Source organism: Lactuca virosa, chromosome 7 (assembly GCF_052849685.1).
Source record: "Lactuca virosa cultivar CGN04683 chromosome 7, Lactuca_virosa_CGN04683_v6, whole genome shotgun sequence".
Classification (NCBI taxonomy): domain Eukaryota; kingdom Viridiplantae; phylum Streptophyta; class Magnoliopsida; order Asterales; family Asteraceae; genus Lactuca; species Lactuca virosa.
Genome location: NC_136432.1, coordinates 122,108,620 through 122,180,708, shown reverse-complemented (window position 1 = coordinate 122,180,708; position 72,089 = coordinate 122,108,620). Strand labels below are relative to the sequence as shown.

At 37.3% G+C, this 72,089-nt stretch overlaps 1 protein-coding gene across 1 annotated transcript; it reads right to left on the bottom strand.

Annotated features, from left to right (window-relative positions):
• Nucleotides 1–29,799: 29,799 nt before the first annotated feature.
• On the bottom strand, nucleotides 29,800–30,519 carry LOC145127099 (putative mitochondrial protein AtMg00240). The gene is made up of 2 exons (XM_079062352.1): nucleotides 30,177–30,519; nucleotides 29,800–30,077 (listed from the first exon to the last, which is right to left on the bottom strand). The coding sequence occupies exons 1-2, from the start codon at nucleotides 30,517–30,519 to the stop codon at nucleotides 29,800–29,802; spliced, it is 621 nt and encodes a 206-aa protein (XP_078918478.1).
• Between the last annotated feature and the right edge of the window lie 41,570 nt (nucleotides 30,520–72,089).

Below are 72,089 nucleotides of genomic sequence, written 5' to 3'. Positions count from 1 at the left end.
TGTTACTTTTGGCACCTAGACATTACAAAAGAATCTTTGCTTGATAGTTTAGAATATAACACTTTCTCGCAGTGACAAAGAATTTGGAATTCTTACACTTGCAATAAGGATTTGGAATTTTGAAATGAACATCATTGAAATGTTTTTCAATTGATATTTCACAAAGTAAGGACCATAGACAAACATAATGTGCATGCTTGGTGCATGGTATAACTATTTTTTAGACAAACATAGTGTGCATGCTTGGAGCATGGCATAACTATTGTTTTAATTCAAGTATTAAGTTGATTATTAGAAAAATTATACAATGAATAATGAGTAATCAATATGGGACTCAAAATATTTGGGCCATATAGGATTAGTATTATTCTTGTGTTTCACTTTGCATGTTTTGACTTCCCGAATAACTAGGTTATTCAAAGCATCCACAGTCGATCATACTTTGGAAGTAGGTATTGAGGCAAGACTGTCATGAATGGGTCTGTAGTTCTTCTGGGACAAGGGTGTTGCAGTGTTCATGAGTACTCCTGGAATAAGATTCGAGTATTGAATTCAATCCACGTTCATTTAAATCACTTCATGGATTTTATCACGAGTGATCATGAGACGATAATATCTTATATTTCTTGAAACGGAGACATGTGAGTTGTGGTTGCGAGTTGATTTCACATTGACATATGTAAACGCACCAGTAACTTGGATGTTATAAAACATATTGGTGTGTTTGGGTCGAAGTTTATCCGTTCCTTTTACCCCATGTGGATAAAAGCGATATATGTGGGCCCCTCGATGATTTAGTGATGACACCAGGCCTGGACTGATTTAATTTGTTCAATTAGTCGGTCGTCATAAATCGGAAATCGGGAAACAACAGATGGACAGAGAGAATGATTATAATCCATGTCTCAGTCCATATGATATCTAGAATAGAGGAATATATGATCCCTTACCTAATGGACGCGTCATTGACTAGGTCAGCGTTCGACAGCGGCTTTTAAGAGCTACGATTGCTAGTCGGGTTGGAGTCATGCTTGCAATGATAGTTATTAGAATTATCCAAGTGGGAGACTGTTGGATTAGGTGTCTAAGCCCATAACTATTATCTGTATGTACTTGACCCGAGAGTAGCATGGTCCATTTGGGTTGCATATCACAAGGACAATTTGATAGAATGGACTTTTGAGAAGAGGTTATTTATGATTTGTTAATATATTATAAGTTCTAATATATTAATATGAAATCATATTATTAATTGGTATTGATCAAGAATTAATTTGGAATTAATTTTGTGATCAAAAGAGACTAATTAAATATAATGGGTTGATTGGTAAATCATTCATTCTTATGGTGTGGGCCAATGATCCATGATTCCTTAGGTTGGGCTGAACCCATGTGACAACCCATGGATGATCCATGGAGGTTTAAATTCATGGATCCTAAGGAATATGGAATTTCATGGCCATTAAGGCTTACATGGTGTAACCCTAATCTTACCACACTATATAAGAAGCCCCATGGCTACCAAAATGGCATTTAAGTGGAATACTAGAGGGTTGGCCGGTTTTGGTGCATGAAGATACTCTCTCAAAAGTCTCCTTTGTCCAAAGGTGTGTTGTAATTCCATTTGATGTGCAACACTTGGAGCACTAAGTTCTTAAAGGTCCAAGGCTTCCAACTACAACAAAAGGTATGTCATCTAACTAAAAATTGTAGTAAAGATACTCCATTGTATGCTAGTTAGGATGATGCTTTTGAAAAATAAAAGTTTGCATATATATTAGAAAAAACATAGATCCAAAGCATCTAGTGTTGCATGCACACCATAGGAGTGTTAGAATGCTCAAAACCCTACATATAGATGGTATAAACTTGAACTGATAGTAGCACAGTCCTTTTGGGTTGCCTTCAAACATGGCAATTGAATAAGATGTATATTAGAGAGAGAAGAATGATTTATTAATTTATTACTTGGTTAATAAATTAATCAGAAAATGATTTATTAATGTATTATGGAAATAATATATTAATTAGAAATCATATTGCTTAATTAATATTTAATCAGAAATTAATTTGGAATTAATTTTGGGATTAAAGGAATTAATTGAAACTGCAGGGACTAAAGTAGAGGGAACGAAATCTAGAACCTATAGTAGAGGGAACGAAATCTAGATGCTCCTAGGGTTTCCTTGGGCTCTAAGGGTGACTTGGATGCCTTAGGGAGGAAGTTAAGGGATTAGGGTTATCTTGGATACACCTGCCTTATCCAATACCATCCTAACAACTATATAAACCCTCCGTAGGGTTAGATTTCTTCCATGCACTCATCCTAAAGGTTTAGAGCCGAAATTCTTCTTCCCTTCTCTCTTTCTAAAGTATTCCTTGGTTGCTTGAGTTTGTTTGTGAGCCATTAGAGGCGCGACACTTGTGGCGCTTGCTACCAAAGGTCTTTCAAGCACAGATTCAAGATTGTTTACTAACAACCTTAAAGGAATGCATTATAACCCTTTACTATGTGAATTTTGATTATACACTAGGGATTTAGGGTTTGTACTTTGTGTTCATAGTTTGCATATTCAGTTAGAGAAAACTTAGTTCCAATCAATTAGGGTTGCATGCACACATAGGATTGTATGTTATGCTCAAAACCCATCAGTGGTATCAAAGCCTAGTATTAGTTTTCTGTTGAATAGATGCAATTGGGATCTTGTTCAAAGGAGAAGGGAGCATAATCGACATTCTGTTCAATGAACTCATCGAGTTGCATGAACTCGTCGATTTTGGTCCTCCAACTCGACGAGTTGGTGCGTCTGATGTCTATCTCAGATTTTCCTGCATAACTTGATTTACTAGGTTAATATTTGGTAATTATCTTTTGTTAATTCTGCCATAATCTGATTTTTGGTAATATAAGATAATTCAGTAAAAACCTAAATGTTAGGAGATAATTATGAATTAGATAATGATGATTTATTTGATTGTAATTATCCTTATGAATATGGTTAAAGATTTAATTAATTGATTAATTAAAGGATAATTAATATATCAATAATTGGCTACTAGATAATTATTAATTGGATTAAATAATTAATATTTTTGGGTTGTTTGAAATTTAAAATTAAAAGGTTTAATTTTGGAAATTTAAAATGATAAACCCTAAAATATATCCGTATGGATTTTATTAATGGTAATTAATAAATCCATATGTGGCTTAAATTAAATTAAATGTTTAATTTATTAAAAGATTAAACCCTTAGTATTTTAATATGTTTAAAATACACCCTATATTATATGTAAGATTAAAAGTTTAATATTTACTATATGTATAAGCCGAGTCAGTCGAATCGTAGTACGCCTCATTCACGACGCCATACTATAAGATGAGTTTAAGGAAGTGGCCTGTAAAATGACCGTCATTGGGTATCAATTTTTACCCACTACTCTCTTGTATGGTGGAGGGTCGTTAGCTGAACGGATTCGATGGGACACTTAGTACTCTTTAAAAGTATAATGATAAAGTAACTAAACCATTTCTAAAATCCCACTCTTAGTTACTTTAGGAAAAATGTGAATTTGATGCTAACCCATGAAAATTGCACATTGCACCTTATTGGTCGTTAGTGGAGCGTGTGTGGTTCACCGGCATACTAATATGAGGCAAATATTATTGGAAATGGGTTTCTAGTAAATTATAATTGAGTTAATGGAGCGCGTGTGGTTAACCGGCACATTAATTCTAGATGATAAATGACATCGAAAGTACCAAACTAATTTGCATGGTTATTCACATCTCTTTTGTGATCCTCGACATCCCAGTCACAAAAGTGAGAGCATAATCGAGATAAAATATGTCATTGAATAGTTCAATGAATATCAAAAGATCTAGGAGTTACACTAGATTGAAACTGGTAAATGCTTATCTACCTAAAATAGATTCGAATTTGATTACGACCTCCCTTTTCAGAATTCGAATCGAAAATATGGATCCTAGCCTTAATTTAAAATTTTGGGTTAATAATTAAGGATTAAATATATCAAATAACTTGAATTCTTTTCTCCCTTTATAGATGTCAAGTTCAGACAACAATGGTCTTCGTCATCCTTCTGGAAATGTTTTTCCTTCTAAAGATGATCTTCCACATGTTGATCAAGGTGAAAGAATGTTCCCTTATTCAAATGGTGGAACTGGAAATCATGCTTCTCCAACTCTTCCTCCACCTCCTCCAGTGATTCTCCCCGAATCACGATTTCTTCAACTTGAACAGTTCAAAGTCACTCAAGCCCTATTGGCATGCAAACATCAAGATGGAGATTCTGTGTGTGCGCATGTTCTGAAAATGAAATTGCTCATTGACAGATTGGGGATGATGGGTGTCGTTTTCCCAAGGGAGCTGGCCATTGACTTGGTTCTAGTTTCGCTTCCTGACTCATATAGTCAGTTCATTAAAGACTTCTATGAGAGGGACTATGGCATGACCTGAATCGATCTGACATATATGTTGATTGATGCTTAAGCAGAAATGTTTAAGAGCACAAATCAAGCAAATGTGTTTTAAGGATATGTCTCCCAAAATTTCTATAGACGTTGACAATGGCAACATTGGTAGTCCAGAAAAGGTTTCTCTTCCCAACGGAAAGGGTCGGCCAAGGTCAAACCATTTGACCATATAAGAAAGGCTAATTTTGAGATAGTCCCATGTTCCATTCCTGAAGATTCCATATGTTTCTATTGCCAATTGAAGGGACATTGGATGCGAAGATGCACTGAATACCTGAAAGATTGCAGAGATAATAAAGTCAAGTTGTATGACTCTACTTCAGGTACATCCACTAGCTAATTCTATTTTATTAAGTTCCTATTCGAAGATGCTTATTACATGATGTGATAGTCACATTTTGATGTTTTTGCAGGATCTAAGAGAAAGAAGGAAGCTTAAAAAGAGTAAGCTAAATCTGATCGTGAGAGATGGATTTCGGTAGCATAGTTCAATGATTAGATTTTGGAGCTGTTGATTAGGAGTTATGATAATTTAATAAGATTGCTTGTGAAATATGTAGAAACATAGTTTTCATATAATTTGCATTGTAACGACAAATTTTTCTGCATTTTATCAATAAAGTGAATTTTTTGGTTTTATCTCATTTACTTTACATTTCCTTGCAATGGCATTTATGAAAATTAGTGGTTATATTTCTATTATTAATAATGTTAAATATGGATTTGATTCTTAGTTGTGTCATTTGTGGAAATTTCATAATCAACCAAGTGAAAAGGAATTCTCATCACGCAAGTTTCAGATGGATAGAAACTTGGAGTCATACAATTCGCAATTGTGTGATGTATGAGAATCTTGATCTTTGGAAGATTAAGACTAATTCGTTGATCACATGTATATGTGAGTCAAAGTGAAGGACTAATGGATCTAGTACACATTGATGTGTACTATTTAGATCCACCACAAAGGATGATAAGGCTATTCGTCATGATTTACCGATGGTTCAGTAAATATGGTTATACTTATAAGATTAAGTGTAATTCTGAATTTTTTTTGAAAAAGTTTCAAAGAATGGCAGAAAGAATATGAAGAATCTATTAGGCAGAAAGATAAAGGTTTCTCCAATCTGAAAGAAAAGGAGAGTACTTTAGTATTATGTTTTATGATCATCTTAATGATTATGGAACTATGTCACAATTGATCCTCTAAGGAAATTTTAGTAAAATTGTTTCAACTAAGAAGATGAATCAGATATTGTTGAAATAGTTTAATCAAGAGATGAGTCATATTTCGTTTCCAAATCAAGTTTTAGAGTCACACTCTAGTAACTTCGAATCGTATGTTGAAGCTTATTTCAAACTAAGTAGGTTTATAAAACCTCATGAAATGTGGAGTAGAAATGTTTTCTTACTCTAGCACATTTGAAATTGTTAGTTGTGATGTTTTGGTTAAATCAAAGATAAACTAAGACCAATTCCATGAGATGTTTTCTTGTCGAGAATTCACACTAACTTTTGAATATTTGTTTTTGCTTGTCAAGAAATGTTCCTTAACAGAGAAACTTATATGTCAAGAAGTCAGTGGGAGTCTTATTGATCTTGAAAAGTTTCAAGAGTCAATCAAGAATAAACCTTTTAGTTATCACTAGCACACGACCTGAGGTTGATAACCTATCGTGTTAAGTGGACAAATTCTTGTTTTTGGGCACATTCCAGTTGAGTTGGCAATTCTTATGAGTTCTATGTTCTCCTTTGACTGCAATAGGCTGAGCACAGTGATCATTGATGGTACATTGATCCATATGGGTGAGCTTCTTAACAACAAGGAAACGTTGGTAGGGCCTTTGTGCTACCAAAAGGCAAGAAATTAAGAATACGCAAAGTTTAGTCCATGAAACCAAAATTTGATTTTGGTTTTGTCCTCAACCTTATCTTATGATTGTAGGTTGGAAATGACAAATTCACATGGATAGGAACACATACATCATAAAATCTAGGTGACAAAAGGTTTCGATCTAATTCATGAAATTGATTATGAGGAAACACTTTCGCTAGTAGATTTTAAATCTGGTTGATATCATTATGGTGAGCAATTGTGATAATTGCATTCTCAAATTTGTATATGATTACGGCATCCCTTTTCATATTTCGAATTGTGATAAATGCCAAGAAATAGTTTGAACGTTAACCACTTATTGTTATAAGTTTTAAAAGGTTTAACCACACATTTATGTTATCTAATGAAGGTGTATGAGCTTGAGAAGTCTAGATAAAGACTTATCAAAGCACCACGTATCATAAATCTGAACTTTAGTAAGGAAGTCAATAGTATTGATTCCTAAAATTCTAGTTGACTTCTGGATACATGTCAAAGCTAGTGCGAGCATAATTGTTATGCTAAGTGTTGCAAGATAGCAATACTATTTGTGGGAAACAAAGTTTGCAAATTTGCAAGTTGCAATGTTTGGGAATTGTTTTGCTACAATAGGATTTAGGGGAGGGAACACTTATACTTCATTTCAAATCTAAAAGTTTAGATTGACGGATTTTAATGGAACTTAGTCATGAACATATATGAATATTGTGTTGAAGTGATTCAACATAAGAAATTTGATATATGGAAATATTATAGGAAGAGACTGATCAAGTACCATGTCTTTATGTAAGACATTATTGTTGGGTTTTGAGCATTCTAACACTCCTATGGTGTACATACAACCCTATAAACCTTGGATCTATGTTTTCTCTATTATACATGCAAATAATCAATATTCCAAGGTTTCATCCTAATTAGCATATTATGAAGCAACTATACTACAAAGTTCTAGTTAGATGACATACCTTTGATGTTGCTTGAAGTCTTGAACTTTAAGAGCTTAGCCCCAATAGTGTGGAAGCCTCAAGTGGAATCACAAATCACCAAAACACCTTGGAAGAACTTGAGAGAATATGTATGCTCACTAAAATCGGCCCACACTTTTTTTCACACACTTGTGCCAATTTTGTGAGCCAATGACCCCTTTATATATTATGGAGGATTAGGGTTACATCCATGTAAACCCTAATACTCATGACCTTTCATTTACATAGGATCCATGGGTTAAAAGCTCCATGGACCATCCATGAAATCTTAGCCGAACCTAAATGAACTTGGCCCATTCCATATATATAAGAGTCCATATTTAATTAGTTCTTTTTAATCACTTAATTAATTCTAAATTAATTCTTGATCAATACTAATTAAATAATATGATTCCATATTAATATATTAGAACTTATAATATATTAATATAAATCATAAATATACTATTCTCAAAAGACTATCCATATAAATTGTGCCGGTGAAGTGCAACCCAAATGGACCATGCCGGGTCGGGTCAAGTACATACCAAATATAGTTATGGACTTAGAAATTAATCCAACAGTCTCCCAATTGGATAAGTCTAAAACTATTATTGAGTATGACTTCAAAACCTAACTGGCAATCGTAGCTCTTAAAGCCGCTGTCGAACTCTGACCTTGTCAATGACTTGTCCATTAGATAAGGGATCATATATTCCTCCATTCTAGATATCATATGGACTGAGACATGGATTATAATCATTCTCTCTGTCCATTTGTTGTTTCCCGATTTTCGATTTATGATGACTGACTGATTGAACAAATCAAATCAGTCCTGGCTTGGCCAAGCACTCACATGTGTCATCGCTAAATCATCGACGGGCCCACAGATATCGCTTTTATCCCGAAGGTAAAAGGAATGGATAAACTTCGACTCATATGGCTTGTTCTACTACTTGTTGAATTATACACAAAGGCACGTTTTATAACATCGAGTTACCAATGCGTTTTCGTGCAATCAATGTATAACCAACTCATAGTAACAACTCATATCTCTAGGTTTTAAGAATATAAGATATTATCGTCTCATGATCACTCGTGATAAAATCCATGAAGTGATTCAAATGAGCGTGGGTTGAATCCAATACTCAGAACTTATGAGCACTCATGAGTGTTGTAGCACCACTTTGTCCACCAACTTGGACCTCTACAAACCAACCCATGACAGTCTTGATTCATATCTACTTCCAACATATGACCGACTGTGGATGGTTTGAATAACTTAATCATTCAGGAAGAGCGACTTAGTTATTCTGGAAGTCAAAACATGCAAAGTGAAACACAAGAATAAATGAATCATATATGGTATCAAACCCTATGAATATAAATAAACACTTTTATTTATCACCATACTGATTACTCATTATTCATTGTTTCGGTTTTATCAACTTTATACTTGAATTAAAAACACTAGTTGTCCCATGCTCCAAGCATGTACACTATGTTTTTCTTAAACAATAGCTTTGCCATACACCGAGTATGCACTCTATGTTTTTCTATGATCCTTACTTTGTGAAATAAACCAATTGAACATAATTTTAATGATTCTAATTTCACACTTCCAAATCCTTATTGAAAAATGTGAGAATTTCAAATTCCTATCATTTATCGAAATTTGTTTAGATTTTAAACTTATATGCACTGACCCTCCTGTAATGAATATGTACAAAGTCACAAAGACTTGTCAACAGTCATTATAAGGTATTCCAATGGAGATCAACTCCATGGAAACTAAGTCTCATATTCAAAGTACATTGCTTTGGACATGTTTCTTGCATTAAGTTTTCTAATCTTACACAGATAACTTCCACCTATGGAGACAACTCCATATTCTCATTTTGACTATCACTTCTGAATAAGAGATGCCTCTTTTCAGAATATGTTAATATGGTCCTTCCAAAATTAGCACTATACTTCCAACTGTCCCTGAGCAACCAATCTTTGGTAAACCTCAGATTGTCCTCGACAATTGCTTAATCATTTTAGTCATATCCAATTCTAGACCTTTTCCCTTCTTAATGCCTCTGGGCATTTGGAAAAATTTAGAAATGACAAATATTATAGCACATGCAATCGATCCTGTACCCAAAGCAAATGGTACACAATTCATGATGTCTCACATAAAGACATGATTCTAGACCAGTCTTTTGCTACAATATTTTTATTTGCCATGTTTTCAAAATTTGACTATGAAGAGGGATGCCGTAATCATAATCGAATTTTGAGAACGCAATATATAGAATTTCCTTAAGTTGAACCAATCCAACATGAAATTCATATATATATATTCTTGACTAAAGATGATTAAGGTCTCAATCTAAGCCTTTAGAACTGAAATGAAGTATATCCTCTCCCTTAATTATAGCAAAACAACTTTTTCAATCCCTGCAGCCTCACGAATTGAAACTTTTGTTTTCTATAATTAACATTGCTAACTTGCAACACTAACAATAATTATCATGCTCCCACTAACATGATGATTATTAGCATAACACTTATGCTCCCACTAGCTTTGACATGTACTCAGAAATCAGCTGGACTTCTAGAAATCAATACTTTATTGACTTTCTTACCAAAGTTCAGATTTCTGATACGAGATGCTTTGATAAAACTTTATCAAAATCATACACCTTTCCTTAGATAGCATGCATGTGTGTCTAAACAATTTCAGAACTATGAAAAGGGATGCCGTAATCATAGTCTCAATTGTTTAGACCTTTTGCCATCTGCTTCAAATCTACTTGGTGGAAGTGTTTCCTCACCATCATTTTCATGAATCGGAGAGAAACCTTATGTCCCTTATATTTTATGGTGTATGTGTTCTTATCCATGTGAATCGTCAAAACCATAGTCACAAGACAAGGATAATGACAAATCCAAACTCATATGGACTGAACTTATGCAATCTTAACTTCTTGCCACCTAGCAGTACAGGGCATGCCATTGCTTCCAAGTTGTTATGCAACCAATTGAGAACTTTCAGAACTCCTATGCAAAGCCAACTTTAACTAGAATGGGCACAGAATATGTCAACACGATAGGTTATAAACCTCAAGTCGTGTGCTAGTGAAGAACCTCAGGTTTTATTCTTGATTAGTTCTTGAAATTCTTTTTAGGATCTTTAAGACTCCCACTATCCTCTTGACATATAAGACTATCTTTCCAAATATTCAAGAGATAGTGTGGATTCTTTATCAAGACAAACACTTCACACAATTGGCCTTAGTTGGTCTTTGTTTTACATTTGACAAGTGTTTTAAACCTTTCTTTAAGATATGTCACTCAAGTTACAATCTTGGAGTATGACTCTAAGAATAGTTTTGGAACGAGGTATGACTCATCTTCTTGATTTAACCATTTCAACAATTCATGACTCCTCTTCTTAGCCATAAAAATGCACTAAGATGTCCTTAGAAGACCAATTGTGATATGGTTCTTTAATCATTAAGATGATCACAAAACATGATACTAAAGTACTCTCCCATCTTTTCAGATTTGAGAAACTTTTATCTTTCTGCCTAAGTTGATTCTTCCCATTCGTTCTGCCATACATTGAGACTTTTCCAATGTTTTAGAATTATACTTAAACTTGTAAGTATAACCATATTTACTAAACTTTAGTAAATCATGACGAATAGTCTTATCGATCTTTGTGGTGGACATGACCAGTGCACAAGAATGTGTACTCGATCCCTTTAGTCCTTCACTTGACTCACACATCCATGTGAACAAGTAATTAGTCTTGATTTTCCAATGCTTGAAAGTTCTCTTTCATCATACTATTCAACTTGCATGATTCCAAGTTTCGGTCCAATTGAAACTTGGGCGATGAGGAACTTTCCTGATTTGGTAAATTTAGACACTACCACAAATGAAAGAATCAAATCCATTTTCCAATATTGCTGTCAGTGGAATCATATAAGCAACAATTTTCCACAAATGTCATTGTAAGGATACTTCAAATAAATAAAATTAAACAATTTTCTTTTATTTTAAAACTTTGCGGAAAAACTTATCCTTACAATCCACATGAAAAATTGTTGTTATCTATTCCTTAGCAATATATCATAACTTCTTAAGCAACTGCTCAAAATTCTGATGCGATCGAAGTCCACCTTCGCGATCAGAATCAGCATATACTTCCTTTAAGATTTCTCTCTATTCTTTGATTCTTAAAACATCAACATGTGACCCAGTCACATCATGTAATGAGGATCTCAGAATAGAACTTAACAGAGTTAGATAATGGGCTCTACCTGATGTAGAGTCAAACTTATTGACTTTAACATCCTTAGGTAAATTTGGCAGCTTTGCAATCAACGCCCCTTCCTTTGGCAAAATAAACATATGGACCCTTTGGTAATGGGACTATCTCAGACTTAGCCTTTCTCTTTACCATTTGGTCAACCGGGTTGACTACGGCCAATCCCTTTCCATTGGGAAGAGAATGCTTTTTCTAGATTTCCAGTGTCACCATTGTCACTGTTCATAAAGTTTTTGGGAAGTTGATATTCTAATCAAATTTGCTTTACTATCGTTCCAAATCATTGCTGATTCAGCAGCACCAAGCAAATAGATATGATCATTAAGGTTCATGTCATAGTCTGTTTCATAGTAGTCCCAAAGGAACTCACTATGTGACTTAGAAAGTGATTGAACATCCAACTTTCTCAAGACTTTGACACCCAACTCTCCCGGCTTGTCAATATGTGACTTCATCTCTAAGATGTGATCACACATAGACCTTGCTTGCCATTAGGGCTTGAGTGACCTTGAACTTGTGGGTTAGGGAGAATAATTGGAGGAGGTGGAGGAAGATAAGTATGACTTCCATGAGCCAAACTCGGGAAGTCATATTCATTAGGAAAGCTTGGTTTGGGAAGATCATTGTTGTCTAAACCAGACATCAACAATGGGAGAAATTCATGTAAAGTTGATTTAAGTCCTTAATATAACACCCAATATGATATATTAAGGCTAGGACCCAACAAACTATTTTATAACTTGGAAGAGGGATGCCGTAATCCAAGCTATAAAATATTTGAAGGTAGGTGAATGACGATTCACCAATTTCCACCAAGATAAACGAAATGTATTATTAGGTTTTAATTGGTTTTGAAACTCCTAGATTCTTTTGAGATTCATTGAACTTTTCAATGACATGTTTCAATCTCGAGTGTGCCCTTCAGGTTTTGTGACTGGGATGCCGAGGATCACAAAACAAGGTGTGAAGTAACCATGCAAATATACTTGGTACCCTTAATATTTACCCCTCAATCGATGTGCCGGTTAACCACACACGCTCCAACGATACTATGATAAACATTAAGTTACCCTTTGCCTACCTTGTTAAGTCCAGGTTAGTGTGCCGGTTAACCACACACGCTCCACTAACAGCTTAAACAAAGTGCAAAGTGTAATTTCATGGATTAGCACCTTATTCATATTTTCCTAAGTAACTAAGATTGAGAATTTATAAGTGTTTAGTTACTTAGTATTTATCATTATAATCATAATTAAGGGAGAATTATAGTCCTTGTCCTACCTGTTCGGCTAACGACCCTCCACCGGTCAAGGAAGCGGTGAGTGAGAGTGGACACCCATTAAACTGCCATTTTATAGGTAGTAACCTTATACCCCCTTATAGACCGGCTTCGTGAATGAGGTCTACTAATGGTAAGACGACTTGCTCTTATACATATAATATATTAAACTTTTAATATTATAATAGTATAAGGGTGTATTTTAGACATTTAAAATACTTGGTGGTTTAATCTATTAATTAAACTAGACTTTTAATTTAATTAAACTCAAACCATATATTTATGGATTAATAATACTCTTTTAATTAAACGCTTTAATTAACTATTAATAAAGTCCATAAGAGTTAATTGAATTATTCAATAAAAACATCATAATTCCAATTATTAAATTCAAAATTAAAACCATTTAATTAATTGTTTAAGTTATGAACCCAAGAGTTTTAGAATTCAATTTTTTTTTTATCATAAAAAAACTTTTTCCAAATTCCAAAACTTGAGGGCAAGTTTTGTAACTCTTGAAAACTTTTGGATTCCATAACTTATGGAGTTAAATACTTGTTTTATGATGAAACTTTTCATGTTCCATAACTTAAGAACAAGTTATGGAATTCTTTAAAACATTAAGACCAAGTTTTGTAACTCCATAAAAAAACTTTGAATCAATTTTTTTTAAAAACCTTTTCATATCCATAACTTATGGAGGTTTCAAAAAACTCTTTAGATCAAACTTTTAAAACTAATAAAATAATCATATCATTTTATCTTTTACTAAATTTGACCTAATTCAACTCATATAGCAAATGATTCAAATTTTACAAATAATTAGTTTTTCACAAAAACAAGTAATTATCTTAAAATTTGACAAACGTCATGTTTTTTTTCCTTTTTTTTCCAACTTTGAAAATAAAACATTTGCATCAATATAACAGAAAACAACCTGGCTCTGATACCACTGTTGGGTTTTGAGCATTCTAACACTCCTATGGTGTACATGCAACCCTATAAACCTTGGATCTATGTTTTCTCTATTATACATGCAAATAATCAATATTCCAAGGTTTCATCCTAACTAGCATATTATGAAGCAACTACACTACAAAGTTCTAGTTAGATGACATACCTTTGATGTTGCTTGAAGTCTTGAACTTTAAGAGCTTAGCCCCAATAGTGTGGAAGCCTCAAGTGGAATCACAAATCACCAAAACACCTTGGAAGAACTTGAGAGAATATGCATGCTCACTAAAACCGGCCCACACTTTTTTTCACACACTTGTGCCAATTTTGTGAGCCAAGGACCCCTTTATATATTATGGAGGATTAGGGTTACATCCATGTAAACCCTAATACCCATGAGCTTTCATTTACATAGGATCCATGGGTTAAAAGCTCCATGGACCATCCATGAAAGCTTAGCCCAACCTAAATGAACTTGGCCCATTCCATATATATAAGAGTCCATATTTAATTAGTTCTTTTTGATCACTTAATTAATTCTAAATTAATTCTTGATCAATACTAATTAAATAATATGATTCCATATTAATATATTAGAACTTATAATATATTAATATAAATCATAAATATACTATTCTCAAAAGACTATCCATATAAATTGTGCCGGTGAAGTGCAACCCAAATGGACCATGCCGGGTCGGGTCAAGTACATACCAAATATAGTTATGGACTTAGACATTAATCCAACAATTATGTACCAAATCCCATATGCTTCTGATATAGGATTAATTATATATGCTATAATATTTACTTGTTCTAATTTTTCCAAATGCCTAGGGTAGTAAGAAGGGAAAAGGACTGGAACTGGATATGACTAGAGTTGTTGAACAACTGTCAAAGGACAATCTGATGTTCGCTGAAGATTGGTTGCTTATGGACAGTTGGAAGTATAGCATTTGGACGGACCATAGTGACATGTTTCAGATTGGGATAATTCTTTATTAGAATTGATAGTCATATGGGAATATGGAAATGTTTCCATAATGGTAGTTGGTTATTTTAAATCTAAATGTGAGTTAGAAACCTTAACACCAAGAAGGTGTTCAAGGAGTTACCTTGGATCTGATAATTCATTACCATGAAATTGTTTTGTAACAAAGTTTCAACGGAACATTTTGTGACATCGTTGGCTAAGTCTCGGCGACTTTGAAACCACGTCATCAGAAAAAGATATTGCATGCAAGGTTAGACTCTAACACATTTAGTAATGAAAAAGAATTTGGAATTATTACTTGTTCAAATAAGAATTTGAAATTGTGAAATGAGCATCGTTGGAATAATGTTCAATTGGTCTATTCACAAAGGAAGGACCATAAAGAGACATAGTATGCATGTTTATAACATAGCATGACTAATGTTTAATTCAAGTGTTTAATTGATTACTCGAAACATTATACAATTAATAAATTCTAATTAATATGGTGATTAATAGTGCAAGCATATAAGTCGAAGTTTATCCGTTCCTTTTGCCCTAAACGGGAAAAAGCGATATATGTGGACCCCTCGATGATTTGATTATGACATCTAAAGCGCTTGGCCAAGCTTGGACTGAATTGATGTGTTCAATTAGTAGTCTGATACCAGTCGTCATAAATCAAAAATCGGGAAACAAATCTTGGATAGAAAGAATGATTGTAATACATGTCTCATGTCCATACGATATCTAGTAGAACGGAGGAATATTTGATCACTTATCTTAGGACATGTCACTGACTGGGTCAGAGTTCGACAACGTCTTTTGGTAGCTACAATTTGCTAGTCAGTTTTTGAAGTTATACTTGCAACTATAGTTATTAGACTTATCCAAGTGGGAGACTGTTGGATTAGTTGTCTAAGCGCATAACTATAATTGGTATAAACTTGAATTGATAGTAGCATAGTCCTTTTGGGTTGCTTTCAAACCTGGCAATTGAATAGGATGTCTGTTAGAGAGAGAAGAATGATTTATTAATTTATTACTTGGTTAATAAATTAATTAGAAATCAAAATAAATGACTTGTTAATGTATTATGGAAATAATATATTAATTAGAAATCATATTGTTTAATTAATATTTAATCAGAAATTAATTTGGAATTAAGTTTGGGAATAAAGGAATTAACTAAAACTGCAAGGACTAAAGGTGAAAATGTTCAATAGTTAAGCATTGGGAAACTCTAGAACCTCCCCAAGTCTATACGAAGGTAGAAAGAACAAACTGTTGCCATTAAGGGCTAATTCTAGCATAAACTGTTGCCATTTTTATACTTGGGACCTATAAATATCCCCAAGTCTATACCAAGGTAGAAAGAACAAAATCAATCCATCAAGACATCATTTCCATTTGGACATCTATCTTGTGAAGGATAGGCGCCACCTCGATAAATTTCTCTACATCCCATTATGGGGACATCATGGCTCGAGCAATACATTCTTTTCATTACATTCTAATTCCTTCTAATACTTTCGATTTCTTTTCATTACTTGCCATTTTTTGTCATTTCTTTCCATGCTTTACACATTTCATACGTTAGTATCAAAATACTCATTTCAAAATTAAAGCATTTATATATTCCAAAACATTTCATACACATTATCAAATATCCGTTCTTCCAAAATTTTCTTTTCTTTCAAAAACATTCTTACCTTCAAGGCATTCTTTCAAAACACTATTTCCAAAAGCATTTAACACTTTATTTTCAGAACGTTGCATATATAAAAGTATTAGTGCTTAATCATAATAAAATCATTTTGCCATGTACCACAAAGTGGGAAAAATGCCAACACGGACTCACCAAAGTCACAAGAAGGCTAGCTAGTCTCTTCTAGTTCCTTTCCTTAGAGTAATCCTCTTCAACGCTACCTACACCATATATGGACATAAGTCGTTAAAATGAGAAAATACCCCTACAAGGGTTCTAAACTTTTCCTAAGCTTTAATATGATAAAGGTACATGTTTAAAAGGTTTCGAGAAGGTTTCAGAACATAAAAGTGAAAAAAAAGAATTTTTGGGATAATGTTCACCATACTGACAGTAGGGTTTACCATAATGGTGGGGGGTTTTACCATAACCCTACAGTGAGCCATATACTATGCTCCAAAATATGCAGTTTTTCTCATTAAGGCTATGCATTTTTCATTGTTCTTGAATGCTCTTTCCAATTCACTTTGTACCAATTATATGAGTTCTAACACATGTTTAAGGAGTTTTTATCATATTAAAACCCTCCACTTAATCCATTAAGTTCTCATTGAACTCATTCAGATTATGATGATCTTCAAGTGTTTAAAATAAGGGTAAACTAGTCCATTTTGCACTTCAACATTCCAAAGTCCACAAAACTTGTTCCCAACTTGTTGAAAACTCAAGGGGATGTTGTCAATTTCATGAAACCATAAGTAATATCATTTAAACATCTAATCTAACTATGAAATCCTCAATTCTATTCCATATTCGCAAAATGCCCTTTGGGCCAAAACAATCATTAGAGCTAGAACCTTACTAGCATCCCATCATATTTGTGTTCCAATATCGTCCCTAGTGTGTCAATTCATGTTCATGAATGATACTCACTTCTTAGATGTCAAAATTTATGTAGTCATCCCTATATTTCCCAAAATACCCTTATGACCAAATATTCCATAAATTCAACTAGGATCATTCAAGTCTTCATGTTCTTGCATTGAAATCATATTATTAGTATCAACTCATATTCATGAGTATCATATACTCATCAAATGCTCACATACCAAGAATTCCATGGTGTTCATCAAAATTTCTCACAAAACCATTTAAAAGCCATGTTTATTCTTGATTCTACCATCATGGTTGAATTTGAGAATTCCAATTGGATTTATTTTCATCAAACATCATCTAGGTCATTGAATCCATTCTAATTTAACATATAAACAAGAAATTCCCAATTTAGATTTCTAGGGTTCATGAGTGTTTTCACCCAAATCCTCAAATCCATCAATGGGATGATTGGATTGACATTGAGATTATCAAAACAAGTCATGAGAGGTTAGAAGCCCAAACCTTGACCATTAGATGGAGCTAATTTTGATATTGCAGTTTTCTGCAAACCTTGAATTTGAATTTTAGAGATAGAAGATAAGAGATTATACCTAGCAAGCTTTGCATTCCTCTTTCCTTTGCTTGAATGCTCAAATATTGACTTGAATCGAGTCTTGGATCCATAAATGTAGAGAATTAACCATGGGAAATGATTCTCCTTACAATACATGTTTTTGATGAATGAGGAAGATGAGAATGCATCTTATTTTCCAAAATTTTACCATTTGGTCCCCCCAATTTTACCCATTTTCCCAATTTCCACCATAAACTAATATTTTGTAATTTTTAACTTAAATTTTGATATATTAAGCCCTCTTTCATCCATTACGTAAATTTTGTAGTTCATCCATTAATCGAGTCAACCCTTTCGTCAACTCACTTTGCCAATTTGATGCTTTTAGTCCTTTAACTTTTAAAATGTCATTATTTTCACTTCCAACCTTCTAAACTTCATATCAACTAATGAGATAATTATTCATTAACGATTTAATTGAATAATTCATCTTTCATTTATTTACTTTATTAATTTACAAACTAATCTTAAAATCAAGATGTTATAGTGTAGGGGTGAAATAGACCCGAAGGTGAAGTAGACCAGTTCGGTTGAAAAAAATACCGATTGAGTTAAAATAGACATGGGGTGAAATAGACCCGTTCGGTTGAAAAACACCGGTTGAGTTGAAATAGACTCGGGGGTGAAATAGACCCGGTACAGCTTCGAGCTGATACGTATGTGTGGTATGTGTTATTTTGGGAAATCACTAGGCTTTTGTGCTTACGATTTTATGTTTATGGTTTCAGGTACTCCCGGTTCCAAGGTGAAGAGCTCGACCTGATTATATCACATCCATCATTATTCCGAATGATTAGATCGATTTTGTACTTAGATGATTGTATGACATATTTTACACTAGTATGGGTTTTCAAACTAAATGAATGGTTGCTTTTATCATTTTAAAAAGAAATTTTTTACTTAGAATTTTTGGGACATTACAATTATTTGACGTAATTCGTTAAATTTTATAGTAATGGTTTGTACAAATATAATAAGCCCAATATATGCCCACAAATCATGTACGTAATATATAAATATCATCTATATAACTTGTATTGTCTACGAAGGAGTATTAATTATTATATTTTTTATTTTAAATTTCTAGCCCAAATTTGCAGGCGTTACATGCTCCTGTCTTATGTTATACCAAATATCCTTGATGTCATTGCAATGTTGGTTATGGAATTAACACAATCTCTCAAATACATTTTAATTCTTCGTCAGTCGGGAATGGTGAGATCAAATTCCATAAACACTTTGAAGAATTGGCCATTTAGGGACAAAGGAATATGCCAATACACGTCATCTTTTGGCTTAGCAAAGGTTTGATAGGTTGTATAGTCTTCATCAAATAGCCTGTGAATTCTATTAACCCTTGATTGAATAAGGGTTTCATCCACACAAATATCAAAGCCCTAATTCGTCCAAATCAATTAGGCCATCTTGGCAACTCTCCAGCCACTCTTCTTCTGTTTAGTGGAAATAGAGTCATGTAGGTGATCATTGGACATGGATGGTTCGGGAGTGGTTTTCTTTTGAGATGCTTTTTGGTGGGGATTGGAGAGGAGTTGGATATTTTTTATTGGGCTTAAAAAAAAACTATTTTTTGGCTTAGAAATAGTTATTTCTAACATAATTTTACATGTTAAAAGTAGAAATGTTAGCACATCTCAAAAACGATATACTAACAACTTAAAAACATGATTTTTTGTTGAATTTTGGAAGCTCAAAATCATTTATGTTAACATGGCCCTCAAAAAAGCTCAAAATCATATATATATATATATATATATATATATATATATATATATATATTAACATGGCCCTCATGGAGTTTCGAGATGGGACTAGCCATCCCGTCCACACCCTCGAAATTAAAACGGGGGATTAAACTTGCCTCGCCACCATTTTTTTTTAACAAATATCTCCTATATGGGATCGAGGCCCCATGAGTTCGGGGTCCCACTTGACATTTTGACATCGATAACTTTGATCCGATATCTTCCTTTTCTTCAATTTTAGTGGCTCTTTTAATAAGAGATTCTATGTTTGGAGGGATCACAATTGGTCCATGTAGGGGTTGGAGATGAGTCAATGCACTAATAATATGATCCACTTTGTCATATAATTCAAGGAATTATTTCCTTGAAACAACAACCTTTTTCGTGTTTGACTTGGCTTTCTTGGTTATGGATTGTTGCTATGTATTGAGAATTAGTGCCATTTGATCCTTCTTTATTGACCTATTTCTCCAGTTCATCATTCATATTCGCTGCACCAGCTTGAGCTCCGATACATTCAAATGCTCTACGTATAGCTCCCATCATAATATCAACCTATTCTTGAGTCTTTAGGTTGTTGTATTTTGTCTGCATGTTATTACGAGAAGATGCAAGATACTCAACCACTCTTCAGTGTGCTTCCTTTTACAGATCTTACTTGTGTTGTGTAGATAATGATATTGCCTTCCTTTCTCTGATGACCTTTTTGAATTGCTCAATATTTCTGAGAGCTTCTTATGTTGGAGGTTCTTAATTACTTCAACTATCACCTAAAACATTAGTATCCAAACCGGTAAACACTGAGGTGTACCCTTGGTTCCCGGATATTTGCACATTGGTGCTCCCTATGCCTAATTCGCTTGTGTGTAATGTGGCAGTTTAGGATTTCAAGGACATCCTTGGTCTCCTTGGTTTGAAACCAAGTTTAGCATTGGAGCTTCACAGTTGATGTTGATCCAACCCTGTTAGTTTGTTTCTTGGAGATACCAAATTTTTCCATTGTTTTAGAAAATGATTTTGAAAAACTTGCAAAATAAAACGCTTTTTCAAGAACAAAATGAAAAAGGTGAAATCGTTGAAGGTTCAGAAAGCATAAAGCTTTCTTGGAGAAATGAGTTGCCTTTTATACTTCCCGATTCCCAAATATTTTCCAAAATAATTTAAGTTTGACAGTGGTTAAATCGAATAGTTTTAATCTTTTTAAATATTTAATGGAAAATATTTGAAAGATAGGATGGTCATTTAATTTAATTCAGGCATAAGAGCATTAAATGAACATGATGATGGGGTTTCTAGTCGTAGGGGAGTAGAGCGAAAAAATCGTCTGATGGTTGATATGTACAGTTAAAGTTTTATTGTAAACACATGTCTTTATTTTATTTTTAAAAAATGTGAGTATTTCACATGCCAACACCTGTTTTTAAAAAGATACTAAAAGACAAAGTTATTGAATAATTAGAATAAAAACATTCCTTTTGAAAAACTAGAGATTTGATTGAAATCATTAAATAACACATCTTTTTGAAATTTTATCTATTGCCACACATGAGAAAAACATTGTTATTCTTGAAGGAAGAACTGCGATATGTAGTGACGTCTACACATACTGGATTAGCACCGAAGAGAACACTTGAATGCGAGATTAAACATAAAAATACTAAAATGACTTGAAGGGTACAATAATCATAAATAAACTTCGATGAACTTAGTTTACCGATGTATAATATATGAAGTCTGTGCTCAAGAGTTAGAATTAAAAAGACAAACTTAAAAACAAAGACAAATAAATGTTCTACAAAGGTTTTGAGAATCTTTTCAGTGAATAAGGATTCATCTCATTAATGAGAAATATAAGTATTTTATCAATTTATCAATACAAGTGAAACATATCTATTTGTTGGTTGCGAAACTTTATAGTTTGTGATGTTATTTGTTCAAAAAAAACTAAGGGTTATGTTTCATCATTCCTAACATTTCTAGAAAATCATTAAGCTTTGTGGAGTGAAGTGCTTTTGAGACCAATAGTATTTCTCTGTTTTTAGTTAGTTTCATTTGATAATTTTAGTGTTATCAGCATATTTTAATATAATTTATTATTGTTGTCGAGACAGGTCGGGTTTAGTATACCATCTGCGACCGGAAGTGCGGGGATCACACTTGGAGTGTTAAATGTGAACTATGGTATACGGGATTCCTTGGGGCAACACTGCTGGGTATAGGGTTACCCGAGCAGGGGCTAGGGGCAGCGCCCCTGGCAGGTTTTATAGGCATCCCCTCTTTTTGGTCCAAGGATCAAAGCCCGTGGCGGTGGTTCCATTGGCCGAAACCTAAATAGGTTTCTTTATAAGGAAAGATTTTTGCCATCCATTTTTCCCGCCAAAAATCTACTGATAACATCATGATGATGTAGGTATCAGTTATGTACATTAACTACCCTTTTTGGAGCCATTTTTTGGTCAAACCTATTTTAACCATTTTTCCTTCGTTGTATAAATGCAAGATAATTGTTCAAGGAAAAGGGTTGAACATTTACATATAAGAAATTGATGGTTATCCATTCCTGTGTTTCAAGAACACTAAACATCACACGGTATTATGTGTTTATGTTTTCGATTAGGCTTGTAATCCAAATCATATTTCTTGGTATTATCCCACTTCTGAATTCGTGTAACCCCATACTATAAGAGGCGAATTATGGATTTTGGAAAGTGATATAATCACAATCTAAATAATATCCAAATATTATTGGCATTTCAAAATATTTATATCTGCCAGTTTCCTACTTATTTAAGTAATTGTAGTTTGCATTTGAGGTCATGAAAAAAATAAGAAAATTGCTCAATCTCTGTTTGTCTTTATTTTTTGGAGATTTTCCCTCTCAAAACTATGGTTCCTTAATATTGCGAGATTTGGGGAAGTAGACTCACTTATGATAACGATACTAAATAGCCTCTTTCGAACTGCATAGTGCAACCTTGTGCACCTTTTTCATAAACAGCCTTATTAAAACTCCAACGTTTGAACTATTTACGTCCATATTAAATGTCGAAGTGTTAAAAATAAAAAAGTTGGATAAAATTATAAAATAAATGACAATAATAATAATTGTTGTGGATAAGCTCGGCATTTAAAGTTTGTTTATCTTTTTGAAAGCGACAGGAAACTCCATGACTGAAGTATCAAGGTAATTGGCGTTCTTACTAGAGCTTGATTTTCCATGAAATTGCTTTCCAACCCATTATAAAGCTAGTTAGCTAGTTCTTTGACTGCTTTTAGAAGTCTCCAGAGAAAACAAACTCATGTTAAATATCTTTTCACACTTCCTAAATTAATAGGCTCTACATGAATGTTTGATTTCTGCAGTGTATTTATTTTATAATATTTTCAATAATATTTTTATTAGTTGTGAGACTCATATATTTTACATGAGTTTATATATATATATATATATATATATATATATATATATATATATATATATATATATATATATATATATATATATTTGAGAACATTGAATTTTGAAGAAAATAAGAAAAGTAATAGATTATTATAACTGAAATGTTTTTTATCTTTTAAATTTAAAGAAATAATTTAAATAAATAAACAAAAGAAACTAATAACTTTAATTTGGAAATATTGAAAGTAAAAGGTAAGTTCATTAATGAAATTGATGTCCATTTATTACTATATTTATTGCAATTATTATATTAAAATATTATATGAATTTGGTAAAATAAAACAACTTATAAAATGACATGTGGAAAAAAAAAATTCAAAATAACCACAAAATGACATTTGACAAATTGAATGAGATTGTGACATGTGGCAAAAAAAATTTTCATTTATCAGAGTAGATTAAATTAATTTTAAAACAACCAAAAATAGAATAGTCTAATAAAAAAGAAGACAGACTAATGAGATGTGTGTTTGTTTTTCTTTTCTTACTTTAAAAGCTAATAAGTGTCCTTATTAATGTTTAACAAATGAGAAAGATTTGTGCATTTCGAGCACAACTGATAAAATCAATATTTTAAAAACCGGTTTTTAATTGAACCGGTATGATGACCGATTTCCGGTTCAATCGGTTTAACCAATTCGACTGTCGGGTTAACCGGTTTTTATAATTTTCATGTTTTTTCTCTCTCTCTCTCCATATATATATATATATATATATATATATATATATATATATATATATATATATATATATATATATATATATATATATATATATATATATATATATATATATATATATATAGAGAGAGAGAGAGAGAGAAAGAGAGAGAGAGAGAGAGAGCAATGATCATTTAAGAACCTATAGTTTCCCCAGAACCCGAGAACCAAACAAGGACCGCTAGATTAAAATAATAAAGGCTTAGGATGTTTTGTGGCATTTTTGTAAATACCTGAAAATAAAAAGAGACGGGGGCATCCTATTGAAATTAATCAGGGACATTTTAGGGATTATGTAACTGATACACAGATTTAATCACGTCAAGCCCCCATCTCTCTATCTTCATCTTGTCTCTCTCTCTCTCTCTCTCTCTCTCTCTCTCTCTCTACCTTTCATCACACCTCTGACCTACCGGATCGTCGACGACGGATTGAAGAAGAACCGCATCGGAGTAGAGTCAACAAATTGATGACATTTAGTACCAATGGCCTTCTCAATCGCCGGATCTCAAATCCTAAAATCGTCATCGAAGTAGAATCGATCGTCGGAGTGTGATATGATGCGAAGGAGAACCGCATCATTTAGTTCTTCGGATATACAAAGAAACATTAGGTCAGTCGCTTCCTTCTGAATCCGATCTTGACTTGTCGATTTGGTAACGAACCTGGTTCATCCTACTTCTACTCGTAATGGAATTCTCCTTTTTCGGTCTCACTATATTTACTCGTCCAAACTCTGGACTCAGATTATGCCTCATCTTCTGTCTATGGTGCTACTTCTGAAGGCATATAGGTAATTAGCTTGTTTATCATCCATGGAAACTTATACCCAACCAACGTTTTTCTCGATTCAAACCATGTATCCAAACTAAGTGACTTAGGAATCAGTTTCGTTTTCTCTAAAATTAACGACTTAGGAATGTGGTTGCTGTTATGATTGAAACAACAGTATGGCCATAAACCCTTACATTTCACAAGAATTTACTATTAGCTTGTTTTGTTTTTTAATCGATTATTTAACTGATCCTCTAAAGGTGAACATTATACTCAACAGATGCAAACTGGATGGTAGGTTCTACAGGTGAACACAAATCTGTAGTATTAGCAAGTAATACTCTTGGAATTCCAACTTCATGTCCAAATTGAGTAATGACCACATTTCTAGCATTGTTATTCTTCAATATATAAAAGTTTTTAGCATTGTTATCCGGGTAACTGGAAATTGGAATCATGTTTAATTTCTTCCACGTTTTGAGCCATGGTTGGCAGGTTATGCATGCTTTCTCTTGTCACAATGAAACAATTACATTTTAAGATGTATGAGAGTGGTTGGAAGACTTTTTTTTTTCTTTGACCCGACCTTTGGTCGCTTTTTAGTGTTATTAGTCTTTTGAGAGATCCTAACAATAGCTTTTGCTTGCCTTTTAGTTGAAAATCAAATTGAGAACCTACACAAATGTTCTAACTTTGTTTCTTAAACTTTTTTTTTATCAAAAAGTCACAGTTCAAACAACATTAACTACATTTGCAAAAGTTGGAAAGAGCATCCTCATATACTTGTAAAACAATTCTAATGTAACTAACAAAAAAATCTTGAAAATGAAATGGGAACTTTGTACTTCAATAGATCAACTGTTACATACTTACATGTTGTCATAGCATTGAAGTCTTGCTTATTAGTTTATCTGGTATATTTATCATGTATTTGTTTGAACTAAAAGACAATATGTTCAAAAAGAAAGAAATCTTATTTGCATAGTTGGAATTTGAAATCTCATATTCATAAATCTTATTTTCATATGTTGCTTCTGCAGTCCAAATCATTATCCCTTCCAGAAGTAGCTGCTGCCATTTTAGTCTTGCTTGGTTTTGCACCTCCTTCTACGTTGTCCTTTGCAAGCGCAAAAAAGGCAATCTTACTAAACTTTTTTAAATTTCTTATTTCAGTGCATGATTTTTTCTGTTAAATCTGATATAATTCCTTATTGATCTTCCAGTTGAATTATTTGAGTTTTAATGAACTTTATTATCTTCAATGGCACTAGCCTCAAACTTTTATTTATTTACTTTACAAGGTACGAGAAAGATTATATATTTACATGTAAATCACATGTGATTCACATGTGAATCACATTTGATTCACATGTGAATCACATTTGAATCACATTTGATTCACATGTGATTCACATGTGAATCACATATGATTCAGATGTGAATCGCATGTGATTTACATATGATGTCATATGTAAATGTAATTCATATGTGAATCGCACGTGATTCATATGTTAATCACATGAAAATTACATATGTATTTTTGTGAGTGTTTTCGCATTAATCATTTTTTTTAATTTTATTGTAGATTTGGAAGAAATTGTGATGAATATTGAAGATGTGAAAATTGATAAAATGAAGAAAATAAGGAAATATTGACACGAAGTCATGAAAACGCTCTGAAATTTGTAGCATTTTTTATTTTTTATATTTTGTTGTGTATCGAATAAAATATTTGTATTATTATGTTTATAGATTAATTAATAAAAATGAGATTTGTTGTGATTTACTTACGAATAGTATAGTATAAGAAATATACATATATGCATTTGAAAAAATATGCACATATGCACCTAAAATTTTACTTTTTTTAAAAAAAATGCAGTTTTTTTTTAAAAATTGCAGTTTTTTTTTTAAAAACATTTTTTTAAAAAAAATGTAACTTTCTTTAAAAAACTTGCAGTTTTTTGAAAAAATTGCAGTTTTTTTATTTAAAAATTGCAGTTTTTTTTGAAAAAAAAAACATGTTGTTTTCTTAAAAAAAAATTGCAGTTTTTTGAAAAAATTTCAGGTTTTTTAAAAAAATCTTTTTTTCAATTTTTTTTTCAAAAATTCATGTTTTCTATAAAAAATTAAAAAATCTGCATTTTTTCTTAAAAAAACAAAAAAAAAATACTATTTTTAAAAAAATATGAAAAATTGGATTTATGCTGTAAATTTTTAGACATTTATATTAATATATTAAATAACACAAAAAAATTAAACATTAAATGAGATTGGTAAAATGACGATCATGTTCTTAATAAATTATTTTTGATCCAACGCTCTACTTTTAGTTCTTGGGTTCATGGGAAAATTATGAGTTCTCAACCGATCTCACTCCTATATATATATATATATATATATATATATATATATATATATATATATATATATATATATATATATATATATATATATATATCATGAATTTGTTATTTATAAGTTCAAAAATTCAAAATACATATAAAAATAAGTTGTGGTTTAATTCAAATACATTAAAATAACATATAACTATAAGTTTTAGTGTTTTAAATCAATCCATATACGTTAAAAAGAAAATAATATATAATACCGAAATAAAATATAGTTTTAGATAAATACAAACATATCAAAAAAACTTATGACATTTATCATATGTTTTTATTTAGAGAAAACTAAATATAATTGAAAAAAAATCACCAACGTTTATTATACAAATGATTATTTTCCACGTATTTTTATTTAGTTTAACCAGTTCAACCGAGTTTTCTAAAAACTGGCCGTTTCAATCCAGTTCAAAATCGACATAAAACCGGTAATAGTTTAACCGCTCATTCTCCCGGTTTCCGGTCCAATCGGTTCGAGCGGCCGGTTCAAACCGGTTTTTAAAACATTGGAGAAATTTATGGATATTTATGAGAAAGAAAGGTGTCATTTTTGTTCTAAATAAAAATTGACAAAGTTATTGGTTATTTTAACGTCATTTTATTACCATGATATTTACATATTACATGCGAACTTAAATTCTTGATTTTAAAAACAATTAGTAAGTACTAAGTGCATGATTGTATAAAACGAGTTTGATTTCGATACGATTAAATGACGAGGGTCAAGAACGTTGCGTCTCCTTGTGGGGTCCTACGGGCAACGTCCCAACTCGAAAATGAACTTACGTAAAAAAAAATATTAATTTTGAATTATATTGTTCATAATTTTCTTGAATACATCATCTTTTATTTATGATATATTTCATAAATGGTAGTAACAAGAATTCAAATATGGATTATGTGATATTCAGTTCGATATATAGCTATTTTGCTACGTCAATCACACTACATTATTTATAGATCATAATTGTCACGCACTATATGGTAATTAGATATGAAAGTCGTTCTTACTTTATCTATGTCTATATCATATTTGACGTGATGTTTATCTTTTAAAATAATAAAAGCATAATAATTCGTCATCTACGTTGATCTCATCCTCCGTCATTCTGTTGAATAACTGCCACTAAACCTAATACATTCTGTTAATAATTGCCGCTAACCTAATTGATTTTACTGAGAACTTTTTGCAAAGGTTAGGTGCTGTTTGTTTTTTTAAAAAAACTTCTTCAAATCATTTTCTACTGTGCGGCGCAACACACGCGTAACATTTTCTACTTCGTAACACTTTCCCTCTTGCAAAGGTTAGGTGCTGTTTGTTTTTTGGAAGACTTCATACTGCAAAACTTCTGCGCGTGGCGCAACACTTGACTTGTCTCTTCATATCTCTTCAGCTTTCATTTTTTTTGAAGTGTTTTTTTTAGAATTTTGGTATAACTTATTATTTTTTTAAACTTTTATTTTTTTTTAAAAACTTAGATTTTTTTAAACTTTTATTTACAGATTTGATACAATTTCTTATTATAGTTTCCACAATTTTTTTTAACTTGATTTTTAAAAAAAAAACTTTAATTTTTTTAGTTTTTTACCGTTTGTTTCTGTTAATAATATTTTCAGTTTCAATTTCATCTTTTTTAACGTGTGTAATTTTTTATGAACTTTGTAAACATCGTTTGCAATTCTTTCTTAATTTATTATTATTATTTTCTTTTTTATGTTTTTTAAATTTAGTTTTTTTCTAGAATAAAGTTGTTAGCTTCTTTTATATTTTTGTAACTTTTTTTTAAAAAGTTTTATATTTTTATTTTTTTACATGTTCTTTTTCGTATTCTTTCAATGTTTTAATACTAGAAGTATTTAAATTTCGGTGTTGAAAACTATTTTCAGTTTATAAAATTAGTTTATTTAAACTTCAGTTTACTGCACCAGTCTGCAGATGTTAAAAAACAAACATGCTTCTTATTATGAGATGTAGTCGTTTGTTCCATCTCTTCTGCTACAAAGGATTGTAGAGGTGGTCCGCAGACTTCACGAATTTTCGCTTCGAAAAAACAAACAGCACCTTAGTATGTTACATACAAGTGCTATGTATTATCGGAATTGATACATTTACGTAAATTTTATCAATCACGTACTTGAGTGAATGATTTTGGTTTATTGTTTTTTGAAAAACATACTGATTCGTTTTGTAATATTTCAAATTTCTGTAATTTTTATTTAAGCTTTAAAGTTTGTTACTTTTTAGAAGTTAGTTTATGGAGTTATTTTGATGAGTTGTCGATTAAAATGACTCTATCTGAAGCCCACTTATAACCCAAAATCATATTTTTATATTATATCAAAAGATAAACTAAAATCACCAAGATGAGTTTGAGATTCCCCTCTGGACCTGGCTTTCAGACACCTTCTCCGCACAACTCTTTGTAAACTAGAAAATAGATTTAGGGTGAAAATAACCTTATTGATTGTTATATTATTACAAGAAGATGTCAGGGTATATAAAGAGACAGGATCCCTAGACATAGGAAACCCTATGGGCCCATGGGCTAAAACTAGGCCAATGCATATGTACAATATTTACATTCCAGTACTCCCCCTCAAGGTAGATCATAAATGTTAAACATTCCCAGCTTATTACAAATTGCAGATATCCACGAACCAGGTAAAGCTTTGGTAAAGACATCAGCTAGTTGGCTTCCTGTTTGAACATGAGGAGTAGAGATGGTTCCATCTTCTAGCTTTTCACGAGTGAAATGACAGTCTACTTCGATATGTTTAGTCCTTTCGTGAAACACGAGATTGTTTTCAATATGGATAGTCACCTTATTATCACAATGCAAGTTCATTGGTTTTGATTGAGCAAACCTAATTTCACCTAACAAATTTTGTACCTATATAAGCTCACATGTAGTATGAGCCATAGCCCTATATTAAGATTTGGCACTAGATTGTGAAACGACATTTTGCTTTTTACTTTTCCACGAAAATGGGTTCCCTCTGACAAATACACAATAACTTGTGGTAGACCGTCTGTTTGTAGGATCTTCATTGTAATCAGCATCTGTGAACCCCTTAATGACATAATGACCATGATTTTGATATAGGATGGCATGACCAGGAGCACCCTTTAGGCACTTTAGAATATGAGTAATCGCATCCCAATGAGAAGTTCGAGGTGACGACATAAACTGACTTACAACACTCACTGGAAAAGCAATGTATGAACGTGTAATCGTCAGATAGTTAAGTTTTCCCTTAACTCTTCTATATTTCTCTGGTTTCTCAAGTGGATCTCCATCGTCTGCTTTCAATTTCATATTCGAAACCATTGGGGACTCACAAGGATTTGTTTCAATCATCCCAGAATCTCTAAGAATCTCCAAGCAATATTTCCGTTGAGACAAACAAATCCCTTTTTGAGTACGAGAGACCTCAATTCCCAAAAAATATTTTAAAGGACCTAGGTCCTTGGTTTGAAATCGAGATGCAAGGAAATCTTTCAGTTTCTTGATTCCAGTTCCATCACTCCTAATAATCACAATAGCATCAACTTACACCACTAGCTGAATGCATCCAGAAGAAGATGAAGCAAAGAACACAGAATGATCATAAGAGCTTCTTTGTAAGTGAAACTCTGTTACCACATCATTAAACCGTCCAAACCTGTAACGACGAGAATTTCCAAAACAATTTTTCATTTTCAATCATAATAAATTTCATAAGAACAATTTCAAAACCCATTGTATCACATATTAACTCAATAAACAACCCCAGAATCTCAAGTACATAAATCTTCATCAGTGTGTACAGATCATGCCAGCGCCTTCCCGCGATCTTCGCTAGTACCTGAAACACATATCACATAACATGGTAAGCATAAATGCTTAGTGAGTTCCCCAAAATACCACATACGCACATACACCACTCAAGGCTATAAGACCTTCCGGTCACTATGTCTCTGAGGACTTCCGTCCCACAACCCTGGTAGACCTTCTGGTCCTACCCGTAATGACCTTCCAGTCCATATCATCATGACCTTCCGGTCCACATCATCATGACCTTCCGGTCCTTCTCATTCATAACATACATAACACATACATATCATATAACAACATACAACACATACATCTCATAGCATATAAGACCTTCCGGTCACACATAGGTACCCTCCTAGGTACAATATATTGAGAAGACTCACCTCATACGATGTCGGATAATCTCTCTTGCTTGATAACCCGACCCAGCCTCCTCCTATTAACATAATAACATTTATAATCAATACCTTCTCATGTCCTTACTTCTAAAGGATGGGTAGAAGACCATTCTACCCCTCCCCGATCTCTCATGAACCAGCTTGACCAAAACCCTAAGGTCAACTGAAGTCAACTCCAGTCAACAGTCAAAATTTGACCCGACTCGTCGAGTGCACTTGGGTGACTCAGCGAGTCCAAGCGTGTCCTCCGAATCCTTCTAAGTCTTTACTCGACTCGTCGAGTGAACCTTCCACTCGACGGGTTACTTCTGGTCATGAATCGCGGGGCAACCCCGACTCGACTCGTCGAGTTTCGTATGGACTCGGCGAGTTCCTTCCATAGACATACTCAAATGACCTTCTGAGGTCAGATCTGCTTCTCTAACTAATAGATCTGACCCTACCATGCTCAATAATCATGTAAAGGTCCGACATGTACACTCATGCCACGTCCATAATGCTTCTTTTGGTGAAATAGCCTCTAAAATGGCAACCTAGGTTCATATCTCTAATGGAATCTCATAAAGCATGATAGATAGGACTCTCTGGACCTCTTAAGGTCCAGATCTAAGAAGAACTCCACCTTGGGACCTCATATACTTCGAATCCAAGCTAAAGAAGGCATAAGAAAACCCTAGATTCAACTAGATCACCATATACACGAGAATGAGCATAGATTAATACCTCTAACAGCCTCTTCTGATCAAATAGAAGTAGATCTAAGCTCTACAATCCGTCTAGCTTGCCCTCCTTCCTTCTTTCTTGCAAAGATCACACTAAAAGTGGTGAATATGGATTCCTTTCTCATTCACAATACTCTCTGTTTCTCTGGTGCTCTCAAGGGTGAAGGTGGCCGCAAATGAGGCCATAAGATCCCTTAAATAGGGCACAGGCCCGAGGATGTTGGGTTTCTGTCCACAGCGCGGACTCGTCGAGTCCACCCATCGACTCGTCGAGTCCCTTCATTAATCCAGTCAGCAAATCGCGATCCTACTCGACGAGTCTAGGCATCAACTCGTCGAGTCCCTCCTCATAACTCAAAAAGAAATACTCAAATTGTCATGCCTGGAAATCCGGATGTTACAATTCTCCCCCACTTGAAATAGATTTCGCCCTCGAAATCGCTCCTCAACCACATAGATAGAAACCAAACACTCGAAAAGCACCACTGAGAGGTTCTCACACCAAAACGATATCTTTCTCCATGAATACCTGGGTCCGACCAGGAACTCCAAATTTGGAACAAAACCGGCCCCTCTGTCGCTAAAAAGCCCTTTCTGACCTTCCCAGAATCGGGAAACTCTAGTGGCCTGGCCCGCCGCCAGACCGCCCACTCATGCTATCACCATGATATTCTTCGAACATCAAACCCTGATAACTCACTACTCCTCTGATTCTCACAAGACAAAATCCGACAATCGGCTACCGATCACTCATACCAACGTACCAAAACAGTCTGAATCACGCCCCAAGGAACGAAAGGGTTTACATCCCACCAGGGCTCGTCCACTGAACTACTATCAGAATCCATCCGAACAATAAACTTTCAACATCCTGTTCTCTGACACAAGAGAATCATGCTCGCTCAGAAGTCCTCAGACATCTAAAATCATAAGCCTCAGCTGCATCCCTCGTATCCCCTTTTAACATTGAGTACCAGGTCTGATCTCGACCCAACAGTTGAACCTCCAAGGTCATCTGTTGCATTATCCCAATCGTCTCCATGGTTTCCTTCTTACTATAACCACATCGGCCCAATGTGACACACAAGTAACGAAGTTTGCTTAACCCTAAGCGAATGCTACCTTCCCAACTGGAGATCGACTCAACCCCGACCTCTGTCATCTGTTACTCATCGTTCCATGCAACTTGCGGTACCTTCCGTACCAGAATACTGACCTACACAGGTCTAAGACATCAGATCACAAACAATACTCCTCAACATGGAACCCACCTCAGAATCCAGAATCTCATCTCGCCTGTCCAACGTACCATCAGAGCCAAACTCAAACTCGAGAGTTTGGTCCGACCCAGAGTTGGAACCACTCGTCCCAACGAAGCACTCAACTCAGAACTCATTTCCCGCAACCCATACGTACCTCACTTATCCCATTCTTTTGGATTGCGATGACCACACCTTACTCAGAACATAATGACTCCCTATCATTGAGGAGACCCCGGTCTCGCCCCTGGTCCGACCACCAGGTTCCCAAAACTCATAAATTAGGGGCACCCCATGCCTAAAACTCTTCTGCGCCCTGCTCTGATCAAAGAGTACTTTACCATAACAACTTCTCGCTGACTAGTGTGTATTACGTCTTCCCGTAGCATCACATCAACCTCTCACTGACTGGTGAGTACTACGGCTTCCCGCAGTATAACCACAACCTCTCACTGACTGGTGAGTACTACGGATTCCCGCAATATCACCACACCTCTGACTAGTGAGTACTACGGCTTCCCGTAGCATCACAACAATCCTCTGACTAGTGAGTACTACGGCTTCCTGTAGCATCACAACAACCTCCGACTAGTGAGTACTACGGCTTCCCGTAGCATCACAACAACCTCTGACTAGTGAGTACTACGGCTTCCCGTAGCATCACAACAACCTTTGACTAGTGAGTACTACGGCTTCCCGTAGCATCACAACAATCTCTGACTAGTGAGTACCACGGCTTCCCGTAGCATCACAACAATCCTCTGAATAGTGAGTACTACGGCTTCCCGTAGCATCACAACAACCTCTGACTAGTGAGTACTACGGCTTCCCGTAGCATCACAACAACCTCTGACTAGTGAGTACTACGGCTTCCCGTAGCATCACAACAACCGCTGACTAGTGAGTACTATGGCTTCCCGTAGCATTACAACAACCTCTAACTAGTGAGTACTACGGCTTCCCGTAGCATCACAACAACCTCTGACTAGTGAGTACTACGGCTTCCCGTAGCATCACAACAACCTCTGACTAGCTCACAATCCGCGGATCAATCATAGATAGGTGCATGCACTTACCCAAATTATGCATCCCTATATCTGGCGGCAATCGTCATAACAAAACACCCTTCCCTGCTACGATCCATATTCTTGGACAATCTCACTTTCTATCATTAACTGAAAGGGCTCCCACTGGAATCATCGATGCTTGACCCACCACTTGCCGTCTCCACTCAAGGCTCAACATTATCCGAAATCCAATGCATTAAATTCGGATACCTCGATACACCACATAGGGCCTCACGACGTCTCGTCTCATCCACTGATCTTCCTGTTCCACGACCTGAAATTGGTGGTCTAATCAACTTCTGCCCTTTCCAAGCTGAATAACAGCCCCATCATTGAACCAGAATTTCTCAACCGCCGAACTCACCCTACGAGCCAACCATCTCGAATTCACCATTATGACCTTGAAGAATTCCCGTTCACCCCAAGGTCTTCGATCAACCGCCACTTGCCGTGCAGGCACTCATCCTTTTCAAACATAACACATGCATTATCTCGCTCTGCACCTCGTCTCAATCACCAACAACCTTGGGCTCAATGAATTCGCACCGCCGGTCTCTATATCTAGATCTCTAACCATTCTCGATCGAATCTCTGATCCCCTCAATAAAATACCCGGTTCTCCCCCACTTAGGGTTCGAACCATCCCCAATCGGCGCACCAGCAATCTATCACACCGACTGTTTCCACCAGTAATCATTGCACCTACTCTTGGAAGGTGCTATGCAACGCTCGATGATCTCCCGACAGAGATCGAGCAACTCCAAATGTCCTGAAACTCAGATGAAGTCCTCAGAACTTCCCACCATGACTGCCTCTAGTCATTCAGAATCTCACACCATTCCATCACCGGACCTCCCAACTGTCCAGTTTTGACCCTGACTCTTAGTCTGGAAGTAATGATCTACTGTACTCCTCATCATCGACTCCTCAATCAACGTTCCATCACGTGACTTATCATAAGAGCAGAAACCATATTTCCACTCTTAATACCCATCAAAGACAATAAGGGCCATCGCCCTGATATACTCCTCTTGATCGTCCGACGCTGCAGCTAACACATGCCCTACTATACTCAATTAGGGTGTATCCTGGTCCTTGACCATCTCAGTCCCCACTGACGACCTGTTCAAGCTATATCTTTACCTCGCGGCAGACCTACTGCCATATACTCTGGTTGGAGATCACCATCCGTGCAATCCCACATGGCTCACCCCCAAACTCAAAAACCGAAATCTCATTACCTCTTACGTCTCCCACAGGAAACGGAAATAGCACCACTCGGGTCACAGAAAGTGACCTCTCCACTATCGGCCGGTCGCCCAGCCCAGACCGTATTCTCCCATAATGCACCATCCCTACTCATCCCTGAGTCTTACGACTCCAACTGACATATCACCCACAATCCCTCGGAGCTCACTCGATTTCCCTTTTCAAGGGATGCTCCACTAAAACTTGTTCATCAAGGCCTTCTGGCCCCATACTCATTCACCTCTGATCTCAGTCTAGACAATCCCCACGAATAACCGGTAAAAACCAGAAATACTAACCGCCACATGTCATGGTACTCAAACCGCGTGGCCACCTCTCGATCTGCTATGAATCATGGTACATGCACCATGTTATCTCCTCTTAATCTTCTACGAATCATGGTACTCGAACCATGTTCCCTCTTCTCATTCCACCTCACATCATGGCACTCGAACCATGACATCACCTCTCGACCTGCTACAACTCATGGTACTCGAACCATGACGTCACTTCTCAATCCGCTACTTATCATGGTACTCGAACCATGACATCACTTCTCAATCCACTATTTATCAAGGTACTCGAACCATGTCATCACTTCTCAATCCGCTACTTATCATGGTACTCGAACCATGTCATCACTTCTCAATCCGCTACTTATCATGGTACTCGAACCATGACATCACTTCTCAATCCGTTACTTAAAATCCTCCGGATTAGCTTTCCAATCGCTGCGGTCATCTCGTCATGAATCATACGGCGAATCTCATCATCGCTAACACCGCTGCTCTCCGGTGTGTGTGGTGTACCAACCATGATGTCTCTGAAACACAACACAAAGATACCAGAGACTCGATCGAGTATACTCGCACTCGATCACCCAACCCTACTTGTTCCTTGGTACCCTAAGGATTCTTACTTGGACTGCTCACTGATCCAGTGTTTCCAGTAGTACGGGCCCTATACTACCTTTCACACCACATCAGTATTCATCCCAAGTCCTCCTCCTAGGATCCCAGATCACAAGTACTCTACACCTCGCTAAGCATAGGCTACCCTTCGGTAGACCTCTCATAAGCTCCTCACTGCTACCTACTCACTCCCGAAGCAACACATAGCAGCAGTAATATCCTAGGCTAAGGCATCACAAATCAGGCCGCTCTAGTCCTAATATGAATACCTAGCCTACTCTAGCATGCATAACATATCATATCTTATCTCATAATACATAATGTAAGGGTATTTTGGGAAATCACCGTTCGGGCACTGGCTGATCGTACACACTGCTCCTTTCTGCTTTTCTCAAAGTCTTTTACTCTTTTAGAAAAATTGTTCCTTTTTATGAAAAACTTTCTCAAATCCTCAGTTTGAGTTCAGATACGCCCGAAGGTGCATCCGAATCCCTCAAACCAAGGCTCTGATACCAACTTGTAACGACGAGAATTTCCAAAACAATTTTTTATTTTCAATCATAATAAATTTCATAAGAACAATTTCAAAACCCGTTGTATCACATATTAACTCAATAAATAACCCTAGAATCTCAAGTACATAAATCTTCATCAGTGTGTACAGATCATGCCGGCGCCTTCCCGCGATCCTCGCTAGTACCTGAAACACATATCACATAACATGGTAAGCATAAATGCTTAGTGAGTTCCCCAAAATACCACATACACACATATGCCACTCAAGGTTATAAGACCTTCTGGTCACTGTGTCTCAGAGGACTTCCGTCCCATAACCCTGGTAGACCTTCCGGTCCTACCCGTAATGACCTTCCGGTCCATATCATCATGACCTTCCGGTCCACATCATAATGACCTTCCGGTCCTTCTCATTCATAACATACATAACACATACATATCATATAACAGCATATAGCACATACATCTCATAACATATAAGACCTTCCGGTCGCACATAGGTACCATCCTAGGTACAGTACAGTGAGAAGACTCACCTCGTACGATGTCAGATAATCTCTCTTGCTTGATAACCCGACCCAACGTCCTCCTATTAATATAATAACATTTATAATCAATACCTTCTCATGTCCTTACTTCTAAAGGATGGGTAGAAGACCATTCTACCCCTACCTGATCTCTCATGAACCAACTTGACCAAAACCCTAAGGTCAAATGAAGTCAACTCCAGTCAACAGTCAAACTTTGACCCTACTCGTCGTGTGCACTCGGGTGACTCGGCGAGTCCAAGCGTGTCCTCCGAATCCTTCTAAGTCTTTACTCGACTCGTCGAGTGAACCTTCCACTCGACGGGTTACTTCTGGTCATGAATCGCAGGGCAACCCCGACTCGACTCGTCGAGTTCCCTATGGACTCGGCGAGTTCCTTCTATATCCATACTCAAATGACCTTCTGAGGTCAGATCTGCTTCTCTAACTAATAGATCTGACCCTACCATGCTCAATAATCATGTAAAGGTCCGACCTTTACACTCATGCCACATCCATAATGCTTCTTTTGGTGAAATAGCCTCTAAAATGGCAACCTAGGTTCATATCTCTAATGGAATAGCATAAAGCAGGATAGATAGGACTCTATGGACCTCTTAAGGTCCAGATCTAAGAAGAACTCCACCTTGGGACCTCATATACTTCAAATCAAAGCTAAAGAAGGCATAAGAAAACTCTAGATTCAACTAGATCACCATATACATGAGAATGAGCATAGATTAATACCTCTAACAGCCTCTTCTGATCAAATAGAAGTAGATCTAAGCTCCACAATCCGTCTAGCTTGCCCTCCTTCCTTCTTTCTTGCAAAGATCACACTAGAAGTGGTGAATATGACTTCCTTTCTCATTCACAACACTCTCTGGTTCTCTAGTGCTCTCAAGGGTGAAGGTGGCCGCAAATGAGGCCATAAGATTCCTTAAATAGGGCACAGGCCCGAGGATTTAGGGTTTCTGTCCACAGCGTAGACTCGTCAAGTCCCTTCATTAATCCAGCCAGCAAATCGCGATCCTACTCGACGAGTCTAGGCATCAACTCGTCGAGTCCCTCCTCATAACTCAAAAAGAAATACTCAAATTGTCATGCCTGGAAATCCGGATGTTACATAACCAAGCCCGAGGGGATTTCTTTAAACCATAGAACGATTTACGCAACTTATAAACCCTGCCATACTCCCCTTGAGCAACAAACCAATGTGCTTGCTCCATATATACTTCCTCATGTAAGTCACCATGTAGGAAGGCATTCTTCACATCCAGTTGGTGAAGGGCCCAATTGTAAGTAGCAGCTAATGAAATGAACAAGTGGATGGAGGATACCTTAGCCATAGGAGAGAATGTCTTTTAGTAGTCAACCATATAAGTTTGAGCATATCCTTTAGCAACCAACCGTGCCTTCAGACGAGCCACATATCCATCTTGATTGAGTTTCACCGTGAGTACCCATCTACAACCGATCGCCGTTTTACCTACAGGTAATTCTACCAACTCCCATGTATTATTATCATCAAGAGAATTGATCTCATCAATCATAGCATCCCGCCATCCAGAATGGTTCAAGGCTTCTTCAACCGTTTAGGAACATATATAATATCAAGTGTAGAGATCATAGAGCGTGAAGCTGCAGACAGTTTACCATAGGGTACAAAAGAGGTTATAGGGTAGGTACATGAACGCTTACCTTTCCTTAGGGAAATAGGAACATCAATATTAGGTTCTTGTGTATCGGAAGGTGATGAATCACTCAGAGCAGGAGTCTCATCAGTACTTGGATATGCAGAAGAAGATGGTATTGGATCGGGATTTGATGTAGGTCGTTGGCGTCTATATATGTGAATAATTGGTGGCTTAATATGCTCTTCACGTTGTGTGGAGTTACATAGGCTAGGAGACTCAGGAGCAGGTATGGTATATACCAACAGATCATCAGACAATCTTGGATTGGAACGATTGGTCATAGGAAAGAAGGGTATATTTTCATGAAATGTAACATCTCGAGATACAATGTATCGATTGACTGTAGGAGAGAAACACTTGTAGCCTTTCTGAAGTCTAGAGTAACCAATGAAGACACATTTTAAGGACTTCAGATCCAACTTTGTTAGGTGTGGTCGGGTATCACGGACAAAACACGTACCACCAAAGATCTTTGGTTCGACAGGAAACAGTGACTTTGTAGGAAATAGAACTGAGAGTGGACTCATACCATCCAAGTCAACAGAAGGCATTCTATTAATGAGAAAACAAGTAGTAGAAAGTGCATCAACCCAATAAGTTTTAGGAACAAACATGTGAAATAAAAGAGCCCGAGCCACCTCTAAAATATGACAATTTTTTCGTTCTGCGACCCCATTTTGGGCTGGTGTGTCAACACATGAAGACTCATGTAGAATACCATTTTGAAGCATGTAAGACTGAAATTCTTGAGAAAAATATTCTTTTGCATTATCACTACGAAGGGTTTGGATGGCGATTTTAAATTGTGTTTTAATCCCATCATAGAATGAACAAAAATTTGTAAACACTTCAGATCGATTTTTCATAAAATAAAGCCAAGTAGTACGCGAATAATCATCAAAAAACGTAACAAAATATTTAAACCCAAATTTTGAAGTAACAAGGCATGGTCCCCAAACATCAGAATGGACTAACTCAAATGGAGATGAAACTCGCTTATTGACTCTTTGACTTAAATGAATACGTTGGTGTTTAGCAAACTGACAAGACTCACACTGTAAAGACGTTAAATAAGAAAACTCAGGACATAACTTCTTTAGATTCTGCAGACACGGATAACCTAATCGACAATGAACTTCAAATGGGGATGAAGTGGATGATGCCAAAGAGTAAGGTGTTTGATGTTCGAATATTTATAGGCCATCAGATTCCCGTCCTCTACCAATAATCTTCTTCGTCGACAGATCCTGAAAGACACAATAATCAGGAAAGAATGAGACACAAACAGAATCGGGGCTCCCCATGGCGAATTGCTCGGCCTGACAAATCCCTTGTCTAACAGCTCCTGAAGCTATATAGACAACTCCTACATCTCGGGAGGAGCCAACCGATATGGTGCCTTGGCTATCAGAGCCGCACCAGGGACTAGGTCAATCTGGAACTCTACCTGCCTCTCCGGAGGTACCCCGGGAAAATCCTCTGGGAACACATCCAGGTACTCTCGTACAATCGGTACATCATGTACGGTCACTTTACCCTTATCCTGGGTATCCGTAACATAGGCGACATGTCCTGCACAACCCTTCTGAAGGTAGTGCCTCGCCCTCACTACCGAACACAAAGTCGGCCCAATCTACGGACTCTCGCCCTGAATCACCAAACCTCCCCCACTTGGGGTTCGAATCGGACAAGGTGCTGCTTGCAGTCGATCACTGCCCCATTGAGGCTCAACCAGTCCATAACCACGATCACCTTATTCCCTCGCAGGGGAATGGGGACTAAATCCACGGAATACTGCTCATCGAACAACTGCAGTGTACATCCCCGATGAACCCTCGCAACCCTAACGGTCCTATCATCTGTGGTCTCTACATCAAGAGGACAGTCCAGCTCCCCTGGGGCTCCAACAAATCGCTTACTAAGAGCGAGCGATACAAAAGATCGGGTAGCCCCCGAATCGAATTATACTAGAGCAGATATACCGTTCACAAGGAAAGATCCTATAACGAAAAACATAAACATAAGAGATAATCAATATAAATCAAGAGATAAGGAGAGAGTACATACCTGTCACAACATCGGGAGCTGCATGTGCCTCCTCAGCAGTCAGCTGAAAAGCCCTGCTCCTCGCCGTAGGCGCCTCTGCCCGACCCTAACGGCTATCGGTAATCCTCAATGTTGCAGGAGCGGGTGCTGCCACCTGTCCTGCTGCTGCTGCCGCTAAACTCGGACACTCGGACTTCTTGTGTCCCCTCTGATTGCACTGGAAGCAAATCAGATTAGATACTGCAGTGGTGGTGGTAGCAGTACAATCCCTGCTGATATGACCAGTCCGACCGCACTTAAAGCAGCCCGAACCTCCAGCCCTGCACGTACCCATGTGTATCTTGCCGCACTTGCCATAGCGGTTGTGGCCATGTTGGCTCCTCGATCTGTGATCCGATACCTTAGGCCTCTTGCATGAACACCCTGTTTGAACCCCATCGGGTTTCCTCTTCCTCTCCATCTCCAAATCCAACTCCATCTCATGAGCTCTCGCTATCATATCCTCCAGCGTCTTGCAGCTGCATCGACTAACAAACTGCCAAATATCACTCCTCAGCATCTCATGGTACCAGGCCTTTTTCATCTCCTCGTCCGCCACGTACTGCGGAACAAGAAGGGCCCTCTCCCTGAACATGGCGGTGATCTCAGTCACCGTAACAGTAGTCTGCTGGAGGTCCTGGAACTCCCGTGCCAACTGCTGCACCTCAATCACTGGTGCAAACTCGTCCCTGAACCTGATCGAGAAGTCACTCCAAGTCATCGCATCAATAGCGGCATCATCTCCAATATCATGCCCAACCTCCTCCCACCAATCTCGTGCCCTGTCCTTCAGGAGGCAGGAAGCAAGTCAGACCTTGTCCCCCTCGAGACATCGGCTGGTGCGAAAGGCGTTGGCGACATCCGCCAACCACCTACTGCTAGCAATGGGGTCCCTAGCCCCATGATAATCTGGAGCTCCTCAGGCTCGAAACTCCCTGAATGTCAATGTGCGCACCCCCATCATGGCCGCTATCTCCGTGCGGAATGCACCAAGCCTCTCCTCGAGAATCTCCAAAATACCCTCCTTGACCGTACCGAAGATCACAGGAGTCTAGTCAATGATACTACGCGTAATCTCAGATGAAATGAACTCCCTCATCTGATCATCGAGCTCCCCGGATCTAGAGCCCGAGCCTGATCCCTCGCCGACACCAGAACTGTCAACTGGTCTACCACATAGCGTGACCATACTGAAAATACACCATAACAATCATCATAATACCCATCATAACTCGAGGGATCACACATTACAAGTTTCCTGTTTTTATCTCAGCTCTCCTTGACTCGAGTATGGATCCTCTGCTTTCAGTAGTACGGGCCCATAGTACCTTCCACATCTATATGTACTTTCCTCAAGGATCGCCTCGATTTCACCAAGTCCCTTTCACTACTATTGTTCCCGCACTAATCTCATCCTAGGCTTACCCTAGGGAAATCTCTGACCCACTCTCTGCAATCAGCTAGATAAGAAGCCCCTGCTACCTCTCCCTAACTAGCTCGCGAATACCATTACATATTAATTAGACCAGATAATTATTCGAATGAGAGGTATCTCCCTACAACGGTTGGACTTAGACAAGAGCTTCACAATAGGGAAAAACCTAACCTTCTGAAATTATTCAGTCCTCATAATATGTAACTTAGTGTATTCGTTTACTAGTTAGTTAAAGAGAACTAGAACTCCTAAAAGCACAAAGCAGCAACATTCGAGCATTGAGTAACCAAAACCAAGCATATCCTAATCATGTCATCATATCACTGACTAATCAGTACTAGCATGCAGTTCAATAAGCACATAGAGTAGGCATATAAGGCATACTTCCTAGATCCTTAGCCCTAATCTAGCATGCAGTTCACATATTCACAAATCATATCAAAATATAAACATGTATGTGTAATTTGGGAGAACTTACTTGAGCTCGGCTGATTGCATGCACCACACCCTTTTATCTTTTTTAAATAGTTTTTATAAAAATGATTTCCTTTTGAAAATTTTCATACCAAGTCCTCAGTTTGAGTTCATACACACACCGGGAGTGTGCCCAAATCCCTCAAACCAAGGCTCTGATACCAACTTGAAACATCCAAAATTCAGAACCCAAAAATTTCATTTTTAATCATTAAATAAAACCATAGTTATCAAAATCATCCCATCAAAACACAAGTCATAGTGTCCAAAACATCACAATCAGCGTATCATATAAAAAACATCAGAGTAAGCATCCCAAGCTAAACATCATGGTGTGTGCAATGCAGTCATCCCGAGCTCTTCCCTTTGCTACCAAAAGTACCTGAAACCAAAAATGTAAACCGTAAGCACGAAGCTTAGTGAGTTTCCCATACTACCACATACCATACACACATTCATGTACGATGGGCCCTGCCCGACATCAGATTATATCCGGCATCGGGCCCCTCACAGCATCGAGCCCGACCCGGCATCGGACATTGCCCGACATCGAGCTGAGCTCGGCATGCATATAACATATCAACAATACACATATAATAATCATAACATACAGGCATTCATCGGGCACTGCCCGACATCAGACTATAGTCCGGAAAGCAGATATATATATTCATCGGGCACCGCCCAACATCAGACCTTAGTTTGGAAACATACAATACAGACACATGAAAGAATCACGAAGACATCAAGCATAAAAACATTCCTCGGGCATTTCCCGGCATCGGACATTGTCTGTAAAGCATATAAACATTCATCGGGCACTGCCCGACATCGGACCTTAGTCCGGAACATAAAATCATACATACATATATATGAGCCGGCATTGGTGCCTTATACCCGTTCACACAAGAGGAAACTCACCTCAAATGCCAGATGCTAGCTGAAATGTCTCCGCTCCGGAATCAGCTCTACTCAACCCCTAAACCAAAACAACCTCTTAAATGGCATGCTATACTCATAAACCCTTAAAGGTCAACTTTGGTCAAAGTCAGAGTCAAAGTCAAAGTCAACCTCAAAGTCAAATTCAAAGTCAACGTTCTGAGTTAACTCAACTCGTCGAGTTACTCCTCCAACTCGCCGAATTTACATAAATCTCATAATCGTAATATCACAATCCAAATCGTCGAGTTTTTGTTTAACTCGTTGAGTTCCTGCTTTTTCAACCGAACCGGGAAATCCCAAACCAACTCGCCGAGTCCTCTTATGGACTCGTCGAGTTCATCAGTCTGCCAGCTCCCTTAATGCATTAAGTCCCTACTCTTCGAACCAAAACCCTATATGTCCAGATTTGGGCTGAAAACACTGCTAGAAGGGTAAAGTTTCCAACTTTACCCATTAATATCCTTCCTAAAGAGATTAAGCTCAAACCCTAACCCAAAAGCCCAAAGACTTAATCCAAAAACCATTAAAACTATAAGGTAGACCATGAGGTCATAAATCTGGACTCTAGGGACTAAACGATCACATAAAGTCTTGAACTTTATCTACATGCATGGTAGACCATGAGTGCCCCTCAACACCCTAGATGAAACATCCCAAAAATCAAGACCAAAATTTTCATTTTTAATTATTAATAAAACCATAGTTGTCAAATCATCGCATAAAATCATAAGTCATTGTATCTCAAAACATCATAATCGTCGGTCAAATATATCAGAGTAAAAACATCCCAGGCTAAAATCATGGTGTCTGCATTGCAATCATCCCGAGCTCTTCCCTTTGCTACGGGAAGTACCTGAAACCAAAACTGAAAACCATAAGCACGAAGCTTAGTAAGTTACCCAAATACCACATACCATACATATCGACTGATCCATACATGCCATACATAACCATGAGCCATACATATCAATCATGATCATATAAGATGCTATGTGACGCACATAGTCTTTCCGTTATGCCACAGGCCGCCATGTGGTCTTTCTTGCCAAGCCGGGGGCCACTAATGGGTCTTACAGACAAGTGTCAGGAGCCACCTCCGGGTCTTCCGTGAAAGCAATCATAGAGACAACTAGCATACAAACTACTCTGGCTACATAACATATTGTGTGCCAGGAGCCGCCTCCTGGTCTTTCATACATAATGCCAAGGGCTAACCCCCGGGTCTTCCTACCATACATAATATCATATAGTGTGACCGTAGCCGCCTCCTGGTCTTTCATACATAATACCTAGGGCTAACCTCTGGGTCTTCCTACCATACATAAACCAAATGGGTCGGCATTGGTGCCTTCAACCCATACAAACAGTGAGGAGACTCACGTCGCACCGCTAAAGTCCCGTGAATAAATCTCTAACTGCTGGCGGACAGATATCCGAATTGTCAACATCAAAACAAAACCCAATTAACCATTTGGGTTTCAATGCATAATCCATAAATCCACACTTGGGGTAAAAGGACCATTTTACCCCTTTCCTAGATTGGTTCAAAACCAAGGCCCAATTTCACACTTTGAAAGCCCAAAAGCCAAATAATCAACCAAGGCCCAACATATGGCCCAATTTTCCAAATTGTGCCCAAACCCCCCACATGGGCCTTACCCTAAAGCCTGTCCAAATATTCTAGTCCATATACTTGTTCTTGGATGGCCCATCAATAGACCACACAGCTAGGTGTGACATCCCCAAAATCACGGCCAGAAAAGACCGGTTTAATTTATGCTTTTAAAATGATTTCAGAGTAATCCTTTGATTAAAAGAGTTGCGGAATTTGTTCCCAAAACGAAATATGATAAAATAAGATTTACCAAAGCATTTCATAAAGAAATGTATTTTCATTATATAACAAAACTCGGGATGTCATGTTCCGATAAACAGACCAAAAGCATAAACATTACAATACAGACCTTACAACAGTTATATAAAACAACAGGTCTATAATCCAAAAATAACTTGACAAGTCATCCAACTTATGCTCTGGCGCCACTACCTGTAATACAAAGAAAACTGAGTGGGTCAGGCTTGGGAGCCTGGTGAGCATATAGGGTTTTCAACCCACAATAAATAATTATATTTAATTCCACCAACCAACAATAACCCAATTACCCATTCCCGTTATTCTCACTTTACGTCCCTAAGACAACTAACATAAGGGACCTAGTCTAAGAATATTTCATCGGGGCGACAACACATGCTTCGAGGATTCCTCAGCAATATAAGTCAAATAAGGCAACCATGAGGGGGATGGAGTACAGCGAATGAACACCCAAGTTCATTAACACCTACAGGTGGCGAGCCTGCTAGCGTTCCACAAGACTGTCTAGAAAAGTCTGTGGTCGTCATCTAAACTCCGCTAGATGACTAAATCAAAAACATCGAGGCCTCTCATCTTTTTATCACAAGACAACTATCTACCCATGTTCTACCCAACATTTTAGTAGATAAAATATACATTTTAATACATAGTTTAAAACCTGTATAGTATGTTCATTCAAAACACATTCTAGATAAAAGATGAGACACATAAACATAACACGTATTTCATAGAGAATAAATCATATCTATGAGATTAGAAGATAACATCGATACACTCACATAACACATATACTTAGTACGTTAAATCGATACTTGTATAAGATCGTGCATTTGAAAGAGATTATGTACCCCCTTCAAATCAACACCAATATATAAACACATAACACGTATTTCATAGTAAATACTTCGTATTTATGTATTAGAAGAAAGTAACTACACACTCACTTGTTAAGACGATGTTGGGACAACAGTTTGGCTCTTCAAGTGGAAATTCTTCGATGGATCCGGGATATCTTCACACACCGGATTTCTCGCGGGCAGAGCTTCGGCTCAGAAACTCTTTTCTTCTCGGGATCTTCGGGCTTCGGGACTTGCTTCGGGTCTCGGGATGATACCGGGGCTTCGGGGGTACTTCTTTGCACGTAAATCGAGGTAATATGGGTGAGAGAAGGGTGAATTAGCAACCTTGGCCGGCTGCCCCTTCAAATCTATTTATAGGGCAAATTTCTCATTTTCCACGTCCTGGGCACTTCTTCCACGTCGTGGGCTTGATCGTCATTGCATGCGTCATCGTCCATTTGCTCTGTCAGGCTCCAGAAGGCGTCAGAAGCCATGCCACGTCGTGGGCACTGTTTCTACGTCGTGGCCACTAACAGTTTTGGGGTTTTGCGCCCCGAACTTCAGAAATTCGTAACTTTCGCATACGAACTCCGTTTTCGACGTTCTTTATATCGACGTGTAGGTGAGATTATGCTCTACAACTCTCGTTTAGACTCTATTGGCTAAATTTGACTTTATTTTTAATATATTATAATTATATTACTTTTACATTATTTTTAGTAGGCCGGGACAGGAAAACTCCATTAGAAATTCATAACTTCTTCATCCGACGTCCGTTTTCGTCTGTCTTTTTACCGTTGGACTACTATCGATGAGATCTTCGATTCTCGTTTAGATTGTTTTGGCTAAAAATCACTCGATCTCATATTCGAGTATTCGGGCTGCATACCGCTAAGTCGAAACTTCGGAAAATCATAACTTCCTCATACGAAGTCAGATTTGGGTGTTCTTTTTATGAACGCTCTCGGTTTAACATAATCTACGACTTTAATTTAGATCACTAAGGCTAGATATTGCTCTATCTTAAATTCATATTTTACGTCACTCAACGTCGTGCCGGTTCTATCACGAAACTTCGACATGTCATAACTTTTTCGTTATAACTCGGATTTCGACATTCTTTATATCTCTGGAATCCTTGTTTCAACCACTACATCTTCAAGCAAAGATATCGGGCTTATCTCACACTTTACTTTTGACGCTTATTTTATTATTAATCCATTAAATTATAATAATTAAGAAAACAAACATGTAAATCACATAATTCACATAATACTCAAATATTTCATCATTAATACTTCAAAAAGAGTTACAAGGGTTAACCTAGACTATTACATCAACAATAATGCCTAGCCTGGAAACACGGGCGTTACAATTCTCTCCACCTTAGGATGATTCCGTCCCCGGAATCACACATCAACAAACAAATGCGGATAGCGACTCATCATGTCACTCTCCGTCTCCCAGGTGAGATTTGACCCATTCGTATGTTTCCAACGGACAAACACTAATTCGACCATCTTGCGTCGTAATTTCTTAGTCTTTCGGTCAACGATTGCCTCAGGTTCTTCAATCAACCTTTTGTTTTCATCCAATCTTAATTAAGAAATCGGAATAATGTCAGGAACTTCTCCCGTGAAATTCCTCAGATAGCACACATGAAAAGTGTTATGAATACCATCTAGTTCTTCGGGCAATTCTAGCTTGTAAGCTTGGTTCCCAATCCTCTAAAGAACTTTAAACGGTCCAATAAACCTTGGACTCAACTTTCCCCTTTTACCAAATCTTATAAGTCCCTTCCACGGCGAGACTTTAAGAAAAACCGAATCTCCAACTTCAAAAGTCATCGGTCTTCGCTTTTTGTCAGCATAGCTCTTTTGACGATCTTGAGCTGCTAACATTCTTTCCCTGATCACTTTCAACTTCTCAGCAGTCTGATGGACCATCTCGGGTCCCATAAACTGCTTTTCTCCAGCCTCAAGCCAACAAGACGGCGTACAACACTTCTGTTCGTACAAAGCTTGATAAGGTGCCATCTTTATGCTCGAGTGGAAACTATTATTGTAGGAAAATTCTACCAAAGGTAAATGTTCATCCCAGTTACCTAGGAATTCCAGTGTACATGCTCTCAGCATATCTTCAAGTGTTTGTATCGTTCTTTGACTCTGACCATCAGTCTGTGGATGGTAAGCTGTACTTAAACACAACTTGGTACCCATTTCCTCTTGTAGACTTTTCCAAAATCGTGACGTGAAACGACTATCACGATCTGATACAATTGTTAGAGAAACACCGTGAAGTCTCACAATTTCCTTCACGTAAGCATTCGCAAGCTTATCCATAGACCATTTTTCATTGGCTGCTATGAAGTGTGCACTCTTGGTGAAACGATCCACGACCACCCAAATCATGTCGTGACCGCTCTTTGTCCTGGGCAGTTTAGTGACAAAATCCATTGCGATGTCTTCCCATTTTCCCATAGGTACAGGCAAAGGTTCTAAACTCCCATATGGTTTCTGATGTTGTGCCTTAACCCTCGCACAAGTCACATACTCGGCCACATACTTTGCTATATCAAGCTTCATCGTCGGCCACCAGTAATAGGGCTTCAGGTCTCTATACATTTTAGTGCTACCTGGATGAATCGAGTACATGGTTTTGTGAGCTTCTTCCATCAGAATATCTCTTATTCCTCCAGACTTAGGTACCCAAATCCGATCTTGGAACACCTTCAGTCCGTGACTGTTTATACCGAACACTAACGTTTTACCCAAACGTTCCTCCTTTCGGTCATTCTTCTCTAAAGCTTCTTCTTGAGCTTTCTTTATACTCTCCACAATTGTCGAGACAACTTCTATTCTCAACGCTCTTAGCCTTTTTCTCTCAACATTGACTTTCCGACTGAGAGCATCAGCAACAACATTAGCTTTACCGGGGTGGTAAAGTATCTCACAGTCGTAGTCCTTGAGTAATTCTAGCCAGCGTCGTTGCCTCATATTTAACTGTTTCTGATTAAAGAGATATTGGAGACTCTTATGATCAGTGAAAAGTTTGCACTTCGTGCCATAGAGGTAATGCCTCCATATTTTCAGAGCAAAAACTACCGCTGCCAACTCCAAATCGTGAGTAGGGTAGTTCTTTTCAAGCTCCTTTAGCTGTCGAGACGCATATGCTATCACCTTTTCTCTTTGGGTCAAAACACAACCCAACCCAACACCAGACGCATCGCTATAAACAGCGAAGTCTTCAACTCCATCGGGTAGAGATAAAATCGGTGCCTCACATAGCTTCTTCTTTAGCAACTCGAATGCTTCTATATGCTTATCACTCCAAGCATAAGCAGATCCTTTGTGGGTCAAAGCTGTTAATGGAGTAGCGATCGAAGAAAAGCCTTGGATAAACCTTCAGTAATATCCGGCTAATCCTAAAAAGCTTCGGATCTCCGTAGGACTTTTTGGTTGTTCCCACTTCATTACAGCCTCAATCTTTGCTGGATCAACCATTATCCCTTCTTGGTTGACCACGTGACCCAAGAATTGGACTTCTCGAATCCAAAAATCACATTTGGAGAACTTTGCATACAGCTCCTCCTTCTTCAAAACTTCTAACACTTCTCGCAAGTGTCTGCCATGCTCCTCTTGGCTTTTCGAATAAATCAGAATGTCGTCTATGAACACTATCATAGATTTATCAAGGAATGGATTACAAACCCGATTCATTAAATCCATGAATGTTGCCGGAGCATTGGTTAGTCCAAACGACATAACCAAAAACTCGTAGTGTCCATATCGTGTCCTGAATGCAGTTTTCTCGATATTCTGCTCTCTTACTTTCAGCTGATGATATCCTGACCTTAGGTCGATCTTTGAAAAATAACTCGAGCCTTGCAATTGATCAAACACGTCATCAATCCTTGGCAACGGGTATCTATTATTTATCGTTGTCTTATTTAGCTCTCTGTAATCGATGCACATTCTCATGCTCCCGTCTTTCTTCTTTACGAATAACACCGAAGCTCCCCAGGGTGATGAACTAGGTCTAATGAAACCTTTGTCCAATAACTCCTGAAGTTGCATCATCAGCTCCTTCATCTCCGTTGGTGCTAATCGGTACGGTGCTTTTGCTATTGGCGTGGTTCCTGGTAACAAGTCTATTCTGAACTCCACTTGTCTATGAGGTGGTAATCCAGGAAGATCTTCGGGAAATACTTCCGGATAATCACACACCACTGGAATATTCTGCATCACCTTCTTTTCCTTCTTAGTATCGATCACGAATGCTAAATATGATGTACATCTCTTGGTCAAACACTTTCTGGCTTTCATTAGGGAAATGATTCCAGAATTCACTCTGCGTTTATCCCCATACACCATAAATGACTCTTTCCCTGGCGGGTTTACTTTTACTATCTTCTTCTTGCATAAAATCTCGGCATCATTGGCGCTAAGCCAATCCATTCCCAGAACGATGTCGAAACCATTTAGTTCGATAGGCAATAATTCCTCGTGAAACTTATTCCCATTAAGGTCGATTAAGATGTTTTTCATACGATTGCTAACAGGTACAAACTTGCCACTAGCAACTTCGACTAACAAAGCATTATCTAGTCTATCAATAGGCAAAGCTAGTTTTCTACCAAACTCATACGAAATAAAGGAGTAGTTGGCTCCAGAATCAAACAAAATTTGAGCAGGTAATTCGTTTACGAGAAAGGTACCTGAAGCGACATCAACTTCATCCTTCGCAGCTTCCAGTGTCATCTGAAAGGCTCTCGCCTTCGGTTTTGGAGAAATGTTGGGCTTAGCTGCCTCCTTCTTCTTCGGACAGTCTTTCAAAATGTGTCCCTCTTCATTACAACCAAAACACATCCTTTTGTTGGACGGACACTCATTGGCAAAATGCCTAATTTTTCCACACTTGTAGCAGGTTACATCCTCACTACATTTCCCAAAGTGCTTTTTCTTGCATTTCTCACACCATTTCGCTTCGCCTCCTTTTCCTCCAAACTTTTTCGAATCAGACTTCGAAAATTTGCTTTTCTTATTGGAACCTGAAGTTCCTTCAAAGTTTCTCTTCTCGCCAACTTCAACCTTGCTGGCGATTCTTCCCTTGATCATGTCCTCAACAGACTTGGCAGCCCAAATAGCTGCCTCTAGAGTAGGTGCCTGACGTACTGGCACCGCGTACTCCCATGGGAGTCCCTTTGCGTACCGGTCAACTTTAGTCAGCTCGTCTGGGACGATGCGCAAAGCAAACTCCATCTTGTCTGTGAAGTTATTAGTATATTCATCAACTGACATGCTGCCTTTCGTCAATGTCAGAAACTTGTTTTCCAACTCCAACAGATTTTGGGCCGAACAGAACTTGCGCTTGAACTGCACCAAGAACTCTGCCCATGTCAGTTGCAGTGGCTCATTAGGGCTTAGGGTCTTCCCTAAAGTGTTCCACCAACGAACAGCTCCACCCCTGAACTGGCATACTGCGAAAGTGGTCTGCAACTTGCCTCTGCAGCCACACGTCATGAAGGCTAGCTCCATTTCCGATATCCAATCCATGACTCCGATCGGGTCCTCGTTTCCAGTGAAGGTCGATGGTTTGCAAGTCAAAAAGTCCTTGTACTTGCACCCCACTCCATCATTCCTTCCATCCTGGTTGTTTTGCCTAACTATCGGTGAGTTGGCTTGACCAACAGATCCACTGAAGTCTCCTCCTTCCGAGTGCCCTTCATTTAATTCGGGCTCTTCCACTTGAATTGACAGTACTTCACGATTCTGTTGAAGCAACTGCCTAGTCTCCTCCATCTGACGATCCAACATTGTTTGAATCATCATATGTACACCAGCCATTGTCATTGGCTCAGGTGCTGCTGCTACAACAAGTATTTGCTCAATCACTGGTATTTAATTCCTGTTTTCATCAGCATTTCCAACTCCACTCCTCGTTCTCACCATTTTTGATCCATACACCGAATAAGGTGAAATTAGATCCACATTCACGATAGATATTCAAATCATCCTTATAACTCCGAAACGTTTACATGCTAGTTCTAATATCGTAGACGTACGCTTAGAATCCTACACACATAAGGTTTCCAGATCCGGTCGGCAACAGACCATAGATCCGAACAAATAATATCATATATGGAAAACATATAACATTTAGCACATAAAAGCATTTTAGGCAATTTTCCTAAAATAAACTAGTGCTCGTGTCTAAAATATAACAGACACACATCTCACAATTTCACTTAGCATTCCAAGTTTAAGTCTAGAAATCCTACAAATTCCTAGTTCGCTTAAACTAATGTTCTGATACCAACTGTGACATCCCCAAAATCACGGCCAGAAAAGACCGGTTTAATTTATGCTTTTAAAATGATTTCAGAGTAATCCTTTGATTAAAAGAGTTGCGGAATTTGTTCCCAAAACGAAATATGATAAAATAAGATTTACCAAAGCATTTCATAAAGAAATGTATTTTCATTATATAACAAAACTCGGGATGTCATGTTCCGATAAACAGACCAAAAGCATAAATATTACAATACAGACCTTACAACAGTTATATAAAACAACAGGTCTATAATCCAAAAATAACTTGACAAGTCATCCAACTTATGCTCTGGCGCCACTACCTGTAATACAAAGAAAACTGAGTGGATCAGGCTTGGGAACCTGGTGAGCATATAGGGTTTTCAACCCACAATAAATAATTATATTTAATTCCACCAACCAACAATAACCCAATTACCCATTCCCGTTATTCTCACTTTACGTCCCTAAGACAACTAACATAAGGGACCTAGTCTAAGAATATTTCATCGGGGCGACAACACATGCTTCGGGGGTTCCTCAGCAATATAAGTCAAATAAGGCAACCATGAGGGGGATGGAGTACAGCGAATGAACACCCAAGTTCATTAACACCTACAGGTGGCGAGCCTGCTAGCGTTCCACAAGACTGTCTAGAAACGTCTGTGGTCGTCATCTAAACTCCGCTAGATGACTAAATCAAAAACATCGAGGCCTCTCATCTTTTTATCACAAGACAACTATCTACCCATGTTCTACCCATCATTTTAGTAGATAAAATATACATTTTTATACATAGTTTAAAACCTGTATAGTATGTTCATTCATTACACATTCCAGATAAAAGATGAGACACATAAACATAACACGTATTTCGTAGAGAATAAATCATATCTATGAGATTAGAAGATAACATCGATACACTCACATAACACATATACTTAGTACGTTAAATCGATACTTGTATAAGATCGTGCATTTGAAAGAGACTATGTACCCCCTTCAAATCAACACCAATATATAAACACATAACACGTATTTCATAGTAAATACTTCGTATTTATGTATTAGAAGAAAGTAAATACACACTCACTTTTTAAGACGATGTTGGGACAGCACTTCGGCTGTTCAAGTGGAAATTCTTCGATGGATCCGGGATATCTTCACACACCGGATTTCTCGCAGGCAGAGCTTCGGCTCGGAAACTCTTTTCTTCTCGGGATCTTCGGGCTTCGGGACTTGCTTCAGGTCTCGGGATGATAGCGGGGCTTCGGGGGTACTTCTTTGCACGTAAATCGAGGTAATATGGGTGAGCGAAGGGTGAATTAGCAACCTTGGCCGGCTGCCCCTTCAAATCTATTTATAGGGCAAATTTCTCATTTTCCACGTCCTGGGCACTTCTTCCACGTCGTGGGCTTGATCGTCATTGCATGCGTCATCGTCCACTTGCTCTGTCAGGCTCCAGAAGGCGTCAGAAGCCATGCCACGTCGTGGGCACTGTTTCCACGTCGTGGCCACTGACAGTTTTGGGGTTTTGCGCCCCGAACTTCAGAAATTCATAACTTTCGCATACGAACTCCGTTTTCGACGTTCTTTATATCGACGCGTAGGTGCGGTTATGCTCTACAACTCTCGTTTAGACTCCATTGGCTAATTTTGACTGTATTTTTAATATATTATAAATATATTACTTTTACATTATTTTTAGTAGGCCGGGACAGGAAAACTCCATTAGAAATTCATAACTTCTTCATCTGACGTCCGTTTTCGTCTGTCTTTTTACCGTTGGACTACTACCGACGAGATCTTCGATTCTCGTTTAGATTGTTTTGGCTAAAAATCACTCGATCTCATATTCGAGTATTCGGGCTGCATACCGCTAAGTCGAAACTTCGGAAAATCATAACTTTCTCATACGAAGTCAGATTTGGGTGTTCTTTTTATGAACGCTCTCGGTTTAACATAATCTACGACTTTAATTTAGATCACTAAGGATAGATATTGCTCTATCTTAAATTCATATTTTACGTCACTCAGCGTCGTGCCGGTTCTGTCGCGAAACTTCGTCAGGTCATAACTTCTTCGTTATAACTCAGATTTCGGCATTCTTTATATCTCTGGAATCCTTGTTTCAACCACTACATCTTCAAGCAAAGATATCGAGCTTATCTCACACTTTAATTTTGACGCTTATTTTATTATTAATCCATTAAATTATAATAATTAAGAAAACAAACACGTAAATCACATAATTCACATAATACTCAAATATTTCATCATTAATACTTCAAAAAGAGTTACAAGGGTTAACCTAGACTATTACATCAACAATAATGCCTAGTTTGGAAACGCGGGCGTTACACTAGGCCCAACAGAAAGGCCCAAATTAAAACCCAACACAATTAGCGTTTTCACATGAAATGACGATTAGGATTAATTAGAAACATTTAACCCATTAAGGACTTAATCCATTAAGTCCATCAATCTACTAGGTTAATCATATAGTATGGTCGGGCTTAATTCATAATTCCAATCCAATGGTCCAAAATGCAGGTCCCGCCAAGTCCAAATTAAAATCTCCGAGATTAGGGTTTTCAAAACCCTAATTAGGGTTTCCAACCCAAAACATGCCAATAAGTCCCAAAATCTAAGTCTTCAGATCAATTAGGGTTTCATTAGGTCAACTAGGGTTTTATTAGGCTGGGCAGTGGGCACTACCCACTACCACCTCGGGTAGTGGTGGTTAACGACGGCTCACGGCGGCGGCCACCACCTCGTGGTGGTGGTTATGATTCTAGTCCAAATCACTTGCAAACATCCCAAAAGCAATCCAATCACACGCAATACACATCACCACCCAACACGGTGGCTGATGGCGGCAGAAGGCGGCAGCCACCACCTCACGGTGGTGGTGGTGGGTGTTCCGGCCAAAAACAACATGTACAACTTCACACCCATAAAGGACACTCTCACACACACAAAACACACACACAACTACCTCTCACGGTTGCTGGTGGCGACATTGGGTAGCAAAATGGCAGCCACCATGGTTGGCTGCCATGGTGGTTCGCCTCACCTCCGACCAACATTCTTCACGAGTTCTAGCAGCAACATGCGTAAAACGCAACGAGAAACCACCACTCCCATCCACCCACTTGGTGGCCGACGACACCGAGGTTAACAGAAACGGCGGCCCAAGGCCATCGGCGATCATAGCTGTCATACGCGACGTCAAACCACAGAAAGAACGAAGAAAAAGAATAGATGGGTGGCGATATTCCTTACCGAAAGCTTCCCTTTCATTCACGAACCGCACCGCGATGTACACAGCTCCAATGATAGGTCTCGGTGGTTCATCCGGCTACACATGACGTCTTCGGCAGGAGGGGTTGCGTTTCGATGGCGAAGCAGCCGCTTGGCAGCCGTGTCTGATCGGAAAACGAACGAGGAAGAAAGGTGGCAGCTATATTGAACATGTTAGAGTTACGGTTGAATCATGAGGACAGGAGGGAAAAAGGATACTAGGTTGATCCCATGTTCCTTCCAAACTTGTGCCTCATTTTCCAGCTTCAGTCCCTCCTCACAAGATTTGTTTTGAATTTAAATCCAAGATTTACCCTTAAGCCCTTGCCTTCAAAAATCCTTTCATAATAAGTCCATAATTTACCAAACACACCCTGACTTCTGAAATCCTTTTCAAATTAAACCCATAACTTACTAAACATCCCTCAATCTTCAAAATCTTTATAAATTAATCCCGAAGTTAGATTTTAACCCCCAAACTCTCAATTATGACTGTTTAGTCCCCACAACCAACGCCTTGCTAAATTATTCCGCATTTAGGGCTACTTTTCATTTATTAATTTTATCTATTTATTTATTTAATAAACGGAATGTTACAGTTCTCCCCCACTTAAATTCGATTTCGTCCTCGAAATCATTCGTTACCATTGCCAGCACGCCCAACAACTTGAGCAACACGGCCATAACCTCGTGCATACCCCAGCCTTTCCCAGGCAACCAAAATCCAAAACCGACCCTCGTAGGGTTCTAAAACCCGAAGTTGAACTAATTCCTTATAAAATAACCACGCTTACACAAGCAGAAATCTGAAGTCTTGAGATGGTCTGACTCCCCGACAGACCACCCATGCTGAGCTTTACTAAGCTTAATCTTCCTCGATTGATCGGCCAATTGCACGCTTCCAGCCTTAATTATCTTGATGCCACCATTAGAAACAAAATCACTGACCATAATCAACTGTAGAGCACGTATACTTGACAGAAGGCTCAGTTAATCCTTCAAGTAGAAGATCCATTCCTGCAACGGTTAGACTCAAACGAGAGCTGCGCAACAAAGTCAAACCAATTACACTGAGATTATTTAATCCAAACTGCAAGTGACTTAGCACTTTCGATCCACAAGCTACTCCAGACATATGAATCTCCAAATTACTACTATTATCTAAAGCATCATGTTGCCTCCTATCCGTTTTCCAAAGGCAATCGAGATCTCCATGGTCCCCAACTTATCAGGAATACTGAATTGTTGTCCGGTTGCTGAGCCAAGAGTAACCTCACAGTCGCCCCACGCGACTTCCGAAGAGGACTTGGCTATCGAAATCTGCCCTAACCATATTGCCACTCATGGCTCCATTATTCCTTCTGATCCTCCTGATCATGATAGTCCTACTACCTGTTGCCATCGAATCTAATAGGACAAGTGAATGCTACCAGAACCACTGTAGTCTTACATCACACCTGGTCTCCAACGACCTACCGTTTCCCGAATCCGAATCACACTGTAGCCTACTCACATTTGTGTGGATAACCCGCCCTGGCCTAAATCATCCAAAGGAATCCGTGAGTGACTTAGCATTACCCAAGCAATCAGTTACCCATCCAATCCTGAAATCCTAAAACACTAATACTGCCAAGCATATATGGGTGTTGGCCTACCCTTCGGTCTATTTCAACTGGATACTACCGAGCTTATCTGGGTGCTGGCCTCCCCTTCGGTCTATTTCAACCGGATCCTGGCCGGAACACCGGAACTGTCCGGAACGGCATGCTATGGCCTTTTACATAATCCTACAAACTGACCCACCCGAGCCTAACTTATCTGAATGAACCTGTGAATGCTTACGACTTATTCCGTAGTCTAACAACACTTTCTCACACTATCTGGCTGCTAGTGAATACTACGACTATCCCGCAGTCTTACAGCACTTCCACGCTGTCTCGATGCCGGTGAATGCTACGGCTATCCCACAGTCTTACAACACTTTCCACGCTGTGTCAATTGATGATTACCAATTCAAACACATACAACGTCGAGCACACACATGATCTAACCTCCCAAATTGAACTCATGTCCTGACTGGAATCCACAAACTGATTCCCTAAAGCCTTCTGTCAAACGTTACGAGAATGCGATCTCATTATTGGCAAATTTTCAAACTTCCAACTCACACCATCCTCAATCCATACAGCCGCTTTGGTTGTCTTCCTTCTTGACAAGGATGTGAAACTTATCCCATTTTCAAAACTACTCCTGCTTCTGAATCCCTGGACGATTCTCCCCCACTTAGATTCGACTAAGTCTTCACAATACATGAAAACTGAAGAATTCCCAATCGTTCTCACTTTCTAACGATCGATATGATGACAACCAGCTCTTACCAACTAGTGCTCCATTACTAGCCAATTCCAAAAGATCACATAACTTCTATGAACCAGACGAACACTTCCCGAATCCCCGCGAAACCGATAACTCTAGATGCTTGAAATGATACCACACTCGAATATTAAAGACCAAAAGACAGATGTTCCCACCAATACCTCTGCAACGAGCCGCTTCCCTTGGCGCTTCCATCAGTTCGTCAATAACGGTTACTGATACCACCGAATCCTAACAATTCTGAATAACCATCCTGCGGAACTCTGACCGCAGACCTTCCACATAACACCCCTGAACCGATCTCCACCATAAACCAGATGACATTGTACACTCTCAACTCGCAATTAGGGAAATGACCTTTGACTATCCACAAATAATTCTCGGCATGCAAATGGCATATGACATCGGTTGAAGATATAACCCAAACACAAGCAGGGAAAGAAACCTGGAGATACACTTACCCAAACCCTTGGAACGAAAGACTCCATCGTACCGTTTCCCGCAAGTGCTGCACTGAATTCGGCCATGTTGGCCTCTCAAAAGCTGATCCAAAATCTTGGGTCTCTTCCCGAGACTCTCCAATATATGCAACTGATCTGGTTCCCTCTTCCCAATGTGCTCCAATTCAGTATCCCGTTCACGGGCTCTACAAATCATATCATTCCGTGTCTCGCTCCCCGAGATACTCACGATCTCCCTGATATCATTCTGTAGTATGTCATGATACTTTACATTCTTAATTTCCTCTTCTACTGCATACTGCGGTACCAAATAAGCCCTCTACCGAAACTTGGCAGTAATCTCTGCCACAGTCTCAGTAGTCTGACAGAGATCCAAAAACTTTCGCGCCAACTGCTATGCCTCAATCGCCTGAGCAAACTCTGCTCGTAATCTGGCCAAAAAGTCATCCCATGACATAGCGTAAACCGTTTCATCACCCAACTCACTACCAACCTCTTCCCATCAATCATGTGCCCTGTCTTTCAGGAGGCAGGAAGCAGTTGGACGTTGTCCCTCTCTGCACAACGGCTGGTATGAAAAGCATTGGCGACATTTACGAACCATCTGCTAATAGCAATGAGGTCCTTAGCCCCATAATATTCTGGAGCTCCACAAGCTCTGAACTCCGAAACGTGAACATAGGTGTCCCTATCATGGCCGCTATCTCAGTGTGGAATGCACTCAACCTCTCATAAAGAATCTCCAAAATGCCCTCCTTCACCATACCGAAGATCACAAGAGATTGGTAAGCGATACTGTGCGTAATCTCAGATGGAATGAACTCCCTCATCTGATCATCGAGCTTCCCGGCTCAAGAGTCAGAGCCTGATCCCTCGCTGGCACCAGAACTATCATCTGGTCTACCACATAGTGTCACCATACTCGAAAATACAACATCATAATCATCAGAATACTCATCATAACTCGAGGGATATGACACACTACAAGTTCCCTGGGTTCATCTCAACCTTCATTGATTCGAGTACGGATCCTCTGCTTTCAGTAGTATGTGATGGGTTTTGAGCACTACATCATTCCTATGGTGTACATGCAAACCCTAAAGCTTTGGATCTAGTTTGTCTAATGAACATGCAATAATCATCCAAAGCCATAAACCCTAGATCTAGCAAGTGTAATCGATATTAACATAAGAATAGGGTTTAGATCTTACCTTGATTGTTATGTAGTAATAACAATCTCAAATCCTCCTTGTAATTGGCTTCTGAAAACTTAATGTCACAAATGTCACACCTCTAATGGCTCACAAACACCAAGAGCAAGAAGATGACTTAGGAGAAGAGAAGGAGGCACCAAAAACATCTAAGAAACCCTAAGGAACACTTAGCCACGTTTTTGGGTGCCCTATGGGTCATTATATAGTGAGGCCATTAGGGTTTTGAACTAGGAAACCCTAATCTGGCTGCTTAGGCCCTAAGCAGCCATGAACTTCCTCCTTAGAGGCCTTGGACGAATTCTCATGGGTTTCCCCATAGATTTCGTCCACTCCATCCTTTATGGAGTCCATTAGCCCAATATCCAACTATCACACAATTGACAGTTCTAGTCCCCTTTATTTAATTAATGTCTTTTAGCCACAAAATTAATTCTTATTAATTCTTGACTAATATTAATTAAACAATATGATTTCTCTTATAATATATTATTCACATAATATATTAATAAATCATAATTAATCTCTTTCTCCACAAATCATCCTATCAAGTTGCTTTGATGAAGGCAACCCAAAAGGACCATGCTCACAATCGGGTCAAGTACATACCAAAATAGTTATGGACTTAGACAAAAATCCAATAGTCTCCCACTTAGATAAGTCTAATAACTATTCTGCGTATGACTTCAAACCCGATCAGCAATCGTAGCTTTCAAAAACCGCTGTCAACTCTGATCTTATCAGAAGCGTGTCCTTTAGATAAGGGATCATATATTCCTCCATTCTAGATATCGTATGAACTGAGACATGGATTTTTAATCATACTCTCTGTTCATATGTTGTTTCCCGATTTCCAATTTATGACGACTGACAACTGACTACAATTGAACACATCAACTTAGTCCCGGCTTGGCCAAGCGCTTAGGGTGTCATCACTAAATCATTGAGGGGCCCACATATATCGCTTTTATCCCACTTTGGGTAAAAGGAACGGATAAACTTCGACTCAATGTTCGCTTGTACTCACTCACCGAATCACACACAACAATACGTTTTATAACACCAAGTTACTGGTGCGTTTACATATTATCAATGTGTAACCGACTCGCAAGATACAACTCACACATGTCGGTTTCAAGAATATAAGATATTATCGTCTCACCAATCACTCATGATAAAATCCATGAAGCGATCCAAGTGAGTGTGGGTTTAATCCAATACTCTAATCTTATAGCAGCACTCATGAATTCTGCAGCAAACTTGTGCCATGTCTAAACACTTTAGACAATCTACAGACGGATTCATGACAGTCTTCATTCATACCTACTTCCAAAGTATGAGCGACTGTGGAGGGTTTGAATAATCTTATTATTCGGGAAGTCAAAACATGCAAAGTGAAACACAAGAATAATACTAATCCTATATGGCCCCAAACCTTTGAGTATAAATAAAACACCTTTTATTTAATCACCATATTGATTACTCATTATTTGTTGTTTCAGATTATCAACTTCTTACATGAATTATAACGACAATTGTCCCATGCTCTTAGCATGCACACTATGTTTACCTATGGTCCTTACTTTGTGAAATAGTATAATTGAATAACATTTTCAATCACACTCATTTCATAATTCCCAATCCTTACCACAAGTGTGAGAATACCAACTTCTTGCCACTTATAGAATATGTTAGATTCTAACATTTTATGCAACGGTCCTTTCGTAATATCATAGCGCCAAAGTCACCAAGACTTTTCCAATGAAATTACAAAGTGCACTATTGGAGATTGTTACAAGACAATTCCATAGTGATGAAGTCTCACATTCAAAGTACATTCCTTTGAACATCCTTATTGCATAGAAGTTTCTAATCTAGACATAGGTTCTTAACGTCCAACTCCCAATAAGGAAACATTTCCATATTTTCCATATGACAACTCATTCTAAATAGAGTCTTATCTACTCATAATAATGTCAATATGGTCCATCCATGACTATACTTCCAACTGTCCACAAACGACCAATCTTTGCCGAACCTTAGATTGTCCTTGACAGTTGTTTAATTATTTTAGTCAAACCAGTTCTAGTCCCTTTTCCCTCTTAATGCCCTAGGCATTTGGAAAATTCTAGAACGGTCAAATATTACAGCATATGCAATCGATCCTATACCCGAAGCGTATGGGATACGATTCATAATGAAAAATGTAATACTTTACCAGTTTCTTGCTATAATATTGCCATAATATTTCTATTTGTCGTGTTCTCAAAATTCGAACTATGAAGAGGGATGCCGTAATCATAATCGAACTTTGAGAATGCAATTAATAAATATATCATTGACTAAATTCAATTAAAATTTCTCGATCTAAGCTTTTTGATTGGAAACGAAGTATAACATTCTCTCCCTTAATTATAGCAAAACAACTTTTTAACCCCTGCAACTTTGCAAAGTGAAATTTTTGTTTTCTATAATTAATATTGCCAACTTGCAATACTTAAAATAATAATCATGCTCCCACTAACATGATGATTATATCCATTCCAGCATAACATTTATACTCCCACTAGCTTTGACACGTATTCAGAAAATAGTTGGACTTCTAAAAGACGATACTTATTGACTTCCAAAGTTCATATTTCCAATACGATGTGCTTCGATAAGCCTTTATCTAAGCTTCTCAAACTTACACACCTTTCCTTAGACAGCTCACATGTGTGTCTAAACTAATTTAGAACTTATATTACTAAGTCCCAAATGTTCAGACTAATTGCCAAATCTCACAATTCGAACTATGAAGAGGGATGTCGTAATCATAATCGAATTTGAGAATTCAATTTACATAATCGCTATCTCCTTAAAATCTCTCTTAGTGAAAGCATTTCCTTACAATCATTTTCATGAAGGAGAGAAACCTTACGAAACTTAGATCTTATGGTGTATGTGTTCCTATCCATGAAAATTTGTCATAACCATAATCATAAGATAATGTTCATGACAAATCCAAACTCTTATGGACAGAATTTGTTCATTCTTAATTTCTTGCCATCAAGGGTCCCACCATTGCTTCCAAGTTATTTAGCAACTCACCTATGCCAGTCAATGTACTTTCATTGAGCAAGGTGTTTGCCCTTATGCAGTCAATTGAGAACTCGTAGAACTCATATGCATAATCAACTCAACTAGATTGGCACAGAAACAAGAATACGTCAACACGATAGGTTACAATTCTCAAGTCGTGTGCTAGTGTTTAATAGGTTTACTTCTTGATTTGTTCTTGAAACTTTTCAAGATATTTAGACTCCCACTGACCTCTTGACATATTAGATTCTCTTATCAAGAAACATTTCTTGACAAAAAACAAATATCCAAGAGTTAGTGTGTGTCTATATCAAGACAAAACCTACACACAATTCGGTACTAGTTGGTCTTTGTCTTATTCAAGACATCACAACTTACCAAAATGTGCAAGTGTAAGAACATTCCTACTTAAGATTATGTCACTCAAGTCACAATCTTGGAGTATGACTCTAAGACTTGATTTTGGAACGAAGTACGATACATCTTATTGACTTAACCATTTCAACAATTCTCCATTCCTCGTCTTAGCCAAACCAGTGCACTAAGGTATCCTTAGAGGATGAACTGTAATATGGTTCTTACGCTTACCAAGACGATCATAAAACACGATACATGTTGGGTATTATTGTGTTGCGTCATGGGCTTGTTTTGTATATCCGGATTGGGCCTGTCCATCTGTGATTATCTAGTAGGGTTAAACTATAAATAGTGCATGCATGTATGCATTAGATACATTCTTGATTATCATTATTATTGTTTTGTAACCCTAAACACCTCTACAGTTAAAGTTCTTAATCGAGCTCTTCTGAGGTGTTAAAGTTTTAATCATACGACATCTTTAAAGCCATTCTTGTGTTCATAATTACGTACTTAATTGTTTGTCTGCATAGAATCTATCGATCCTAATAGAACTTTATTATAACAATTGGTATCAGAGCAGGAGACTGTGTGATCAATACACATTCCTTCTGTGTTAAGAATTCTTTAGGGTTTCCGCTTTTATCGAATATAAAGAAGCCGTCTTCTTCCTGCCAAAGGTAACTCTTGTTTCTGATAAAACCCTAATCTCAACTTTATAGGTCTGATTCTAGCGGCTCACCATGTCTCACGAAGATTCTCAAACAAATCCCATCAACATCTCTAACAACATTGGATCCACTACCAGGATTCCCATTCTTTACACTCAAGACTATGAAGTATGGGCGCATCACTTTGAAGATTATGTGGTCGGATATGAAGATAATGGTTATCTCATCTGGGAAGCCATCACGCTTGGGCCGTTTGTTCATTCTAGAACGAACACGACTGTTAAGACCCAAAAAGCATATAACAAGCTGGTGGCGGACGTAGACAAGATGCCACAGGATGAGAAGGACAAGTTGATGTGTAATGTGAAGGCCATGAGAATGATCAGATTCGCCTTGCAATCTGACACTTTTCGGTTAGTTGGTTCATGCACGACGCCTAAAGAAATCTGGGATAGGTTGAAGAAACTCTACTCAACCGATGAAGATCTAGAACACTCTATTCAAACCTTGCAGCTCTCAGAATTTGGAGTTTTCGAACAGAAACCAGAAGAGAAACTGATACAAACTTTCGATCGGTTCAATCATCTCCTAAGTAAGATGATCAAGCATGGAATAGAAAGGAAGTTGATCGAACAAAAGGTAACATTCATGAATGGTTTGAGACCAGAATGGATGGTTGTGGTTTCAACAGTGAAAGCACATGAGCAGTTTAAATCTTACTCACTAGCGAAACTTGTGGGAATACTTAAGTCCCATGAGAGTGTGGTAACCAAGGAGGCGAAGGTAGTTTCGGGTTTGGGATCGTTGGTGTTGGATTAATGTCTAAGTCCATAACTATATTTGGTATGTACTTGACCCGACCTGGCATGGTCCATTTGGGTTGCACTTCACCGGCACAATTTATATGGATAGTCTTTTGAGAATAGTATATTTATGATTTATATTAATATATTATAAGTTCTAATATATTAATATGGAATCATATTATTTAATTAGTATTGATCAAGAATTAATTTAGAATTAATTAAGTGATCAAAAAGAACTAATTAAATATGGACTCTTATATATATGGAATGGGCCAAGTTCATTTAGGTTGGGCTAAGCTTTCATGGATGGTCCATGGAGCTTTTAACCCATGGATCCTATGTAAATGAAAGGTCATGGGTATTAGGGTTTACATGGATGCAACCCTAATCCTCCATAATATATAAAGGAGTCATTGGCTCACAAAATTGGCACAAGTGTATGAAAATAAGAGTGGGCCGAGCTCTTAAAGCTTTGGTGATTTGTGATTTGTGATTCCATTTGAGGCTTCCACACTATTGCGGCTAAGCTCTTAAAGCTTGAAGACATCAAACTACATCAAAAGGTATGTCATCTAACTAGAACTTTGTAGTATAGGTGCTTCATAATATGCTAGTTAGGATGAAACCTTGGAATAGCTAATATTTGCATGTATAATAGAGAAAACATAGATCCAAGGTTTATAGGGTTGCATGTACACCATAGGAGTGTTAGAATGCTCAAAACCCAACAGTGGTATCAGAGCCATGGGTTGTTTTCTGTTATATTGATGCAAATGTTTTATTTTCAAGTTGGAAAAGAAAGGAAAAAAAAACATGACGTTTGTCAAATTTTAAGATAATGACTTGTTTTGTGAAAAACGAATTATTTGTAAAATTTGAATCATTTGTTATATGAGTTGAATTAGGTCAAATTTAGTAAAAGATAAAATGATATCATTATTTTATTAGTTTTAAAAGTTTGATCTAAATGTTTTAAGGAGTTATAAATTTTGTCATAAAATTTTGGAGCTCAAAAGTTTTTTTTTAAATTTGTGATCTTAAGGGTTTTTGAAACTTCCATAAGTTATGGATATGAAAGTTTTTTTTTAAAAAAAATTTGATTCAAAGTTTTTATGGAGTTACAAAATTTGGTGTTAATGTTTTAAAGAATTTCATAACTTGTTCTTAAGTTATGGAACATGGAAAGTTTCATCATAAAACACCATTAATTCCATAAGTTATGGAATCCAAAGGTTTTCAAGAATTACAAAACTTGCCCTCAAGTTTTGGAATTTGAGAAAAGTTTTTTATGAAAAAAAGAATTGAATTCTAAAACTCTTGGGTTCATAACTTAAATAATTAATTAAATGGTTTTAATTTTGAGTTTAATAATTGGAATTATGATGTTTTGTTGAATAGTTCAAATTAACTCTTATGGACTTTATTAATAGTTAATTAAAGCGTTTAATTAAAAGAGTATTATTAAATCCATAAATATATGGTTTGAGTTTAATTAAATTAAAAGTCTAGTTTAATTAATAGATTAAACCATCAAGTATTTTAAATGTCTAAAATACACCCTTATACTATTATAATATTAAAAGTTTAATATATTATATGTATAAGAGCAACTCGTCTTACCATTAGTAGGCCTCATTCACGAAGCCGGTCTATAAGGGGGGTATAAGGTTGTTGCCTATAAAATGGCAGCTTAATGGGTGTCCACTCTCACCCACCGCTTCCTTGACTGGTGGAGGGTCGTTAGCCGAACAGGTAGGACAAGGACTATAATTCTCCCTTCATTAAAAGTATTAACGATAAATACTAATTAACTAAACCTTTTATTAATTCTCAATCTTAGTTACTTAGGAAAATGTGAATAAGGTGCTAATCCATGAAATTACACTTTGTACTTTGTTTAAACCGTTAGTGGAGCATGTGTGGTTAACCGGCACACTAAACTGGATTTAACAAAGTAGGCAAAGGGTAACTTAATATTTATCATAGTATCGGTGGAGCTCGTGTGGTTAACCGGCACATCGATTGAGGGGTAAATATTAAGGGTACCAAGTATATTTGCATGGTTACTTCACACCTTGTTTTGTGATCCTCGACATCCCAGTCACAAAACCTGAAGGGCACACTTGAGATTGAGACATGCCATTGAAAAGTTCAATGAATCTCAAAAGATCTAGGAGTTTCAAATCCAAGTAAAAACCTAATTAAATTATTTCGTTTTTCATGGTGGAAATTGGTAAATCGTCATTTACCTACCTTCAACTATTTTATAACTCGGATTACGGCATCCCTCTTCCAGTTATAAATAGGTTGTTGGATCCTAGCCTTAATATTTCATATTGGGTGTTATATTAAGGACTTTAGATCAACTATCTTGAATATCTCCCAAAAGATGTCGAGTTCAGACATCTATGATCTTCCCAAATCTCTTGGAACTTTACTTCCTCCACCTCCTCCAATTATTCTCCCTAACCCACAAGTTCAAGGTCACTCAAGCCCTAATGGAAAGCAAGGTCTATGTGTGATCACATCTTAGAGATGAAGTCACATATTGACAAGCCGGGAGAGTTGGGTTTCAAAGTCTTGAGAAAGTTGGATGTTCAATCACTTTCTAAGTCACATAGTGAGTTCCTTTGGGACTACTATGATACAGACTATGACATGAACCTTAATGATCATATCTATTTGCTTGGTGCTGCTGAATCAGCAATGATTTGGAACGATAGTGAAGCAAATTTGATTAGAAGATCAACTTCCCAAAAACTTTATGGACAGTGACAATGGTGACACTGGAAATCCAGAAAAAGCATTCTCTTCCCAATGGAAAGGGATTGGCCATAGTCAACCCGGTTGACCAAATGGTAAAGAGAAAGGCTAAGTATGAGATAGTCCCATTACCAAAGGGTCCATATGTTTATTTTGCCAAAGGAAGGGGCGTTGATTGCAAAGCTACCAAATTTACCTAAGGATGTTAAAGTCAATAAGTTTGACTCTACATCAGGTAGAGCCCATTATCTAACTCTGTTAAGTTCTATTCTGAGATCCTCATTACATGATGTGACTGGGTCACATGTCGATGTTTTAAGAATCAAAGAATAGAGAGAAATCTTAAAGGAAGTATATGCTGATTCTGATCGCGAAGGTGGATTTCGATCGCATCAGAATTTTGAGCAGTTGCTTAAGAAGTTATGATATATTGCTAAGGAATAGATAACAACAATTTTCCATGTGGATTGTAAGGATAAGTTTTTCCGCAAAGTTTTAAAATAAAAGAAAATTGTTTAATTTTGTTTATTTGAAGTATCCTTACAATGGCATTTGTGGAAAATTGTTGCTTATATGATTCCAGTGACAGCAATATTGGAAAATGGATTTGATTCTTTCATTTGTGGTAGTGTCTAAATTTACCAAATCAGGAAAGTTCCTCATCGCCCAAGTTTCAATTGGACCGAAACTTGGAATCATGCAAGTTGAATAGTATGATGAATGAGAACTTTCAAGCATTGGAAAATCAAGACTAATTACTTGTTCACATGGATGTGTGAGTCAAGTGAAGGACTAAAGGGATCGAGTACACATTCTTGTGCACTGGTCATGTCCACCACAAAGCTCGTTAAGACTATTTGATTTACTAAAGTTTAGTAAATAAGGTTATACTTACAAGTTTAAGTATAATTCTGAAACATTGGAAAAGTCTCAATGTATGGCAGAACGAATGGGAAGAATCAAATTAGGCAGAAAGATAAAAGTTTCTCAAATCTGAAAAGATGGGAGAGTACTTTAGTATCATGTTTGTGATCATCTTAATGATTTAGAAATCATATCACTATTAGTCCTCTAAAGGTCATCTTAGTGCATTCTTATGACTAAGAAGAGGAGTCATGAATTGTTAAAATGGTTAGATCAGGAAGATGAGTCATACTTCGTTCCAAAACAATTCTTAGAGTCATACTCCAAGATTGTAACTTGAGTGACATATCTTAAAGAAAGGTTTAAAACACTTGTCAAATGTATGGGTAAAAGTGTCCTACTCTTGTACATTTGAAATTGGTAAGTTGTGATGTTTTGGATAAAACAAAGACCAACTAAGGCCAATTGTGTGAAGTATTTGTCTTGATAAAGAATCCGCACTATCTCTTGAATATTTGGCAAGATAGTCTTATATGTCAAGAGGACAGTGGGAGTCTTAAAGATCCTAAAAAGAATTTCAAGAACTAATCAAGAATAAAACCTGAGGTTCTTCACTAGCACACGACTTGAGGTTTATAACCTATCGTGTTGACATATTCTGTGCCCATTCCAGTTAAAGTTGGCTTTGCATAGGAGTTTTGAAAGTTCTCAATTGGTTGCATAACAACTTGGAAGCAATGGCAGGCCCTGTAGTGCCAGGTGGCAAGAAGTTAAGATTGCATAAGTTCAGTCCATATGAGTTTGGATTTGTCATTATCCTTGTCTTGTGACTATGGTTTTGACGATTCACATGGATAAGAACACATACATCATAAAATCTAAGGGTCATAAGGTTTCTCTCCGATTCATGAAAATGATGGTGAGGAAACACTTCCACCAAGTAGATTTGAAGCAGATGGCAAAAGGTCTAAACAATTGAGACTATGATTACGGCATCCCTTTTCATAGTTCTGAAATAGTTTAGACACACATGCATGCTATCTAAGGAAATGTGTATGATTTTGATAAAGTTTTATCAAAGCATCTCGTATCAGAAATCTGAACTTTGGTAAGAAAGTCAATAAAGTATTGATTTCTAGAAGTCCAGCTGATTTCTGAGTACATGTCAAAGCTAGTGGGAGCATAAGTGTTATGCTAATAATCATCAAGCATGATAATTATTGTTAGTGTTGCAAGTTAGCAATGTTAATTATAGAAAACAAAAGTTTCAATTCATTAGGCTGGAGGGATTGAAAAAGTTGTTTTGCTATAATTAAGGGAGAGGATATACTTCATTTCAGTTCTAAAGGCTTAGATTGAGACCTTAACCATCTTTAGTCAAGAATATATATATATATATATATATATATATATATATATATATATATATATATATATATATATATATATGAATTTCATGTTGGATTGGTTCAACTTCAGGAAATTCTATATATTGCGTTCTCAAAATTCGATTATGATTACGACATCCCTCTTCATAGTCAAATTTTGAAAACATGGCAAATAAAAATATTGTAGCAAAAGACTAGTCTAGAATCATGTCTTTATGTGAGACATCATGAATCGTGTACCATTTGCTTTGGGTACAGGATCGATTGCATGTGCTATAATATTTGTCATTTCTAAATTTTTCCAAATGCCCAGAGGCATTAAGAACGGAAAAGGTCTAGAATTGGATATGACTAAAATGATTAAGCAATTGTCGAGGACAATCTAAGGTTTACCAAAGATTGGTTGCTCAGGGACAGTTGGAAGTATAGTGGTAATTTTGGAAGGACCATATTGACATATTCTGAAAAGAGGCATCTCTTGTTCAGAAGTGATAGTCAAAATGAGAATATGGAGTTGTCTCCATAGGTGGAAATTATATGTGTAAGATTAGAAAACCTAATGCAAGAAGCATGTTCAAAGCAATGTACTTTGAATATGAGACTTAGTTTCCATGGAGTTGAACTCCATTGGAATACCTTATAATGACTGTTGACAAGTCTTTGTGACTTTGTACATATTCATTACAGGAGGGTCAGTGCATATAAGTTTAAAATCTAAACAAATTTCGATAAATGATAGGAATTTGAAATTCTCACATTTTTCAATAAGGATTTGGAAGTGTGAAATTAGAATCATTAAAATTATGTTCAATTGGTTTATTTCACAAAGTAAGGATCATAGAAAAACATAGAGTGCATACTCGGTGTATGGCAAAGCTATTGTTTTGAAAACATAGTGTACTTGCTTGGAGCATGGGACAACTAGTGTTTTTAATTCAAGTATAAAGTTGATGAAACCGAAACAATGAATAATTAGTAATCAGTATGGTGATAAATAAAAGTGTCTTATTTATATTCATAGGTTTTTATACCATATTAGATTCAATTATTCTTGTGTTTCACTTTGCATGTTTTGACTTCCAGAATAAAACAGGTCATTCTTCCTGAATGACTAAGTTATTCAAACTATCCACAGTCGGTCATATGTTGGAAGTAGATATGAATCAAGACTGTCATGGGTTAGCTTGTAGAGGTCTAAGATGTTGGACAAAGTGGTGCTACAACACTCATGAGTGCTCATAAGTTCTGAGTATTGGATTCAACCCACACTTATTTGAATCACTTCATGGATTTTATCACGAGTGATCATGAGACGATAATATCTTATATTCTTCAAACCTAGAGATATGAGTTGTTACTATGAGTTGGTTATACATTGATTGCATGAAAACGCATTGGTAACTCGATGTTATAAAACGTGCCTTTGTGTATGATTCAACAAGTAGTAGAACAAGCCATATGAGACGAAGTTTATCCATTCCTTTTAC

Coding starts and splice junctions, on each gene's coding strand:
- LOC145127099 (XM_079062352.1), bottom strand. CDS start 30,519: ATGAAATTGAAAGCAGACGATGGAGATCCACTTGAGAAACCAGAGAAA. Junction 30,078..30,176: donor GAACCCATTTTCGTGGAAAA/GTAAAAAGCAAA, acceptor AAAATTTGTTAG/GTGAAATTAGGTTTGCTCAA.